The 64425-nt window shown below is 47.1% G+C and overlaps 2 protein-coding genes across 9 annotated transcripts; one reads left to right on the top strand and one right to left on the bottom strand.

The window, feature by feature from the left end:
* Positions 1–42718: 42718 nt before the first annotated feature.
* Positions 42719–57470, bottom strand: LOC146185698 (uncharacterized). Of its 8 annotated transcripts, none has more exons than XM_084606617.1 (4): positions 55234–55437; positions 53761–53895; positions 48509–48560; positions 42719–43274 (listed from the first exon to the last, which is right to left on the bottom strand). In XM_084606617.1, exons 2-4 carry the CDS (start codon positions 53830–53832, stop codon positions 42808–42810), a joined length of 591 nt encoding a protein of 196 aa, XP_084462743.1. In that variant the 5' UTR covers positions 53833–53895; positions 55234–55437; the 3' UTR covers positions 42719–42807. The 8 variants fall into 8 exon arrangements, with proteins under 8 accessions (XP_084462743.1, XP_084462745.1, XP_084462742.1 ...); XM_084606619.1 differs by lacking the exon at positions 53761–53895 and adding an exon at positions 52140–52270 and having other exon boundaries at positions 48509–48559; positions 55216–55437; XM_084606616.1 differs by having other exon boundaries at positions 55216–55437.
* Positions 57371–60231, top strand: Pex3 (peroxisomal biogenesis factor 3). Its single transcript, XM_084606615.1, has one exon. It carries the CDS (start codon positions 57656–57658, stop codon positions 58784–58786), a length of 1131 nt encoding a protein of 376 aa, XP_084462741.1. The 5' UTR covers positions 57371–57655; the 3' UTR covers positions 58787–60231.
* Positions 60232–64425: the final 4194 nt, after the last annotated feature.

The following is a 64425-nucleotide window of genomic DNA, read 5'->3' on the forward strand; positions in this document are numbered from 1 at the left end:
CCCTTCGTTGCCCATAGAGTAATATCGTCGGCATAGAAAGAGTGTTCTAGATCTGGGATTTGTTCCAATTTACGTGCCAAATTTATTAAAGTGATATTAAAGAGAAATGGGGACAGTACTGAGCCTTGCAGTGTGCCCCTGTCCCCTAGTTGGAATTTGTTGGAATGTATAGATCCTAATTGAATTTCTGCTGTCCTACCTGTTAAGAAGGCCTTGATATAATTATACATCCTGGCGCCCACCTGCAGCTCGGATAGGGCACTCATGATAGCTTTGTGGTTCACATTATCGAAGGCTTTTGTAAGGTCAAGAGCTGATATGGCTCTTAACCTGTTATTCATCTCAGGTGCCAAGATTTCGTGCTTAATCCTTAACATTGCGTCCTGTGTGGATAAAAGGGGTCTGAATCCCAACATAGTATGAGGGTACAGATCCCACTCGTCCATGTACGACTGAAGCCTTGCCAGGGCTACGTGCTCGAATAATTTACCTAGGCACGAGGTGAGAGATATCGGTCTCAGGTTTTCTATTGAAAGTTTTTTCCCTGGTTTCGAAATAAAGGTTACCTTGGCGTGCTTCCAAGTTTCCGGTAAGGATCCTTTATTCCAACATTCGTTGGCGAAGTTGGTAAGTTGGGAAATGGAGTTTTCATCTAGGTTTCTCAGCATAGTATTTGTGACCCCATCCGCGCCGGGTGCCGAGTGCGTGCGGATTTTATGAATAGCTGCTCGAACTTCCGCTTCCGTTATGCTGGAGTCTATTTGAGGGTTCGGGTTGCCTTTATATTCCGGAAGGGGTTCTTTGTCACGAGAGATGTTGAAATAGCAAGCCTTAAGAGCGTTAATGATTTCTTCGTTCGTGAGGTCATTAACGTGAAGGAGTCTTTGTATTTCCTGCTTCTTAACTCCTTTGCTGGATTCGGGATCGAGAAGATGTCGCAGTAAATTCCACGCATCTCGCGTACCCATGTTTCCATTAAAGTTGTCGCATATTTGATGCCACTGTTGCTGAGCCAACTGGGACGCGTGATCTTGAATTTCCTTGTTTAGGTTGGCTATTTTTATCCTAAGCCTTTTGTTGTGTTTTTGCATAGCCCATCTCTTTTCCATACTGTGCCTAGCTTCCCACATGTGAAATAAGCGATTGTCAATGTTACTTACTTCGAGTTTATTTTATATTCCTGTCGTGGCCGTACTTACATCCTTTAGGAGATTGGAGATCCATTCCTGGATGTCACTTATAGAATCAGAATCGTAGTTATTCCTATGCTCTCTGAATTTGTCCCAATCTGTGATTTTATGCTTTTTAGGTCGACCTTTGAAATTTTTAATCTGAATTTCCGATTCGATGATGTAGTGGTCACTTCCTAAATTTTGCCTAGTGTTAGACCATCTAACATTCGGTAGGTTTTTTCCGGCCGTAATGTCCGGACACGTGTCTCTGTTGACGCTGTTTCCAATCCTAGTAGGCTGTAGGGGATCTGTATATTGTGTGAAACCTCGTTGCTGGAGGAGGTTCATTAAGGATCTCCTTTTAGCTGTGGTGTTGGCATGCCCCCATTCTACATGGGGAGCATTAAAGTCTCCCACCGCGATTAAGGGGTTGTGTTTGGCTATGTTAAGGGCTTGAACGATGACTCTCTGAATTGGTGGATAGCCAGCTCTTGGGTTACTGTATAGATTAAGCACGAATAAAGGCGCCTTGTTCCTTTTCGAAGGGATAATTTCTAGCAGGATGCAGTCAATGTCCACGTTTTCGAGCTCGTGGTTTATGACCGTTAAATTTCTGTGGGCTAGCGTGGCGGTATACGGGTCCTTTTGGACGTGGAGCGGTTTGAAGACCCTAAAGCCGGGCAGCTTCGGTCGATCGCACCTGCATTCTTGTAGTGCGATAATATCTGGCGTTTTCTCTGACTTTTGCATGTGAAGAAGTAACTCGCCTTTCTTTTTGAGAAATGATCGGCAGTTCCACTGCCATACCCTTATATAGTTAGGCGGGGCCATGAGGCTGTTGTAGCTCTGGTGTTTGCCTTTTGGGGGAATTCTTAGGAGAATATCTTGCAGGATGTTGTCTATAATGGCGAATTTTTGGTTGAAGTCTTTTTGCGTGGTTATTATGGACTCGAGTATTACTTCTAACTTTTCAAAGCGGTTATTTGTTACTGCCTCTAGTTTCTCAGAGCGCTGACTACTCTGAAGTGTGGGTTGTTCAACAGTTTCCGCGAGAGTGGGCTGGTGACCAGCTACTGCTCGTTTCTTTCTAGGATTTGGACCCTCTTGTTCCGTAGTGGGAACTGGAGTGATCATTTCCTCTGACGCGTTTGTGTTTTGAGACGCCTTTCCTTTTTGTTGCATAGCGTTCCTAAGATCGTCATTTTCTTTTTTGAGTCGTTTATTTTCTTTTTCAATTATGCTCATTTTCTTTGAAAGTTCATTAAATTTAGAATGGAGGACCTGCAGCTCTTGCGCTAGGTTTTGGTTTGACTGACTGTGGGAGGCCGTATTTGCCCAGCTCACCTGTTTGAGGATGCTTGCCCCCGGGCTAGGCGTCCTTTCGCGGTGGCTGCTGCTGCTGTTGCTGCGGCCTCTGTTGCTAGTTGATCCGTTTCGGTCCAGAGGTGGGAACGAATCTGAACGGTCCCTCGGTGACTTCGTGTCGCTCTTGGCAGTGGATCTGGATTGTTTTTCTTTCCTGTTCCAGTAGTGTCTCGGATTCCTTTCGAATCTTTTCTTACAATCGCGATTGCCCCGCCGGGGTGGTGCAGTGGTAAGACGCCCGACTACTGTCCGGAGTTCCCGGGTTCGAACCCGACCACGGCGGCTGCGTTTCGACGGAGGCGAAACGAAGTGGCGTCCGTGTGCTGTGCGATGTCAGCGCACGTTAAAGATCCCCAGGTGGTCGAAATTATTCCGTAGCCCTCCACTACGGCTTCCCTTTCTCTCCTTTCACTCCCACCCTCATCCCTTCCCTTACGGCGCGGTTCAGGTGTCCACAGAGCACGTGTGACGGGTACTGCGCCCTTCCCCTCCTGTGAACCAATTATTATTATTATTATTATTATTATTATTATTATTATTATTATTATTATTATTACACTCGCGATCTCCGGTTTGATGTTTTCCGCCGCAGATGATGCAGACCGGGATGCAGAATGCGGTTCTCCGCAATAGGGGCAGATATTCTTCCAGGGCTCCTGGCATACGTCTCTACGATGTCCGACCCTTCTGCAATTAGTACATGCTTCGACTTTGGGTACAAACGGAATCACTGGGAACAGTATTCCGAAGTAAATGATGCTTTCCGGTAATTCTTCTTAGTAAAAATGGATTAAGATTGATTTCGATGTTTTACCCATGTTTCTGGCTTGAACTATGGGTACGTTCGGGTTTCTTTTCCTCAGTTCTGCGATCATTTCTCGCGGAGATTCGTTCTCGTAGGCTCTGTATATTATGCCCTGCACCGCACGATCAGGTGGGGCGATGTACGAGGACATGTGGACGGCTGTTGCGGCGCGCGTCTTTTAACGTGCGATGTCCGCACGATAAAGATCCCCAGGCTGTCGAAATTACTCCGTAGCCCTCCACTACGGCTTCCCTTTCTCTCTTTCCACTTTCAATCCCACCTTCATCCCTTCCCTTACGGCGCGGTTCAGGTGTCCACAGAGTAAGTGTTACAGATACTGCGCCTTTCCCTTCCTGTGAACCAATTATTATTATTATTATTATTATTATTATTATTATTATTATTATTATTATTATTATTATTATTATTATTATTATTATTATTATTATTATTATTATTATTATTATTATTATTATTATTATTATTATTATTATTATTATTATTATTACTGGCGGACAAGGAAGCCGGCGACACGAAATCGAGGCAACTACAGGAGCGCTGCAATATATCTCGCCAGTAAAAAACGTTGCCGCCCGTAGAACGCGGACCCATGTTTAGACTCGTGTCCGTGGACAGTTTTTCTGCTTCTGCAAAGATTTTGGAAAGCTCTGAGAATTTCAGATATGTATTCGCGTGGCTACGCACAGAATTATGCTAATGGCTCAGTCGATCCTCCACATATTCCTCTAAATCACAAACGCTAAAACTTACTTCAAAACTGTTACAGGCGCATCATTCTGAAAGTATCTCACTCTTTCATAAATCCTGTGTTTCATGAAGCTGTGTCCGGTGGCTATCCAGACAGCTTTTCCACCGAGAAAAGCCATCACACTGTTTATGAAAACGATTAGCGACGAAATTTAATTTAGTCAACGTTTTTGCATGCGTCGTGGAACATGTCGATGGGCGCTGTGATGTCTTTGCCACGCGAGTCGCTTCCGCCGGGGACAAAGAGCATAGATCAACCCTGCACCTCCACCAATTGCGACGGCTGAAAGTAAAGCATGCATGATTCGATCCCGCATTCTTGGATTCAGGAATCGGAATCCCTAACTACTGAGCCACGGCGGTGTAGTGGTCCTTAAGTATAAGCGACCATTACTTCTGAAGGCCCTAACACGCGGAATAACCATGCGTAGTCTGAAAGGTTTAAAGTCTTTTGCTGAAATACAAAACTTAATCGCGGAAGGATCGATACAACAGCAGACCCCATTGAACCAAACTCCAGGCGGGATGTCCCAGTCGTGAGTTCCACTTGGGGACTTATCCCGAAAAGCATCATGCAGGTGCTTGCCAGGATTCTCTTTCAGGGTAAATCAAGAAAAAGGGTGGAGGGCATGAGACTGGGCACTAAACTACATCGACGAAGCACGGGGAAATGCGCCTAAAAAAAAAAATAAACAACGTTCATGACCCAGTCCGTCCGGATGGCTTTGGCCAATGAACGAATGCACGAAGGCAAAGTTACACAAACATTTTATGGCTACAGCAATGTTCAGTTGTGGTCGCGACCATGGAACTTTTCTGTATATTTTGCACATGTCTGAAATAATTACGTTTTGATTCCATAAGTGGTCGTCACCTGTTTCCTAAATCTAAATTCCATAATAAAGTGCCACTTTATTCATCGTTCAGCTATGTTGTTTTCTTCTAAATAATATACCAAACGCCGCAATTGTAGGGCTGTGAGAATAGGAAGGCCATGCCGTATTCTTCCGCGAAGGCTATGACTCGAAAGGAAGTAGAATAGCCATGTTGAAGAAAAGCCCTTAAACGTAACATATGCGCGAACTAAAGAAATTTTGTCTGACGCTTTGATAACATGTGCCGTCGAGTCGTGGTTTGATGCTTTTTTTTTTTTCGTGTCTTGCAACAAGCCTGTTATGGCCCGCAAAAATGCTCGTTTTCTTTAGTATTTAGTCGCGCAGCTACTGCTCTTTAAAAGAACTAGAACTGCTTTCTTTTTGTGTCACAGGCCATCAGTTTCACTTTCCTAGTTGCATTCAAAGACTTCTTTCTTTCTGACAAGTCCGAAAGATTTCACGCTCATAAGTTTTCTTTGTCTTATGCATATATCTATTTATCAGATGCAAGTTCAATACGCTAGTATGAAAGAAAGCTTACCAGTGATTCGCAGTCTTATTTCCTCTGAATAAAAAGGCCAAGAAACTTCTTGAAAGCATTTTCGCGATGCCTCTAGCGCATTATTGATTCAGTTTTCTCGATATGCGATTTATATTCGATTTCGCTCTGAAATTGGGTATTCGCAGCGCGGAGGCATGGTTATTCCGAAGCAGGGTGACTGTGCGGGGATTGAAATCTTGGGGAAGGGGGGGGGGGGGGGGGGGGGGGAGACCAATTTTCTTATCCGTTCGGCCGCCACATGAGAGCACTGAAGCGAATAAGAGGCGATACGTTCAGTCCTTCAGGGCGAAAATGCATTCGGTAGAGGGCTCCGACAAACTGAAAAATGATCGGAGATGCTTCAGGCGAATAAGCTATAGGTCGTGAAGGAAAAGAGACGCAAGGGAAGTTCGTCATATATAACTTCTCTACGCGCTGGTTGGTTAACCAGGCCGCTTTGATAGAAATCAGGTTTTAGTTCGAATGCCTTATTTCACGAGGTCTGACCGGGCCTTCAGGATGTGGGCACAAGATACTGCGCCTTTTCTTTCCTGTAAGCCAAATAGTAATGAGAGCATCATTAGGGTATGTAAAACGATAAATAGTCATAATGGTAATTAATAAGAAATATTAATAAAGTAGTCAACTATATATAATAATTACTAGGATATAAGAATAAAATAAAAAATAAAAATAACCTCCTCTTCTTTCTGCATGACGATCACCCCGCCGGGGTGGCACAGTGGTTACGACGCTCGACTACTGTTCCCAAGGACGCGGGATCGAATCCCGGCCTCGGCGGCAGCTTTTCGGTGTAGGCGGAAAGCAAGGCGTCCGTGTGTTGTGCGATGTCAGCGCACGTTAAAGAACCCCGGGTGGTCGAAATTTCCGGAGTCTTCCACAACGGCGTCTCTCATAGCCTGAGTTGCTTTGGGACGTTAAACCCCACAAAACAACCAACCAATTTCGACCACCTGGGGATCTTTAACGTGCGCTGACATCACACAGCCCACGGACGCCTCTTCATTTCGCCTCCATCGAAACGCAGCCGCCGAGGTCGGGTTCGAACCCGGGTACTCCGGCGCAGAAGACGGCCGACTACTGTGCCGGAGTACCCGGGTTCGAACACGACCTCGGCGGCTGCGTTTCGATGGAGGCGAAATGAAGAGGCGTCCGTGTGCTGTGCGATGTCAGCTAACACCACCTAGACTACTCAAGGCCTCTCCGTGACGTCATCACACTACGACGAACGCGGAAGCTGCGCGCTGCTGCGCGTTGCTGCGGGCTTATTCTTGTTTCACTAGAATTGTAGTTGTTGCCGCATGCGAAAACATTCTTTGGTGTTTTAAGCCCCGTTGTTTAATAATAATAATAATAATAATAATAATAATAATAATAATAATAATAATAATAATAATAATAATAATAATAATAATTGGTTCATAGGAAAGGAAAGGCGCAGTATCTGTCACACTTCTTTCTGTGGACACCTGAACCGCGCCGTTAGGGAAGGGAGGAAGGTAATACATAACTTTTCAGTCGGCTGCAATATCGCAAGTAAACGTCTGTATGTTCGTGCAGCGGATTTTCTAAAGAAGATTAAAGTTTCAGGAAACAGCACATAATCTAAATGAGTTTATGAAAAGCCAGAAGCACTGCTTTTACTGTGCCAGTGTTAGTATAACGCTACGGATATAAACATAGCTTCAGAAAGTCAGCTCTATAAACGCTGGGACATTCTTAAGTCTCTGTACTCGTTTTGGAGACAAATGGGAAGAAAGTTTCGCAATAATTTCATAGCACTCAAAACATGTAACTCTACGATCAGCAGTGGACTATTTCTGGCTCTAGAATTGATTTCAGCTCAATAAATACGTAAAATGTATCGAGTATGAAAGTATTTATTAAAATATACTCTCGAGAGGCACTTGTAGCTGGACAAGAAAGATACGCTGGGCAGTTTGGGAGTATGCTTGGTACTGCGTCAGGTCGAAGTCGTACCAGTTTCAGCTTAGCTTCAATCACTTTTCCTGTCTTCGCATCCACGTACGTGTTTTGTCGACCATATTCGCAGGCTTAAAGGGACGCTCGCAGGCCTAGGATGTGAAATGAGACGTTAGAAGGACGCAATACCTGAAGGTGAAAAAAACCAGCAGCCCTACCTTTTAAGGTTCTAATGATCGCAATTTAGTTTAAAGGCCGCGCGCACTAAATATCAGTAATACTGTGTCTCTAAGTCACATTCACGTAGTATAAAATAAGGTTCGCACCATAGCTGTGGAAACTTTCTTTTTAAGACGGAAGCCTTTAATGGCTCATACTGTCGTGGGCAAAGTGTGTCCCGCTTTTGCGGCAGCTGTCACTTGGCGTTCCTCGGCGTGCGTTCAAGTGTGGAATTCAGATGCAGGAGCGCTAGACAAGATGAGACTTCGGGAGGAAAGGCGCAGTATCCGTCGCACTTTCTCCGACAAGTGTGCGTTTGGATGGTACGCCATCGCGATCCTGTCGCGTGGCGTTCCTTGGCGCGCGTTCAAGTGTGGGATCGCAGATGTCACGAATGCTAGACAAGATGAGATTTCTCGGGCTTTCGCCTTCCACTACTTTACTTGCTAAAGTCCCTCGTTATTTTTAAGGTATGTATCACGTACACATAATCTCGGAGCATCTATGTAGCGTTAATGATGCAAAAGAAGTTGTCGATAACAAATAGTAAGAGGAATATTTGCCTTACCACCAATCGCTTTCCTGGTGTGAAATCGGCCCGATGGATGGCTTTTATCCACTGAGCCCTTATCACTGGGTCCGATGGGAACGTGAAGACTCTCACTGTATCCCCACCATCATAGTTTCCGCGGCACCGCGGTACACAGCAATGTCCAGGCATTGTCAAAACGTGCACACTTGATGAAAACACTGCAGCATCAGCGCAGACCTGTCACCGCCACTCATCCAGTGCTTATTTCTAAAAAAAATCAGCAAAACTTTTGCGACACACGTTGCACAAAGGCGAAATCTCGCACTGAAGTTGGAGCATGAACAACACCACCTAGACTAACCACTCGCACCCCTCGCACCCGCCTCCCGGATATGTGCCGAGACGGGAGACGACGAAAGAGCTCCGTCGTAGTGTGATGACGTAGGCGCGAGGAGGAGGAGGATATGAAGAGGCCTTGTAGTCTAGGCGGTGTTGTGTCAGCTAACACCACCTGTTCGAACCCGACCACGGCGGCTGCGTTTCGATGGAGGCGAAACGACGTGGCGTCCATGTGCTGTGCGATGTCAGCGCACGTTAAAGATCCCCAGGTGGTCGAAATTACTCCGTAGCCCTCCACTATGGCTCCCCTTTCTCGCTATCCACTTTGACTCCCACCCTCATCCCTTCCCTTACGGCGCGGTTCAGGTGTCCACAGAGCAAGTGTGACAGATACTGCGCCCTTCCCCTCCTGTGAACCAATTATTATTATTATTATTATTATTATTATTATTATTATTATTATTATTATTATTATTATTATTATTATTATTATTATTATTATTACACTCGTGATCTCCGGTTGATGTTTTCCGCCGCAGATGATGCAGACCGGGATGCAGAATGCGGTTCTCCGCAATAGGGGCAGATATTTTTCCAGGGCTCCGGGCATACGTCTCTACGATGTCCGACCCTTCTGCAGTTAGTACATGCTTCGACTTTGGGTACAAACGGAATCACTGGGAATAGTATTCCGAAGTAAATGATGCTTTCCGGTAATTCTTCTGAGTCAAAATGGATTAAGATTGATTTCGATGTTTTACCCATGTTTCTGTAGTCTAGGTGGTGTTGTGTCAGCGCACGTTAAGCTCTCTTTTCACTTTCACTCCCATCTTCCTCCCTTCCCTTACGGCGCGGTTGCGGTGTCCACAGAAAAACAAGTGAGACAGTTACCGCGCTTTTCCCCTCCTATAAATAAATCCCCAGGTGGTCGAAATTACTCAGCAGCCCTCCACTACGGCTCTTCTTTTTCTCTTTCCCCTTTCACCCCCACCTTCCTCCCTTCCCTTACGACGCGGTTGAGGTGTCCACAGAAAGCAAGTGAGACAGTTACCGCGCCTTTCCCTTCCTATAAATAAATCAATCTACGCAGCACGTCGTCTTGACTATTGTTGTGGCTGTAGGAAGAAACAAAATGCACGGGCCTGCTACTGGCTCTGTAGCTGAGCCACCACCGCTGCCTCGTGCAGACAGAGAAAATAGAGAAGAAAGGAAAGGAAGTGGGAGATAAAGATGCACGCCGGCAACAGCCGTCGTCCACCACCGAAGCAGTGGCGGGTGCAATACCGGCCTACAACAGATAAAAATTAGGTGGATTGTAACCCCCCCCCCCCCCCCCCCCCCCCCTGCGAGGCTCCTGTTGCGGAAGCGCCGGCTCGAACTGGGAGGTTGAAAGGGGGGCGGAACTGGCAACGAGGCCGACGACGCCGACGCCGCCGCGAAACCCACCAAGAACGGGCGCCAAAGATCTGCGTTCAAAAATATATAAAATGACATCTTGCTGCGCGCCATGGTTGCTGCATAGGCGCAACGCGCAAATCACGGCACGTCAGACTAGCCAAGATCAACGTTACTAGTTCTAGTAACGTTGGCCAGGATGACGAGTGAGCCGGGTCCTTTTACTGCCTCGGCCGAATAAACGCGCCGTGTCCAGCGGGCTGAGTTATAACGGGAGAGAAGACGCGTGAAGACGTGTGTATATCCTACAGCGTAATCAAATCGAAATGTACAAAAAACAAAATATCGACGAACAGCAAGCAAAGATTGGAATAACTTGCCGTAGCTCATAACCAGTACTGATCATTTTAAATCGGCCATTCAAGGTTTCATCTTGTAAGCCATTCTAACAAATAACTCATTGTTAATAGCTGCTTTTTTACAATGCATTTTGTTCGGATAATTCCGCTTGTGTCACCATGTAACACTAGGAACAATCAATCAGTATTTTCTTGTTTACGTTAATATTTTTGTTGTGTTTAATGTTTGTATTTCTACTTTTTATATTTGTATTTGAGACTTTTTGTAATTTGCCTTTGTTATTTGCCCCTCCCCTCTATAATGTACCACGTACCTTCAGGGTATAAGAAATAAATAAAAGTAAATATTTATTTATTTTCTATTTGTCAAACTGACTATTGTTTAATTACATTTCGTTGATATTGGCTGCGTCGTGCCGGGTAGCGACACGCGCGCAGCCCGTGGCGACGACCGCGCGTGTTCTCCGTTTGCTGCGCGCGCTCCTGCCACCCCCGTTCGCCGGTGCGTGTAACCCAACACCCTCTTGACTATTCGAGAAGGTATTGGTATAGTATCGCTCCTCTTGCGTGGTGGCGTTCGTTGCAGCGCTCATGCAAGTGTGGGATTGGCGGTGAGGCATCGCTCGTAGTCCCGGCCAGTATACGTTACCCCGGAGACTGCAGCAGCGTCAGACAAGGAGCGCACATCCCGCGGAACCTCACGGACAGATGTCACGAACAAATCTCGCGCAAGCGAAATTTTGTAGCGAAAGCTACACTGGCCACGAACGAGGAGTTTCGCGTGGCGGGAGGCACAGAGCCGTTGACTAGCAACCGCCGCAGCTGGCGGACGCCGCGCGCTCGCCGCACCATCTGGCAATCAAGAAGCAACCAGAAGGTGCCTTATCTTTAATGCAACAACATAGCTAGACACAGTGAGTAGCGCATCTTAATTATCATCTAGCGTGCGGCTGATAGTAGTGATGATGATAGGATACTCATCGGCGCATTTCGGGCGAGCGTGTACTCACTGCTCAGAGTATCTCGTTAGAGAATACTGAAGATGAACATACCTGACAGAATGAGCTTATTATCCATGTTTATCGGGCGAACACTGTCTCCCTGGGGCAAACTGCGCAACCGTGACTGCTTTCGAAGTATCTAAACACGACCAGCTTTGGAGGTCAGTTCTAAACGATCGACATATGGCGTCGAATCGACATATGGTGTCACGCCAACGTGTGACGCAAGGCCTGTGCACATGCTGTCTCTGTGAGAAGGCATGTCCATGAAATGCGCAAATTTTTTCTCCCTGCAGGCTTTTTGGAAAAGTTTGCGTTTGCAGGGCGATCAGTCAACGACATCGTTAAATCCGTGCAGCGTTACGTGCGGGCACATTCGTTGGTGGCGATTGTTATTCACCTGTACCCTACTGTGTAACTATAGCATTTACCACAAGCTCCCTGTAGCAAATGAAAACGCTCTGAAATTGAAGGATGCAGCGCCCAGGCTGATATAGTCGCCCTATTACCGAGCCGAATTGGCTCGGAAGAAAGTCGATACGATGAAAGTAAGGCTGAAACCAAGGTGCCTCCCACGAAGCACGCCAATCGAACATTTTCTTTTCCAGAGGCTGCAGCACACCAGCGCAGTCGAACTGCACTTTTGCAACTGGACTTCATTCATTCGCATTCATCTAGTCGCTGAGGCTTTTTGATATATCACCGCGACATGCGAACGAGCCATGTGGTGGCACCCGGCAGGAGCGATGCAGCCGCCGCTGGTGTTATTCCGCCACATGGCCGCGACCGCCGTGATGTGTCCACGAGGCTGTGATGATGATGATGATGAAAACATTTATTGACATTGGCTCAGATTAAGAAAAGGCTGGTCGGGTCCCTAGTCCGGGACACCGTTGGTAAATGCCGCTGCCCGCGCTCTTTCGACGAGGGCTCATTGTTCCTCGAGGTCCGAGCTGGACAGGGCCGCCTCCCAGCCTGTGAAGGCTGTGGAAACTGTGGCTGCTTTGTGAAGAGCCACGACGGCCGGTGTACCCACAGCTCTAGCGGCGATAGCATCTGCAGTCAGAAACTCTGGTCGGGTAACACTTATCGCCGCGCTCGAGCAAGGAGCCCAAGTTACGATCCGCTACTGCTTACATGGACATATAACCAAGTCCCGCCGACTCCAACTGTGATGAACGCAGAGCACTGCGTTCGCTCCTCGAGGAATGATGTTGGCGCCGACGCCAATGTTAAGGAGCGCGAAGTCCTACCCTCCGATCGAAGCAGCTCTACGGGATCTTTCAGCACCGAGTGCCATTTTTTAATAAGGCTAGTGCAGGAAAAAGAGAGCTCCATCGAAGAGACACTAAACGCTGACAGCGACGAGGAAGCGTCCCTCGCAAATGTTTACCTGCCAGAAGATTCTTCACAGGCTGAAATATGGGTCCTGGACCAAAACTTCAGCTTGCCAGAGCACAAGCCTCTTCGCGCGGAAAGTGTGGCTGATCCCGTGCTCATACTTGGGCACGCTGTTTCACCATTTGAGACGTCCACCCCAATTACTGACGTGAAAAACCCGCAGGAGCATATGGACACCGTGACAGTGCAAGGAGCTTTTACGACGGCTCCTTTGAGGACACGTCGCTGCCGCTGCAAGGCACACACCTCTGCTTTGAGTCATGTGCCCACTCACCCGAGCAGGGAGCCAGAGGAAGTTACAAACAGATTATTGAGGAAAAGGAAATCAAAGAAGTTGCGACCACCTCCTTTAGACTCCGTCGATGCCCACATTTATACAAACCTATCACCTGTGTTTTTATTTTGCCTTCTTTGTCCGACGACGGTGATAAACAAGGACCTCCAGCAGCCGGCAGCGAAAAAACGCTAGACAATTTCGCATCAGCGAGAAGAATGCACAGCGTGCAGAAGCACTCCGCGACGAGCATCTCCTGTATCTTACGCACAAGCAAATACGTATACGAGCCCAGGCCGGCTTGCACAAGTGGGCAGCTGCACGTATAGAGGCCTTGGAGCCAACTTTATGGACGTAATGGACCATCGTGAAGGCGAGGAAGCCGCGACCAACGTAGAGCCCCTGCATCCAACTTTGAAGAAATGGTGGACCGTCGCATCAGTGAGAACAATGAATGGCGTAAAGAAGTTTTTCGCGACGTGTGCAGGTCTCCCGAAATCGACATTGTGGGAACGATGGACTATCGTATGCCCGAGAAAAGGGAGAGCGTACAGAACTGAGCCGGGACGAATGCAAAACTCCTGAACCCCACTCTGTGGAGTTGATGGAGCGTCACGTTAACGAGAAAAGAGAACGGCGTACACAGCCCTTCCGTGATGAGTACGCATCTTTTTGCAGCTGACACCGCGGCATCGATGAACCATCATGCAAGTCAGTATATAAGCGAAAATATGAGGCGCCGTTCAGAAGTGGGTCATGAAAAGTGGAGAGCGCCTGGACGAGACTTTGATGAAGAGATCACGAAATGCAGCGTCAGTGACATGCCGCGGCGTACAGAGGTAGGTTGCGACCAGTGTGCTCTTCCGAAATGGTGAATCTTCGCATCAGCTAAAGCAGAGGGCAGCGCCCAGAGGTTACATGAATTCTTTGGTATTTAAAGGCTTTGACAACAAAGAGAGGTTCGTTGCTATGCGATATGTGTAACTCAAAAAGGATTTTTACTTGTTGCGGTCACTGCTATTGTCTTACTGGAATTCAGAGCCATTTGCCTCGTCGAGGACATTATTCTATTGTACGATAGAGAATCGCTTAAAAAGACGATCTTCAGGGTTAGAAATTTCCCGATAAATTATACAATTGTCTGCGCAAAGTCGATGGCAAAGTCGACTTCTCACCAATTTCACCAACGAACAACGGTATCTCAATAAGGGAACAACGGTCGCTTATATTTATGTCATCGCTGAAACTAGGTGCGTGCACAGTTTAACTTGTGATTCTCGACCGGAACAAGAGGGAGTCACCGACCTAACCGGCACTATACCGCAGACGGAGCAAGATATCCTGAAGAACTTTCTCAATCGCTACAGAACTGTGTTCGCGTCGCTGCCGCGCGTCGGTCGCACACACCTTGTAAAACATCGCATAATTACGGACGATACAGCACAACTACTCCGACAGTCACCCTATCGTGTCTCATCTAAAGAGCGTGCCGCAATTACCACTCAAGTTAAGGAAATGCTTGATCACGACGTTATTCGACCATCTCAGAGCCCCTGGGCGGCACCTGTCGTCCTTGTCAAGAAGAAAGACGGCACCTTACGGTTTTGTGTTGACTACTGACGATTGAACAATGTAACTAAAAAGGATGTTTACCCCCTGCCCAGAATCGATGACGCTTTAGATCGCCTATGCAACACCAAGTATTTCTCTTCCATGGACCTCAAATCTGGGTCTTGGCAAATCGAGGTAGACGAGAGGGACCGCGAGAAGACTGCATTTATCACTCCAGACGGGCTGTACGAGTTTCAGGTTATGCCGTTCGGCCTTTGCTCCGCGCCAGCGACTTTTCAAAGGCTTATGGACAGCGTCCTCGAGGACCTGAAATGGCAGACTTGTCTCGTATACCTGGACGATGTGATCGTCTTCGTCCCAAGCTTTTCAGAGCACATTCGTCGCCTCGAGGTGGTACTGCAAGCTATAAAGTCATCCGGCCTTACATTAAAGGCAGAAAAATGCCACTTTGCCTACGAAGAATTGAAATTTTTAAGCCACGTCATCAACTAGGAAGGGGTCCTTTCTGATCCCGAGAAAACTGTTGCCATCGCGAATTTCCCGCCGCCACGAGACTAGAAGGAACTTCGGCGCTTCCTCGGGTTATGTGCGTACTACCGCCGCTTTGTGCCAAATTTCTCCAAAATCGCCACGCCCCTTACGTATCTCACCAAGGCAGATGTACAGTTCCAATGGGAAACACCGCAGCAGCAGGCATTTCAGGGCCTTCAACGCCGCCTTCAGTCACCACCCGTTCTGGCGCACTTTGATGAACACGCTGATACGGAGGTACACACCGATGCGAGTAATTTTGGTTTGGGCGCTATTCTAGTTCAGGTCCAAAAGGGTCAACAACGTGTACTATCTTACGCAAGTCGTTCGTTGTCGAAGACCAAGGGCAATTATTCTGCCACTGAAAAAGAGTGCCTCGCCATCGTGTGGGCAATTATGAAGTTCAGGCCATACCTGTATGGGAGACCTTTCAAAGTAGTGACGGATCATCACGCACTTTGCTGGTTAGTCAGTATCAAGGATCCATCAGGGTGCCTTGCACGATGGAGTCTCCGCCTACAAGAATAGGACATCACAGTGACCTACACATCCGGTCGTAAACATTTGGACGCAGATTGTCTTTCCCGGGCTCCCGTCGAGCCTGACCCAACTGACGCAGGCGAAGACGACGCCTTCGTCAACGCAGTAAGCTCTACAGACTTCGGCGTGCAACAACGCACCGATCCTGATCTTCAGGCAATAATTGATTACCTGCAAACTGCTAGCGGCAGAGTTCCCGTAGCTTACCGGCACGCTTTACCCTCTCTCTGCCTAAGCGACGACGTGCTTTTCAAGAAGAGTTTTGCCCCCAACAGTCGATATTACTTGCTTGTCGTTCCTACGAACCTACGACACGATATTTTGCATGCCTGCCACGACGAACCAGCTTCCGGCCACCTTGGAATCACTAGAACGCAAGCCAGAATTACAGAAAAATACAACTGGCCTCGTCTGGGATATGACGTTACGAATTATGTTCGCACTTGCCGTGACTGTCAGCGCCAAAAAATTCCTCCTGTCAAGCCAGCTGGCTGCCTAAAACCCATAGAGCCTCCTTACCAGCCGTTTCAACAAATCGGGATGGATTTGTTAGGACCATTCCCTACCTCAAACTCCGGACAAAAGTGGATAACAGTGGCCACCGACTACCTGCGGAGACAGCGGCTCTTCCGAGTGGAACCGCTATAAAAGTTGCAAAATTCTTTGTACTGCAAATCGTCCTGCGCCACGGTGCTCCCCAGGTTGTGATCACGGACCGAGGTGCTGCCTTTTCTGCTGAGCTTATGCAGCATATTGTTACTTAGCTGTATTCGCTGTTCGTGATGAGGATGAAGAAGTGCAACAGACTCGGAGAAGACGACGACGCTGAGTGTTGTGAAATCGGTGCCCTCATCAACGTTAGTTGTGCGGACAGCTTTGGGACTGTAACTCTTCCACGTAACATCTCTTGGTGGAGGTGAATCTATTCGATCCCCTGTCACAAGCTGGATCTACGCAGCGGCCGCCACATCGGAACCACCACGATGACTACCGACGCCTCTACCTCTACAGCCGCCGCACCCGCTGTTGTAATGGCCCACCCCCGTGACCCCGGAACCTTCTGCGGGACCGACGACGTCGACGTAGCCGACTGGCTAGCCCTATACGAGTGCGTGAGCAAGCATAACAGGTGGGATGCCACACTCATGCTTGCGAATGTAATATTTTACTTGGCTGGGACCGCGCGGGTGTGGTTTGAAACCCACGACGACGAGCTAACATCATGGGATATTTGCAAACAGAAGCTGCACGACCTATTCGGAAAGCCTATTGGCCGCCACATTGCCGCCAAAAAAGCGCTCGCCTCTCGCGCCCAAACGTCTACGGAGTCTTATCTCACTTACATCCAGGACGTCCTGTCTCTATGCCGCAAAGTCGACCAAGGCATGCCTGAGGAGGATAAAGTCGGCCATATAGTAAAAGGCATTGCCGCGACGATGCCTTCAACCTCCTGTTGTGCAGGGATTGCTCCACCGTGGACTCTGTGCTACAGGTGTGCCGACGTTTCGAGCAGGCGAAACAGAGGCGCATATCTCACCGTTTCGACCAGCTGCCGAACACGGCTGCTAGCTCCTCCTGTATCGATATCCCGACTCCTCGACCGTCTGCTAACGACAGCACTTTGACACGCATTGTCCGCCAAGAGCTTGAGGCAATGATTCCCACGGCCTCGCTGTCGCATACACCCGACAACACCCTGGCTACCATATCACTTATTAAGGCTGTTGTTCGCCAAGAGGTTGCGAATATGGGCCTCCCTTCTACCAGCACCACCGACACCACGGATTCAGGACCTGCCCCTCCAGTAATTGCTGCCACCTCAACCAACGCCGGTTTCTCGCCCCGATATCGTTACCGCAACCCTAATGAATGGCGTACTCACGACAATCGCCCCATCTGTTTTACTTGTTCTCGCGTTGGCCACATTTCCCGGCACTGCCGTAGTCGCTGGTACACGCACTCTCGTCAGTACACCTACGTCGACCGCCGCGGAGACTATGCCCCTCGCTATTCCCCACCTCGCCCCGACCAGACCCTTGCTGACCCGCGGTTCCACTGTCCGTGCTGCAAACCGTTCACTATCCCCGCAAGCACGACGTTCGCGTTGTCATCTTCCTCGCCGCAGTTCGCCACCGTCATATTCTGGCCACGTACCGGAAAACTAGCCAATGCAGCTCCCGGAGGTGACGCTGCATTTATGACCCGGACCGAAAAACCTTTGTTAACCCCTGCCCTACAAAATAACCGTATCGACGTCCTTGTGGATGGAGTTCCCGTTTCTGCTCTAATTGATACAGGCGCTGTCGTGACGCTGGGGCTATGTCGACCCGGCCTTCACTTGGTAGCGTGCAGAGACTCGGGGTTGAAGAAGGACTGAATCTTCGAAGTTGGTAAAATATATACAAGCAGGTTTACTGGCACTTTGAGAAACTTATTTACAAGATTATTTACACGAAAAAGAAGGGTACATCAGCAAAATGGCAAGCGTTAAGAGTTCATAGCGAGAAGCGACTGGATGAGCCGTTTACCCAGGGCTCAGAGCGACATTTCGTGCTCTGCAGCGTCCTTAAAAACCCCCTATGTCCAGCCCCTCTCTGAAGATGCTGACCAACCAAATCCAGGGCACGCCCCTCAGGTATCGGCATCCAATCGAACACATCACTGCACTGATGGTCTGAAGCACTGACTGGTCCGGCATTCATTCGTTGGGCGTGATCACTTGTTGGCGGGAAAAGCTTGGGAACGGCGAGGAGAGGAGGTACATTTCTATTCTTCAGCAAAGAAACCACAGGTTGGTTCTGACAAGGGGTTTTACTTCTCAGAAACCCGAGTGCACGTGGCGCCGCATAGGGCTCCCAACATGGTCCCTTTTCGACAATTGCAAATCTTTCCTGCATTCCCGGGAAATCACTTAATGGCCGTATGAGTCATGCTCCTTTCTTGTCCTGCACGTCAGCGGACATGTCACTCTGTCGTCTCCTTTGGATAGGAGGCATTCATCACTGGAGGATAGCACTTCTCGACTGGAAGGGTGAACAAAAGAAAGAAAGCACTTCCTGCTATTTCCCGCAGGGGGACGTTTCTTTGTGTTTTTCCAGACGTTCTCTTGACAGGGGCAATTTGGCATTTGCAGGTTGTCCACAAAGCAAAACATGCTTACAAAACAGGATTCCTGGAAACAGGCTCACTTAGAGCCATTGGACCATCACCACATATTCACAAAACTTATCCATGCCCACAGGCGAACAATAGAGCGCGCAATTGCGGATGCTTGGTCGTAACAGCCTCCTCCCCCGCCAGAAGAGTCTCGGAGGGCAGCAGTCCCAGCTGCTGCATGAAGAGACGACTTAATGGCCTGCACGTGAACGCTTGAAGCTCGCTGTTGCTTGTCGCGTTGTCTTGATTGTTGTAGGCCAAATTGCTCGAGCTGTCTGAAACTCAACCACATGTCGAAGCAAGCACTCGGCTCCCGTCTGAAGAGACCAGGTCAAAAGAAAACTGCCATTGTTGTTCGAGAAAAGCCCACACTCAAGACGTTAGGACCTACGTATTCCTAGAAAACCAAACGTGCTGCTTTACATAGTCACACATATACAGGCGCACGAAAAAAAAAAAAAAACCTGATTATCAATTTGGATACATGGTGAGGAACATCTCGGACCGCTTAGAAAGAGCGGCTAAGCGCGTCCGCATTCCCATTTAACTTCCCCTTTTTGTATCTTATTTCAAAATTGTACTGCTGTAAAATCAAGCTCCACCTAAGAAGGCGACTGTTCTTCGATGTCGCAGTTTGCAGCCAAGCTAGGGGACAATGGTCCGTCTCTACGGTGAATTTGGCCCCTCCAAGATAGCACTGCAATTTTTGAATGGCCCATACAATGCAAGCGCACTCTTTCTCTGACGCGCAATAAGCCCTCTCTCTAGAACTCAGTTTTCTGCTCAAGTAGAGCACGGGGTGCTCAGTACCGTCGTCATCTCTCTGGCAGAGAACAGCACCTAGCCCTCGATCACTGGCATCACACTGGACCGTGAATTCTCGGTCATAGTCTGGAGCTCGCAATACCGGACGGCTAATCAGCACAGCCTTCAGGTTTACGAAGGAGGCTTCCTTTTGTTCGTCCCAGACTACATTTGTCGGTTCTGTCTTGCGGAGAGCGTCGGTCAGAGGGCTAGCCAAAGCTGAATAGTTAGGGATGTAGTGATTGTAGTATCCAGTCAGACTTAGGAATGCTCGAATTTCCGTCTTCGTGCTCGGCCGCGGATAGTCTGCTACCGCAGAAATCTTAATCTCGCTGGGTTTCCTGAAACCCTGACCTACATTGTGACCCAAGTAGTCCACGGTCGCCCTTGCCAGGCAACATTTCTCGGCCTTTACGGTTAGTCCACCTTGACGCAAAAGGCTCAGTACAGCTCTTAGATGTACCATATGGTCCGCCCATGAGTCGGAAAAAACCGCAATGTCGTCTAAATAAGGCACCGCGAATGTTTCACACCCCTTTAAAACCCTATCCATGAGTCGGGAAAAACAAAATGGAGCATTTTTGAGCCCGAAACTCATCATTGTTGGCTGGTAGCTGCCCGTCGGAGTGACGAAAGCCGCGTATCTGCTGGCGCGTTCAGTGAGCGGTACTTGCCAGTATCCTCGAGTAAGGTCCAGCGTAGTCACATATGCCGCTCTACTGACCTGTTCTACTCTCTCCTCAATATTCGGAATAGGATACACTTGATCCCTGGTGAGAGAATTTAGCTTTCGGTAGTCTACCACAGGCCTAGGGTCTTTACCTGGAGCTTCTACTAAGATCATAGGCGAAGCATAATCGCTTTCCGAGGGTTTTATTACTCCCAATTCCAGCATGCGAGTTACTTCCCTATCCAGAATTTCTCTTTGCCTTGGAGAAAATCGGTAGCACCTTGATCGCACTGGCACGTCTGAAGTCAGCTCAATATCGTGCTCAGTCAAATCAGTCCTGCCTGGCCTGTCCACGAAGCAGGCCTCAAACTCTGTTATTATCTCGCCCAGATCGGACAGCTGGGATTTCTTTAGTTCTCCTCTCTGCTCCGTCTTTTTGAGAAGCTCCTGAGCGTTGCTTCCTTTTCCGCTGAGGCAAATCAAGTTGTCCCCCATCTCCTCGGGAAGGTTTAACGTTAGATTTACCACGGCTTCCCTCTGCACATAAGGCTTCATAAGATTGCAATGATAAATGCGCACTTCTTTACGCCTACCGGGAATTTTCACTGCGTAGTTAGTGTTAGAAAGCTTTGCAACGACTTCAGCCGGTCCTTCCCACTGTACTTCGAGCTTATTCTGCCTTGAACTTCTCAGCAACATCACCTGGTCCCCGATACAAAACGTCCTTTGACGGGCTGTCTTATCATAGTACACCTTGGAACGAGCCTGGGCTGACTTCATGCTGGCCTCAACGAGTTCCTTAGTGTTATGTAAGCGATTCAAGAGGTTCAGAATGAATTCTACTACTGTTGGGTCTTCTCCGCGCCCCTCCCAGGCTTCGCGCACCATTCGCAAAGGTGAGCGCAGTGACCTTCCGTACACCAACTCGGCTGGGCTAAATCCAGTGGATTCGTGCGGCACTGACCGCAAAGCGAAAAGCGCTGCAGGCAGGCAGGTATCCCATTCGCGCTTGTTTTCATAGCACAGTCCCCTCAGGACTCGTTTGAGAACAGAGTGCCATCTTTCTACGCTGTTGCTCTGCGGATGATGGATCGAGCTATGCACTACCTTAATGCCGCATCGCTCGAGAAATGAGGTGGTGAGGACACTCGTGAAAACGCTACCCTGATCACTTTGGACCTCGGAAGGGAATCCAACTCGTGCAAACACTGACAGCAGCGAATCCACTACACTCTCGGACGTCACCTCGCGCAGCGGAACAGCCTCTGGAAACTTTGTGGCTGGGCATAACATAGTGAGGATATAACGGTACCCTGACTCTGTCACAGGAAGTGGCCCAACTACATCTATTACTAACCGGTGAAACGGCTCGGTAATGATTGGTACTAACACCATCGGCGCTTTCCACTTATCTTGCGCCTTTCCAACCCGCTGGCACGTGTCGCATGATCGTACAAAATTTTCCGTGTCCTTAAAACATCCAGGCCAATAGTATTCTTGCAACAGCCTCTGCTTTGTTTTCCTTATTCCAAGGTGACATGACCACGAGCTGCCATGGGAAAGTCGCAGTAAGTCTCCGCGGTACTTTTGGGGAACGACTAATTGGTCCCGCTCTACTCCGCGCTTATCCTTGAATAAGCGATACAGCACTCCCTTTCTCATCTCAAAAGAAATGTTCTTTGCTGTCTTAGTGGCGCGGTGGCGCTCTCTTATCTCCTGTATCTTGGGATCATTGGCTTGCTCCATAGCTAAGTCCTCTCGAGTTCCACTTAAAAGTCTCGTGAGATTACTAGACACTGGCGGCAAGAGGTTACTCTCAAGAACGTCCTCATTCCGCGTCTCATCAAGCTCACTTTCAAGTTGACATACCTGAGATGCCTCGCTCTCAAAGTTTTCTGACCTGCTATCTTCCGCATTTACCACTGTTTTAACTGCCGTTTCCTCCGCTGTGGATTTTTCTGGAATGAGCAGTGTAGCTAGTTCTCGCGCCTTTGAACGTGTTAAGGCTTGCACAACTCTGTCTCCGAAAAGGATGCCCCTCTTTCGCAGTAGCATGTCCGATTTGTTGGAGAACAAATACGGATAGCACTTAGGAAGCTTTCCTGAAACGGCAGCCTCGGTTGTTAATTCGCCGAAAGGGCCCTCGATGACCACGTTCGCGATCGGCAAGCACACACTCTGTTCCTCAACTACCTGTCGGATCCATGCACACTGTCCTGTATAGTCGGAAGGCGATACATACGCCGGATGGACAACATCCATCGTTGCGGCCGAATCGCGCAGTACCTTGCAAGGCTTCCCGTTGACTACTAGGTCATGCAGGTAGGGTTCTAAAAGCTGCATATTTTCATCGCAGTCCCTGACATACGAGAAAGCAATTTTTTCTTTCCGGCAGTTGACGGCAATGTGACCCTGCTCATTACACCTAAAGCATGTGAGCGGCTTCCTAGCCTCAAGCTTATTCTTTGTGTTCTGCACGTTGGTCACTTCCCCACTTTTCTCACTGCCGTCCTTTCTAGGGAATTTGCCTGAAGAAACCTTCATTTCTTCGTTTCCAACTCTAGCAAAGTGCCTTTCCTGACGGTTTTTCACACTGAACTTGGGATTGCGGGGCCTATCCACTGCTGGGTTGCTGAATTGTCGGCGCGAAGCATACTCCTCAATAAGTTCGGCAGCTTCAGTTGCCGACTTAATTTCGCCTCTGTCCTGTAACCAATTTCTTTCTTTTTCTGGGAGGCAGTTATAAAACTGCTCCAAAAGAATTCGCTCGACTACAGCGTCCCTATCACTGTAGGAATCTGTGCTCTTTAGCCACTCGCCCAAATTTACTCTTAAATTGTACAGGAATTCAGGGTAACTCTCGTCCCTGGACTTAGTAGCGTTCCGAAAACGTTGTCTGAACGCCTCGGCGCTAAGCCTATACTTTCTCAGAAGGCAAGCTTTGACCTTCTCGTAGTTGTCCGCGTCCTCCTTGCTTAGCCGCGCGACAACCTCCGCTGCCTCGCTGGGCAGAACCGTCAATAATCTCTGAGACCAAGTGTCTCGCTGGAAGGACAGTTTTTCGCAGGTTCGCTCAAAGTTAGCCAGATACAGACCGATATCCCCTGATATCACATATGGCTGCATGTACTTTGACATCTTGAAATCTGCCTCCTTGTTGAGACGAGGTACCGCTAGCTGGGGACAATCGCCCGACCTCTTGCTCAACTCTAGTTCTAATTTCCGGAGCTCAATTTCTTGGTCCAGCTTTTTTGCTTCTCTTTCAAGCTTCTCACGTTCGTGCTCCCTTTCCTCTTTTTCCCTCTCAAGTTCACGCTCTCTTTCCTCTTTTTCCCTCTGACGTTCGCGCTCCCTTTCCTCTTTTTCCCTCTGACGTTCGCGCTCCCTTTCCTCTTTTTCCCTCTGACGTTCGCGCTCCCTTTCCTCTTTTTCCCTCTCAAGTTCACGCTCACGCCTCTTTTCCTCTTTTTCCCGCTCTTTCTGCTGTCTGAGCTGTTCCTCCTTTTTTTGGGCGATGAGGTTCCATGCTTCACTGAGCTCCTCATCATCGGCTCCCAAATCTGTGATTGCCTTTATAATCAAAGGTTTTCGTGCCAAACCACTTGTATCAATTCCCAATTCCTCACACAATAGCAACAGGTCCGGTTTCTGCAGCTTTTGTAGGTCCATGATCGCTCCGAGTGTCGGCTACTTCCAAAACAACTGTGCAAACTACCAACCTAAAGGCGTTTCCACACTCTCTTTACCAGTTCTAAAATCTAACCCTGTTCTAGAACCTGGTCCACATCAGAAGAAAAGCCAAGCACTCACCCACACATGCGATCGATGTTCCGAGCTGCCCTCTTGGCCGATTGTTGCTCCTGCTTGTTGCTTGAGATGCCACCTCCGATCACAAGGTGTTGTGGCTTGTAGCTTCAGATCCACCTCCAATCACCAGATGTTGTGGCTTGTAGATTCAGATCCCAACGCTGGGCACCAGTCGTTGTGCTTGTAGATTCAGATCCCACCGCTGCCACCAGTTGTCGTGACGCTGGGGCTATGTCGACCCGGCCTTCACTTGGTAGCGTGCAGAGACTCGGGGTTGAAGAAGGACTGAATCTTCGAAGTTGGTAAAATATATACAAGCAGGTTTACTGGCACTTTGAGAAACTTATTTACAAGATTATTTACACGAAAAAGAAGGGTACATCAGCAAAATGGCAAGCGTTAAGAGTTCATAGCGAGAAGCGACTGGATGAGCCGTTTACCCAGGGCTCAGAGCGACATTTCGTGCTCTGCAGCGTCCTTAAAAACCCCCTATGTCCAGCCCCTCTCTGAAGATGCTGACCAACCAAATCCAGGGCACGCCCCTCAGGTATCGGCATCCAATCGAACACATCACTGCACTGATGGTCTGAAGCACTGACTGGTCCGGCATTCATTCGTTGGGCGTGATCACTTGTTGGCGGGAAAAGCTTGGGAACGGCGAGGAGAGGAGGTACATTTCTATTCTTCAGCAAAGAAACCACAGGTTGGTTCTGACAAGGGGTTTTACTTCTCAGAAACCCGAGTGCACGTGGCGCCGCATAGGGCTCCCAACATGGTCCCTTTTCGACAATTGCAAATCTTTCCTGCATTCCCGGGAAATCACTTAATGGCCGTATGAGTCATGCTCCTTTCTTGTCCTGCACGTCAGCGGACATGTCACTCTGTCGTCTCCTTTGGATAGGAGGCATTCATCACTGGAGGATAGCACTTCTCGACTGGAAGGGTGAACAAAAGAAAGAAAGCACTTCCTGCTATTTCCCGCAGGGGGACGTTTCTTTGTGTTTTTCCAGACGTTCTCTTGACAGGGGCAATTTGGCATTTGCAGGTTGTCCACAAAGCAAAACATGCTTACAAAACAGGATTCCTGGAAACAGGCTCACTTAGAGCCATTGGACCATCACCACATATTCACAAAACTTATCCATGCCCACAGGCGAACAATAGAGCGCGCAATTGCGGATGCTTGGTCGTAACAGCGCCCAACTGTCCGTTCTCAGCTCCTCATTTCGCCGTCGACTCAAGAAAGTCCTTACGCCAGCCGTCTCGTCCACAGTTCGCGTCGCCAATGGCAGCCCTGCTGCCGTGGTTGGCATGTGTACGGCGCGAGTTACAATTGCTGACCGTCATGCCCCAGTGTTGTTCACCGTCCTACAAGAATGCCCTCACGACGTTATCCTTGGCATTGACTTCTTAACAGCCCACTCTGCCCTTATTGACTGCTCTAGCGGCCTACTTCGCTTGGACCTTCCGCTCTACTCTGAAGACCCCTCCTGCTCACCCCGCCTTCGATCAGCACAATTTAGCCGCCTTCCTCCTGAAACTGCCGTTTACATCCCTATGTCGCCATTCCCACCCGTCCCAGATGGCGATTATCTCGCTTGTCCCATTACTGATGTCATGCTGCAGCGGCACGACACCCTTCCTTATCTAATTGTACACATCTCCCAGAACCGCACCACTCTCCCTGTCCTTAACTTCAGCTTTTCAACTCAAGTTCTTCCCGAGGGAATTTCATTAGCTGCGCTGTCCCCGATTACCGATTGTGCCATTTTAGCTCTGTCTACAGATCATACAACTGCCGTCCCTGCCAACAACCCCTCGTCGTCCACATCGCGCCCTGATCCGCTTAACAGCATGATTGCAGCTGATCTGCAACCTGAATTCGCCGCTGTGTTACACAAGCTTTTGTTTACCTACAGTGACCTTTTCGACTTCGGTACCCGCCCATTGGGTCAAACGACAGTTGTCACCCACCGCATTGACACCGGTGACGCCAGTCCTATTTACAGGCGGCCCTATCGCGTTTCGCTTGCCGAGCGACGCGTCATTCAAACAGAGGTCGAAAAGATGTTAGCGAACGACATAATCGAGCCTTCCAGTAGCCCCTGGGCATCCCCTGTCGTGTTGGTCAAGAAGAAGGATAACAGTTGGAGATTCAGCGTTGACTATCGTCATTTGAATAAGATAACCAAAAAAAAGATGTATATCCTCTTCCGCGCATCGACGACGCGCTTGAGAGTTTGCACGGAGCCAGCTACTTTTCATCCATCGACCTTCGTTCCGGCTATTGGCAGATTTCTGTCGACGAGAGAGACCGTGAAAAAACAACGCTCATCACCCCTGACGGCCTTTATCAATTCAAAGTCATGCCTTTTGGCCTATGTAACGCCCCTGCAACTTTCGAACGGATGATGGACTCATTGCTGCGCGGCTTCAAGTGGACGACTTGTCTTTGTTACTTAGACGACGTCATTGTTTTCTCGTCCACTTTTGACAGCCACCTCTCTCGCCTTTCTACCATTCTCGAGCTATTCCGCCGCGCCGGCCTTCAACTCAACTCAAAGAAATGCAGTTTCGGCCATCGGGAAATCAAAGTGCTTGGTCACTTGGTTAATGCTTCCGGTGTTCAGCCTGACCCTGACAAGATACGTGCAGTCAGAGATTGAGAGATTTTCCCACTCCGCGTTCATCCAGCGATGTGCGAAGCTTTATTGGCCTATGTTCTTATTTCCGACAATTCGTCCCAACTTCGCAGTCCTTGCTCGTCCGCTCACCCAACTCCTCAAGAAAGACGTTTCATTCTATTGGGGGCCTTAACAAGTTGCAGCTTTCTCAGAGCTTATTGCTGCTCTAACTACTCCACCAGTCTTTGCCCACTTCAACCCTTCCGCCAATACTGAACTCCGTACCGACGCAAGTGGTCATGGAATAGGAGCTATTCTCGGTCAGCAACAACACGGCCGTACAAGGGTGATTGCGTATGCCAGCCGCCTCCTCTCAACACCCGAACAAAATTATTCTGTTACAGAGCGAGAGTGCCTGGCGCTTGTCTGGGCTATTACGAAATTCCGCCCTTATTTGTTTGGCCGCCATTTTACTGTGATAACAGACCATCATGCCTTGTGCTGGCTTTCCTCTCTCAAAGATCCTACTGGCCGTTTGGGGCGCTGGGCGCTACGATTACAAGAATACACCTTTTCCGTCGTCTACAAGTCCGGCCGGCTTCACCAAGATGCAGACTGTTTGTCACGTCATCCCGTCGACTCCCCTAGTCCTACAGACTCTGACGATGATGCATGTGTCTTGTCTGTCTCCGCCTTTGCTAACATTGCCAAGGAGCAGCACCTAGATCCTTCTCTGCATTCCATTATCCTCCGTCTTACCTCCGACCGCCCTGACCCATCTCTCGCCTTATTTGTGCTCCACGAGAACACCCTATACCGACGTAATATGCGACCAGATGGCACAGACCTTTTGCTCGTCGTTCCACAACACCTGCGTTCCACCATCCTTGAACAGTTCCATGATGCTCCCACAGCTGGTCACTTGGGTGTCTCTCGCACATACGACAGCCTGCGCCGACGTTTCTACTGGCCGGGGCTCTACCGCTCTGTCCAGCAGTACATTGTCGCATGTGAACTGTGTCAGCGTCACAATTTTGCCTTCAGGTCATATTCAGCCGATACCCATACCAACTGACCCGTTTTCCCGTATAGGCGTTGACCTCCTTGGCCCCTTTCCAGTTTCCACCTCGGGGAACAAGTGGAGCGCCGTCGCCACCGATTACGCTACTCGGTACGCTATTACCCGAGCCATCCCGCCACAGACGTCGCTGACTTCCTTCTAGAAAACGTAATTCTTCATCATGGTGCTCCTCGAGAACTAACTGACCGTGGCCGCTGTTTCCTGTCGCGAGTCGTTGACGAAATTCTCCGTTCGTGCTCCGTCCGCCACAAATTCACCACCGCATATCACCCCCAGACCAACGGCCTCACGGAACGTCTAAACCGTACCCTCAAAGACATGCTGGCCATGTATGTGTCTGACGACCATCGAGATTGGGACGTTCATCTCCCCTTTGTCACATTCGCCTACAATTCATCTGTCCATTCTACCGCTGGATACTCCCCATTTTATTTATTATTTGGCCAACACCCGTTACTACCCTTCGACACCTCTCTACGCGCGGCAGACGCCACCAGTACTTACACCAGTGATGCCGTCACCCGCGCTCACGATGCCCGCCGGATAGCTCATGCCAGGCTCTCTGCATCCCAAGACTCTCAAAAGATCCGGTACGACAGCCGCCACTGTGATGTCCACTACACTCCTGGATCTCTCGTTTTGTTGTGGCTCCCGTGCCGTCGAGTGGGCTTGTGTGAAAAACTTTTGCCCTGTTACACTGGCCCTTACCGTGTTTTGCGCCCCGTGACCGACGTCACCTACGAAGTTGAATCTGTGGTTCCGAAGTCCCCGTCCACAGCTCCAACCTCCGAAATAGTGCATGTGTCCCGTCTAAAGCCCTATCATCAACGTTCTATTTCGCTAACATAGACCGCACTGGGACTGTGCTTTTCCCGCGGGGGGGGGGGGGGGGGGGGGGTAGTGTTACTTAGCTGTATTCGCTGTTCGTGATGAGGATGAAGAAGTGCAACAGACTCGGAGAAGACGACGACGCTGATTGTTGTGAAATCGGTGCCCTCATCAACGTTAGTTGTGCGGACAGCTTTGGGACTGTAAATCTTCCACGTAACAATATTCTTGACTTAAGTTACCCAAGTCACCGTAGGACTACTTCATACCATCCTCAAACAAACGGATTAACCGAAAGTTTAAACAGAACGCTTGCCGACATGCTTTCAATGATGTGGACGTTCAGCACAAAACGTGGGATGCAGTCCTACCTTACGTAAAGTTTGCGTACAATACAGCCATCCAAGAAACGACCAATATGACGCCGTTTAGCCTTGTTTATGGCCGCCAAGTCACCTCAACACTCGATGCGATGCTGCCTCATGTCGACGACCACCCCAATGATGACGTTGCGTACTTTTTGCAACGTGCCGAAGAAGCCCGCCAGCTCGCTGAGCTACGAATCTGTGAGCAGCAGGTGCAGGATGCGCGACGCTACAACCTGCGGCACCGTGAGGAATATCAGACGGATTATCTCATCTGGGTTTGGTCTCCAATTCGACGACGCGGACTTAGCGAAAAGCTCTTGCTTCGCTACTTCGGCCAACGCTCTCAACTACAAAGTTGTTCCTCACGAGGCCCAACGATCAAGTCGTGCCCCACGCCCAGAGAGGGTCCACGTCGTTCGCCTCAAACCTTATCACGCGAGGACGCCCTCCCTGTGAGTCCGGAACTTGCCTCGAGCATCGGGTCGATGCTTCCTCACCGGGGGAGCTAATGCTGCCAGTGTGAAGACAAGGAAGAGAAGCAGAAGACGACGAAGTTCCCGTTTCGCGCTCGGACCGTTCGTCCCTGGACTTCACCAACACCGGGTTCTCTGTGTTACCGGCTCTGCGGCCTTCACTTGTATTTTTGCCAACGTGACAATGTTACAAAGAACTTAAAAAAACTACCCATTAATCCTTACGGCATCCGTTTCTACTCGTATAAAATGACGGTCCCATACATGATTATGGTGCTGGGCCTCCACAGCATTTGGAAAACGCGGATGGCATTTAGGCACGCAGAAAATGTACGATTGGAAAACTTCATTGAAAGTGTAACTGGCACTTAGTCGGGAGGAGGCGGTCATCCTAAGGCAAATACAAACCGGGCCATTCCTCGCCCCGGCAGTGCTACATGTCCTCCACCCAGACATCTACACAGTGATATGTGCAGTGTATGTCAAGTGGATCCGGCGGACCAATGGCACATCATGTGGGACTGTGCCAGGTTCCCGACCGAAGCTACATCCAAGACATACCCGCCCGAACTTCAAAGTGCTGTGCAAAGTACAGACAAAGACATTCAACTATGGGCCGTCCAGCAGGCCCTGGGTAAGCTCGAAAAGCACAAGCCTCGGCCCACCACAAACGGGCCAAAATGAGGTAATGCAGAGCAGGGCACAAACCCGGGTCGACACTTGGCCAGCGTCAAGACGCATTAAAACGTCGTTTGCCAGCATCTCAATAAAGTTATACATACATACACACATACATACATACATAAAAATTTCTCAAGGCTGATCCCCGTAGTCAGCCTGAGCAGCCTCAGTGGATGGATGTGGTCGACGGATTGATCAAAATGAAAAAGTTTTAATACATCGCTTAAACCAAAGGTAGGCTAGCGATTTTTATGCGTATGTACTTTGTTGACCAACAGTAAAGGAAAACAAATCCGAGGAGTGGCGCAGTTGGTAGAGCGTTTGGCTGGGGATGAAAGGGATTGAGGCTCGATTCCTTGTGGAGACAAGGTTTATCAATTTATTTTCAACTCTCGCTCTCGAAAGCCTCTGCCGAAAACGATGACAGCTTAAAGGCTTTCGCCTTAATATGATCCAAATAAAAAAAAACTCATTTACACTACACCTCGTGTACGTGCGTCAAAAGAGCACACAAAAATAAGCACAGCGACAATATAGCACAGGAAAAAAAAAGTCAGCATGTCTTTTAATAAAGGAACAAAGAGAACTCGGTGAAAGCTCATAGTTCACATTTAACCACTACCTTCCACATATATCCGTCCAGTGTTCGATCATTCAAGCCCAAATATGAGCCGAATTATAGCAATGGATCAGGCATGTAACGTTTTTCTGTGAATCCGCCTTTTTCACAAGGCCGCTCTGCGCATGCGCGCCTTTCCCCTGGTTGAAAACAAACCAGCAGCCCAAGCTGCACCACGGCCGGTCTCGAGGGAGAGAGCGCGCTCTTTCTTACGGCCTTCTCAATCGCCGCGTGAACAATGGGAATTTTTCTCCTTGAGTCACGCTCTCCCCCGCCGCAAGGGGCGCGACCTGCTCACTGTTCGCTCCGCATCTGCTTCAGTGGCGGCGGGTGGCTTTTGCCTGGTTTCGCGCTGTCGCCCGCGGGTTCCGTGGTGAGTGCCGCCCCTAAATGAAAGATTACAGAAGGTAGATGCTGCAGCGGCATCCTGTCAACATGCTACACACGTGAATGGAGTCTTTATATTGAAAAAAAAAAAAACACTGTCGCTCAGCAAACGTTTGATAAGCATATGACATGTATTGCGGCATGGTATCTACTTTTGTTCATTTTAATCTGAATTTTTTCCCAAGCCTGTACAAGAAGATGAACAAAAAAACTGAATGAGCAGTGATCACATCGAAGCTTCTTCAAGGCAAACAGCAACAATAGCAAAACCGTCTTTCAGCGCTAGATGAGAAACCATCGAGGTAACACCGAAGATGAAAATAATGTTGTCAATTATGCTAACAAAGTGGCAGACAGGAAAGAAAGGCCAGCTCCTTATGTGCACAAACCGTCCAGAAAGATTTTGAGACTTTAATTTTCTAGCCGCATGTACCGTTTTGATGAATGAGTGCAATGTGTTAACTTTGAAGGACATTTTTTTATTGCTTGCCGCTCTTTTCAATTATGCATATCTGTTTATGCCCATTTCCTTAATTAAATGTTGTTTCTGTATCGCTGTATTAAACTGACTACGACTGTCTACGTGTGTGTCAGTCGCGAGACTACGTATCTGCTGTCTTTTGTTTTGTTTTAAACGAAGCTAGAACAGCCCACTTCTCTAGACAACTGAAATTTTAGCTGTATGCGTAAATTTTGTTCCTTACTCTGAATCTAAGACGTGCTATGAATTTTCGTCAGTGCCTCTTTTGCTCTAAACGAAAACGGCAGCGGTTGACAGAATATCCACCGAACAGTTTGCCATGCACTAGCGTCAGGTCGCGCTATAACTGCTTACAGCTTTCAAAGGCACACTGCATAAAATGGTACATATAGTTATGTGAAAAATTTAGGGGCAAAAAGTATTGATGTAAGTGCACCCGAAACTTCATTCGACCGTGCGCGACAGCACTGACGAAGGCGCGTGCGCTCTCGCGCGCACGCGCATTATTGACTATTTTATTGCTCATACATGATAAATCAGACGCTGATTACGGCTTCTTCCTATAAGCCATAAGGGGTGAAATATCAGGACCTGCTGGTTGCAACCGATGCGGGCGGAGCGAAGAGCGAGCGCGCGTTTCCCTTGCGCGTGAACGGCTGCAGCCAACACCACCTCTGTAGCGGAGGAGCAGCAGTGGGGCGGTGGCGACCCCACCGAGGCGCGGCGGGCGGTGGAAACAGACCCCATTGGAGAGTCCGTAAGAGAAGAGAGAAACGCGCTCTCCCTCGAGACCGGCCGTGGCTTCACATGCGTAGTTCCTGGCCTCCGTGATCGACGCAGCTGTAACTGATCTCGGAGGCCATGTGTATTTAATATTCTTGACAGGCGTATGCGACAGATGGCGGTAGCTGTCCAGAACACCGTCATTTCGCTGGCGCCAAGGACGTTTTCAACCAGTAGCAGACGGCTTTTCAACCACTCCCAGAGGGGTCTGGGAGTGGTTGTGAAAAAGGCGGATTGTCGGCAAGTCGCGGGCACGGCTCAATGGAGGCGCACTTGGGTGCGGCCCGTCGCGTCGCCCAGAAGAGCCGTATTGCGCCTAGTTCTCATCGCCACCGCTGCGGCGCCACCGCTCCGGGACGAGTTCGGGCGGAGAGCTGCGCGCAGCGGCCGTGGCTGTGCTTTCGTTTCGGCGTCCGCGTGGTCGGCGCTTGCTCAATTTAGGATTATGAGCGGCGTTTCACACATTATGTGATGCTATGTGCAAGTTTGCTATTGATAAGGTGATAGCGGCAAGTCATCATCACTGGGCTTTTCCAAGTCATTCGTGGTCTTCCGTTTACAACGAGAACGAGGCAGTCGTGTGCTTCGCTGAGTGCGCACCCATTTAATTGCGTTTCAACCACTGTAATAACGTATTAGATATTGCAATCTTGAAATCGGGACATGGTTTGGAGCCATTATTCTGCGTGCACTTTTCTGGAAACTTACAATTCAGGACCTAGCGTTCAACATTATTGTTCAGCCTGTTCCTCCATTTTCACTGGAAATAATATTCAAGTGGGTACCACCACCAGAACATACTAGCTAACACAAACTGTTGCAAAAGAAACAACACAAGACAGCCAGTTCAACGACACGCCCGCGGGCTCAGGCAATTTTTTTCTCATTTGATTATGAAGCCGCGTGATGCACAAAAGACACGCAAGCTTATTTTACTGCGAAGAACTTTTCTCGAAAAAGGTTTATGTGCAAGCGTGATTTTTTCCACTGTCTGATTAATGTTGCCTGTCCAGTTGGTCAGCAGTGGTCGTATTAGTTTGGTTAGGTCCTTAGTGTGACTGCGGTCTTCTCGCTCGCAAATCAACTCCGGAAATTGCACAAAATAGGGAAGACGGGATGAAATTAACATGTTGCATAGCTTGCTGCTTCTTATGACCTTCGGGCACTTCATCACCTTGCTAACAAATGTGCATGGTGATTTTCAGATACCTTAGGCGTCCATCATCAAGAATTTTTATAAGTCCAGGGTTTTGCAGGAATCACAAGGCACAAAGTTAATAAATGGATGGGACTAATAAAATAAACTTATTGACACTCTAAAGTAAGCACTAGAAGTTATTTAAACTTTAGTAATATATAAATAATGAAAACACGGGCAGGCACTGAAAACAGAATAAATAAAAATGTTTCATGAGATTCTGTAAAACTATTCATACTTTCTCTTCAAATGGACGTGCAAGGTAACCAGCCAAGAATGCAATCGGTGCTAACTCTATGTCAGCTGCTGGTTCACACCACACATGAATGAATCCAAGCTGACTCGAAAACTCTCTCGCAGCAGACGTGATATGGCAGTTGGCAAGGTACGACTTTCATAATCACGTAAGCCAAGTTTTATAGCTGCCTATTGTTGACAGGTGCATTTGCAGACTGATGCTTGCAAGTTGCTAACCTGCACAAAGCATGGCAAAATGTGTATAATCTCAGTCGATATATTTTTTATTTTTTTCGCTAGTGGTACCTTCAGTATTTTCTCCGAGGTGAAAACGGCAGCCCTTGCGTCAACTTTGTCGTTCCCGCCTTTGAATTGCTTTAGGCTGCTAAAAAGCGATACTATATACCCGCTTTCAGAGCCTGCTTTAGGGCGTATCGGAAGCTGAAAATATGATTCGGTTAAATGCAGTGCACTAGTAAGGCACACAGAAGACATTGTTGTAAGATACTTGATGTGTTCAAGAAGGTACTTAATTTGCGCCACTGTGGATCTGGTTGGCATGATTGTTGCTTCGTACGTTTGTTTGGTTAGCCTTTGCTTCGACGTGCCTCCTTGGACCTGAATGTCTTCGATATGGCAAAGTCCAACTCTAGCCAAGAGAGTCGCTCGTCATATGACAAATAGAGCGGCTCCTCTTGGTGTCTCCATGGCTTCACTTATGCGATGTTGGGCAAGGCATACCATTTTGATATCATCGTCATAAAAGTGATCGTGGCGCAGCTATCTTGAAACACACATGCATCAGGATGACACGGGGGGTTGTCCAGGAGAAAATGAAGTGTAGCTATAACAAGTGGGGAAAATAAAGCTATTGACCTGAGCAAATTATTTTTTCAAGGTTGTTTGGCTCAACATGAGCCCGCGTGAGTAACTTAACTTGTAATGTGGGCAGTTCGGGAACACGGAGGGGACAGCTGAAGGAAGCAGGATCTTCAGTTTTATGTTCTTCCTGTAATCGTCATCTGTGAAGTGCAGTGAGTATACCAGTGACTTGTCACTCGGCTCCCACCGGCTTCCTTTTCTTACCTAGCCCTCCCGAGATGTTTTTCAGCCATGCTGCTCGACGTTGTGAATCGCACGGGAACTCATGGTAACCGATCTTTTCTTGCTTTCGTGGTTCACAGCGGCACACAGCAGTTGCCTGGCATGGTGCTGCATACGCTAGGACGCTGTTGACACAGGCACCGATGACACGCATGTAGAACTATCAGAACCACGCGGTTATGCTGAGTAGTCAAAACGATAACACGCCAAGCCAGCCAGCGCGCTCCTTCCGCGTCGTCTGCTTGTCCGTGCCGGCGGCGCCTTGGATGGATGGATGCAAGGGATATAGGAGCGTCCCCTTTGAAACGGGGTGGTAGCAGTAGCTATCATGCTCATTTTTCTCCATATATCTTAATTATTGATTTAGAATGGTTAACTAAACCATCATTCTATTTATTAAATTTTGCTCCTACATTACTAACATTATGTCACTTCTCTGCTTTTAAGCCACCAATCTTCCAGCCGTTTTTTGCTAGTTTCCACCGCCGGTTTATTCACCCGGCCACTGTTATCTCTAAACCCCAGAGCTTCAGGAACAGTGATTGCGCCTGCATCAACTTCCGGATGGATACCATTGCATTCGAGTATAATATGGTCAATTGTTTCACTGGAGTTTCCACATACAGTACATGCGTCATCTCCATTGTTAAACTTCTTTTTGTAGCTGCGTGTTCTAAGGCACCCTGATCCAGCTTCAAAAAGTAAGGCACTGCCTCTTGAGTTATCAAATAAATCTTCCTTCCTGATCTGCATTTTCCACTTTCGGTATAATTCCACACTCTGTTTTTTTTTTTTCATCGAATTTATCCAATTTTTACCTTCTGTGTTTTTCACCTGTTGCTTAATGCTCTTTATTTCTCCGTCCTTGTTACTAGCATACTTACTAGTCAGTTTCCTCGTTCTTTTCCTCCATTGTGAGTCAACGCTTTTTAGGTACAGGTATTTAAATACCTTAGCTGCCCATCTGTTACTGTCCAAATTCCTCGGGCGTTCCTCATATAATATTTTACTCTGAGCTTCCCGTACTTCGAAAGATGCCCAGCCCATATCTCCCTGTACCGCCTCATTTGTAGTTTTGCCGTGGGCACCTAGTGCTAATCGTCCAACGGATCTCTGATTTGTTTCTAATGTCGACTGTACCTCTGATTTTAGGCACAAAACCGCATTTCCGAAAGTAAATCCGGGCACCATAATTCCTTTCCAAATACCCCTCAATACCTCATACCTATTGTATCCCCACAATGCCTTATGCTTCATTATCCCGGCATTCCTTCGCCCTTAAGTGATTGCTCATGCTTTCCAATGTATGCCAATCCTTCGTTTACCCATACTCCCAAATATTTATATTCTGCTACTCTAGGTATTTCAAGGCCTTGAATTTTAAGACCCTGATCAGTTGAGCCGTTGAAAATCATCTGACCCGACTTAACTGCGCTGAAACTGAAGCCTAGATGGTCCCCTTCGTCTCCGCAATACTTAACTAGAGTTTGCAATCCTTCCAGACTCTCAGCTAGCAGCACAATATCGTCTGCATACATCAAACCGGGGAGGCGCTGCTCTACCGCCTTTCCACCTAATCTGTACGACAGGTTAAAACCTAGGTTACTGCCTTCTATCCTCCGTTCCAGGTTGATCATATAAAGCATGAACAGCACCGGTGATAGAGGACAGCCTTGTCTTAATCCTTTGCACACTTTGACATCCTCCGTACTTCTTATCCCTTCCCACGTAATTTCTACTTTGTTATCCCGGTATATTTCCTGTAGGAACTCTATTATCTCATAACCGCTACCTTCTTCTTTTAATATGTTCCACAGGAGTTCCCTGCTTACGTTGTCGTACGCCCCGTTTATGTCCAGGAAGGCCAAATACAAAGGTCTATTTTCCACTCTAGATATTTCGATGCATTGGGTAAGCACGAACAGGCAATCATCTAAGCGCCTACCATTTCTAAAGCCGTTCTGAAGTTCTCCGAGTATCTTGTTACTTTCAACCCATGCTTGCACCTTTAATTTCACCGCCTGCATGGCTAACCTGTACATTACAGATGTTATGGTAATCGGCCTGTAGGATTTTATGTGCATCCTTTCTCCTTTCCCTTTATAAATCAAATTTATTTTACTCTGCCGCCAGCTGTCCGGAATTTGCTTATTCGCCTTGTCCTGGAGTGGTGGCGCCCCCGCGGAGAATGACGGCGGAAACTGTAACTTCTCCCAATACGCGCTTCCCCAGCCATTGAGGCGCGACGCGACGGGCCACGGCCGCTCAATGGAGGCGCACTTGGGTGCGGCCCGTCGCGTCGCCCAGAAGAGCCGTATTGCGCCTAGTTCTCATCGCCACCGCTGCGGCGCCACCGCTCCGGGACGAGTCCGGGCGGAGAGCTGCGCGCAGCGGCCGCGGCTGTGCTTTCGTTTCGGCGTCCGCGTGGTCGGCGCTTGCTCAGTTTAGGATTATGAGCGGCGTTTCACGCATTATGTGATGCTACGTGCAAGTTTGCTATTGATAAGGTGATAGCGGCAAGTCATCATCACTAGGTTTTCTAAGTCATTCGTGGTCTTCCGTTTACAATGAGAACGAGGCAGTCGTGTGCTTCGTGCGCACCCATTTAGTTGCGTTTCAACCACTGTAATAACGTATTAGATATTACAATCTTGAAATCGGGACACGGTTTGGGGCCATTTATTCAGCGTGCACTTTTCTGAAAATTCTGCAAACTTACAATTCAGGACGTAGCGTTCATCATTATTGTTCAGCCTGTTCCTCTGTTTTCACTGGAAAAAATATTCAAGTCGGTACCACCACCAAAACATACTAACACAAACTGTTGCAAAAGAAACAACACAAGACAGCCAGTTCAACGACACGCCCGCAGGCTCAGGCAATTTTTTCTCGTTTGATTATAAAGCCGCGTGATGCACAGAAGACACGCAAGCTTATTTTACAAGCGAAGAACTTTCCTCGAGAAAGGTTTATGTGCAAGCGTGATTTTTTCCACTGTCTGATTGATGTTGCCTGTCCAGTAGGTCAGCAGTGGTCGCATTAGTGTGGTTAGGTCCTTAGTGTGACTGCGGTCTTCTCTCTCGCTAATCAACTCCGGAAATGGCACAAAATAGGAAAGAAGGGATGAAACTAACATGTTGCATAGTTTGCTGCTTCTTATGACCTGTGGGCACTTCATCACCTTGCTAACAAAGGTGCATGGTGATTTTCAGATACCTTAGGCGTCCATCATCAAGAATTTTGATAAGTCCAGGGTTTTGCAGGAATCAGAAGGCACAAAGTTAATAAATGGATGGGGACTAATAAAATGAAATTATTGACACTCTAAAGTAAGCACTAGAAGTTATTTAAACTTTGGTAATATATAAATAATGAAAACACGGGCAGGCACTGAGAACAGAATAAATAAAAATGTTTCATGAAATTCTCTAGAACTATTGATACTTTCTCTTCAAATGGACGTGCAAGGTAACCAGCCAAGAATGCAATCGGTGCTAACTCTATGTCAGCTGCTGGTTCACACCACAAATGAATGAATTCAAGCTGACTCGAAAACTCTCTCGCAGCAGACTTAATATGGCAGTTGGCAAGGTACGACTTTCGTACTCACGAATGCCAAGTTTTATAGCTGCCTAATTGTTGATAGGTGCATTTGCAGACTGATGCTTGCAAGATGCCAACGTGCACAAAGCATGGCAAAATGTGTATAATCTCAGTCGATATAATATATATATATATATATATATATATATATATATATATATATATATATATATATATATATATATATATATATATATTTGCTAGTGGTACCTTCAGTATTTTCTCCGAGGTGAAAACTGCAGCCCTTGCGTCAACTCTGTCGTTACCGCCTTTAAATTGCCTTAGGCTGCTAAAAAGCGATACTACAGGCCCGCTGTTGAGGGCCTGCTTTAGGGCGTATCGGAAGCTGAAAATAAGTTTCGGTTAAATGCAATGCACTGATAAGGCACACAGAAGACGTTGTTGTAAGATACTTGATGCGATCAAGAAAGTACTTAATTTGCGCCACTGTGGATCTGGTTGTCATGATTGTTACTTCGTACGTTTGTTTGGTTAGCCTTTGCTTCGACGTGCCTCCTTGGACCTGAATGTCTTCGATATGACAAAGTCCAACTCTAACCAAGAGAGTCTCTCGTCATCTGACAAATAGAGCGGCTCCTCTTGGTGTCTCCATGGCTTCACTTATGCGATGTTGGGCAAGGCATACCATTTTGATATCATAGTCATAAAAGTGATCGTGGTGGAGCTATCTTGAAACACACATGCTTCAGGATGACATGAAATGAAGTGTAGCTATAACAAGTGGGGAAAATAAAGCTATTGACCTGCGCCCATTATTTTTTTAAGGTAGTTTGGCTTAACATGAGCCCGCGTGAGTAACTTAACTTGTAATGTGGGCAGTTCGGGAATACGGAGGGGACAGCTGAAGGAAGCAGGATCTTCAATTCTATGTTCTTCCTGTAATCTTCATCTGCGACGTGCAGTGAGTATACCAGTGACTTGTCACTCGGCTCCAACCGGCTTCCTTTTCCATCCTAGCCCTCCCGAGATATGTTTTTCAGCCACGCTGCTCGACGTTGTGAATCGCACGGGAACTCATGGTAACCAATTTTTTCTTGCTTTCGTGGTGCACTGCGGCACACAGCAGTTGCCTGGCATGGTGCTGCATACGCTTAGGACGCTGTTGACACAGGCACCGATGACGCGCATGCAGAACTATCAGAACCACGCGGTTAGGCTGAGTAGTCAAAACGATAACACGCGCCAACCCAGCCAGCACGCTCCTTCCGCGTCGTCTGCTCGACCGTGCCGGCGGCGCCTTGTCATGGAGTGGTGGCGCCCCCGCGGAGAATGACGGCGGAAACTGTAACTTCTCCCAATACGCGCTTCCCCAGCCCACGGCCGCTCTATGGAGGAGCACTTCGGTGCGGCCCGTCGCGTCGCCCAGAAGAGCCGTATTGCGCCTAGTTCTCATCGCCACCGCAGCGGCGCCACCGCTCCGGGACGAGTTCGGGCGGAGAGCTGCGCGCAGCGGCCGTGGCTGTGCTTTCGTTTCGGCGTCCGCGTGGTCGGCGCTTGCTCAATTTAGGATTATGAGCGGCGTTTCACTCAGTATGTGATGCTATGTGCAAGTTTGCTATTGATAAGGTGATAGCGGCAAGTCATCAACACTAGGCTTTTCCAAGTCATTCGTGGTCTTCCGTTTACAACGAGAACGGGGCAGTCGTGTGCTTCGCTGAGTGCGCACCCATTTAGTTGCGTTTCAACCACTGTAATAACGTATTAGATATTTGCAATCTTGAAATCGGGACATGGTTTGGGGCCATTTATTCAGCGTGCACTTTTCTGGACGTAGCGTTCAACATTACTGTTCAGCCTGTTCCTCCGTTTTCACTGGAAATAATATTCAAGTGGGTACCACCACCAAAACATACTAGCTATACACAAACTGTTGCAAAAGAAACAACACAACACAGCCAGTTCAACGACACGCCCGCAGGCTCTGACAATTTTCTTCTCGTTTATGAAGCCGCGTGATGCACAGAAGACACGCAAGCTTATTTTACAAGCGAAGAACTTTTCTCGAAAAAGGTTTATGTGCAAGCGTGATTTTTTCCACTGTCTGATTAATGTTGCCTGTCCAGTTGGTCAGCAGTGGTCGCATTAGTTTAGTTAGGTCCTTAGTGTGACTGCGGTCTTTTCTCTCGCAAATCAACTCTGGAAATTGCACAAAATAGGGAAGAATGGATGAAATTAACATGTTGCATAGCTTGCTGCTTCTTGTGACCTGCAGGAACTTCATCACCTTGCTAACAAAAGTGCATGGTGATTTTCAGATACCATAGGCGTCCATCATCAAGAATTTTGATAAGTCCAGAGTTTTGCAGGAATCACAAGGCACAAAGTTAATAAATGGATGGGGACTAATAAAATAAAATTATTGACACTCTAAAGTAAGCACTAGAAGTTATTTGAACTTTGGTAACATATAAATAATGAGAACACGGGCAGGCACTGAAAACAGAATAAATAAAAATGTTTCATGAGATTCTGTTAAACTATTCATACTTTCTCTTCAAATGGACGTGCAAGGTAACCAGCCAAAAATTCAATCGGTGCTAACTCTATGTCAGCTGCTGGTTCACACCACACATGAATGAATCCAAGCTGACTCGAAAACTCTCTCGCAGCAGACGTGATATGGCAGTTGAAAAGGTACGACTTTCATAATCACGAATGCCAAGTTTTATAGCTGTCTATTGTTGATAGGTGCATTTGCAGACTGATGCTTGCAAGATGCCAACCTGCACAAAGCATGGCAAAATGTGTATCTCAGTCGATATATTTTTTTTTTCGCTAGTTGTACCTTCAGTATTTTCTCCGAGGTGAAAACTGCAGCCCTTGCGTCAACTCTGTCGTTCCCGCCTTTGAATTGCCTTAGGCTGCTAAAAAGCGATACTACAGGCCTGCTGTTGAGGGCCTGCTTTAGGGCGTATCGAAAGCTGAAAATAAGATTCGGTTAAACGCAATGCACTTGTAAGGCACACAGAAGACGTTGCAAGATACTTGATGTGATCAAGAAGGTACTTAATTTGCGCCACTGTGGATCTGGTTGTCATGATTGTTGCTTCGTACGTTAATTTGCTTGGTTAGCCTTTGCTTCGACGTGCCTCCTAGGACCTGAATGTCTTTGATTTGGCAAAGTCCAACTCTAACCAAGAGAGTCACTCGTCATCTGACAAATAGAGCGGCTCCTCTTGGTGTCTCTATGGCTTCACTTATGCGATGTTGGGCAAGGCATACCATTTTGATATCATCGTCATAAAAGTGATCGTGGCGCAGCTATCTTGAAACACACAGGATAACACGGGGGGTTGTCCAGGAGGAAATGAAGTGTAGCTATAACAAGTGGGGAAAATAAAGCTATTGACTAGCGCACATTAATTTTTTCAAGGTTGTTTGGCTCAACATGAGCCCGCATGAGTAACTCAACTTGTAATGTGGGCAGTTCGGGGACACGGAGGGGACAGCTGAAGGAAGCAGGATCTTCAGTTTTATGTTCTTCCTGTAATCGTCATCTGTGAAGTGCAGTGAGTATACCAGTGACTTGTCACTCGGCTCCCACCGGCTTCCTTTTCCGTCCTAACCTTCCCGAGATATGTTTTTCAGCCATGCTGCTCGACGTTGTGAATCGCACGGGAACCCATGGTAACCGATCTTTTCTTGCTTTCGTGGTGCACAGCGGCGCACAGCAGTTGCCTGGCATGGTGCTGCATACGCTTAGGACGCTGTTATGCTGAGTAGTCAAAACGATAACACGCACCAACCCAGCCAGCGCGCTCCTTCCGCGTCGTCTGCTCGCCCGTGCCGGCGGCGCCTTGTCCTGGAGTGGTGGCGCCCCCGCGGCGGAAACTGTAACTTCTCCCAATACGCGCTTCCTGAGCCATTGAGGCGCGACGCGACGGGCCGCACCAAGTGCGCCTCCATTGAGCGGCCGTGCCCAGCCATTGAGGCGCGACGCGCCGCACCGAGTGCGCCTCCATTGAGCGGCCGTGTCGCGGGCTTCGATCAGACCGCGAGAGATGGAACGATTTGAACAGCACCACAAGCAGCAGCAGCAGCAGCACTGAAGCGGACAAATGTGCATGATGAGCAATTGGGCTGCACTGCAAGCTTTTGCGGACATGCAAGCTGAGGCACCGCAGGGTGCACGAGGCTCCATAAGTAAAAAAAGAAAACAATTCTATATGCTTTCTGGTTTTAATCCAGCGCTGAGGACAAACATTTTCTGCTCGTCTGAGCTTCGCTGCATGCAGCCAGCTCGTATATATTAAAGCCTAGACGCCGGAGGTTTCTTGGACTCTGCAGCAACGATACCTATGGCCGCCGAAGCGCCGGCTTTTATCGCCGATGCAGTCGAATAGCTCGCGTTGCCTATCCAGGTGCCGGTCTTCGCGGCGACGGGCCACACCGCTGACGGAAGGGCAGCAGCGCTGGCGCCGGCCGTTGCAAGACACCCTCCTACTTTCTCAGCCGCAGAGCCCATTGCACCTGGCACGTACACAGCAGTAACGCCGAGCCCGGCTCCAGTAGCTGCGCTCACGGCCTGCACCGCGGCTGGGAGCGACGCCGTGGCGCCCCAACTTTGGCACAGCGAGAACAGGCTACCCTTGGCAATGAAGCCACCCATCGCCGAGTTAAGTCCTGCGGCCATCGAGCCTGCTGCAACTCCCGGCGAGCCGAAACCAATTGCGGAAAGCACAACAGGCCCTGCGAGCACGGCGGCCGCTGCTCCGGCTGCGATCGCAATATCATGCATTACAATCAGAAGCGAGATTAAATCCGCGGCAGAACTAAAGCCTTTGCTGGCGATCTCTAGTTGTGGCACTACGTTGGGTCACCGATTATCTGCATGCACATTACACCAGCTTGCAGCCCAACGCTTCATCCACATGAAGCTAGAGTAACGTTACCTCGCATGGATTCAACCCGCACTTGCACTTCTATTTAGTCTGTTATTTAAATCTCTTCAGGGTACAGAGGCATTACATAAGGTAGTGGAATGGACGAAAAGTCGATAACATAGAAATTTGACAATGAAAAAAAAAAACAGCAACATGACAACAAAATACAGATTACCGAGGGAGGATAAATATGTTCAGTGGCAAATTTAAACAAAACCGTGTTGACGATTGAGGTGGGCAAGTGGTTCCATTCGTTGCTTGTCTTTGGAATAAATGAATAAAAAGATTCATTACCACGACATGAGATGCCTATAGTACTTCATGAGGGTCGCCTATAAGGGATGAAATATGTGATTTGGTTCAGATATGAGTTCTTGTTTGAGATGGTGATCATAATGATAAATTTTGAGGTAGAGTATGTAAGTGACCCTTTCATCAAGAAGGAAATGGAAGGTTCAAAGTAGTGAAGTAGAACTTGTTGCTGGGCTACAGTTGGTGCATGGCAGGTGAAAATATGAAAGGGTTGAAGTGGTCCCTCTTGAATGCAAGTGGGAATTCAAACGGTCTCACTTGAAAGAAAGTGGTCTCACCAAGGTCCACTTGTGACATACATTCACATTTTCGATGAATAGGGCAGAACTAACATGGTTTCTGTAAGAGCTCTTGGCAGTTTTACCTAGTAAATTGTGTTCACCATAACTGCAATTATTATAGACAAAAATGGATTAAATATCTTTACTCAATATACAAGCATCACTGGTGCCAAATAGGAAAAGAGATTTATAGAGGATGGGGCCACACAGAAGTTACACTTTAAATGTCTAAGCATGCAACTGGCATTGCTGGCAGTGAAATTTATATGTGTCTGCTACAACAGTTTCTGGTTATGTAAACACAAAGGCAATTCTAGTTATTGCCTTAGTGAAAGACCTTCGATCTGATAGTAAAAAATGTCAGTGGAAATGGAAGGCATGACCCGAGAAACTCGCATTGCTTTGAACTTATTAAGGCTAAAGCACATGACCCAGATGTTGCACAACTTGGATGCTTTGTTGACGTCAGACTGAAATTGGGTGGAGCCAAAGACTGAAGGAATTATTTTGTAAATTAAGCTTTCATTGGCTAACAACCTAACAGAGGAATTACAGAACCCTAGGGTAAACTAGATTAAACTGGAGAAAGAGAAGAATAAGAGTTGATAGCACATACAAACTGTGCTCCATGAAAATTTTTGAATTGTGCAAAAAGGTTGGGATCAACATTTAGTTTGCTGAGCTTGATAATGTTGGTGATGGTTAACAAGAGCAAAAGCCTTGCAGAAATCTAGGAATATAAAGTCAATGTAGGATCCAAAGCCTATAGCTGCAAGGACATCATTAGTGAAAGAAATGAGTTGTGACTCAAATGAAAAGGATTTGTGTCAATCATGCTCATGTAGCGTAAAGAATGAATTACTTTTAAGAAAATTAACCACACTTCAATAGGTATTCTCAATAATTTTTCATGAAGTGTCAATTAAGGAAATTGATAGTGAGGGAAAGCACGTAACCTTCAAATCACCTGGTAACAATGAAAAATGAAAGGATTGTACGTGTAAATAGTCTGGATAGATTCTCAGATAAATATGCATCGGTATTCTTCAAAACTTTAAATTCCTCACATATGTTCAACACCCGTTTCTTTTTATCTGTCTCTTTTAAAAGGTCTAAATTGCTGCAGTGTGTTTATTGCTTTAGAATATATTATTAAAATCGATTACTGGCTGCTCCCAGTAAATAATTTACAACTGCTTTGCTTCCCCAATGGGATTATTTTGGATTCAGTGTTAGACAATGGCTATGACATTATAAGAGGGCCAAGGTCATAGACATATACAAGAACTGCAATACAGCTGCTAGGATATGTGCTGTCTTTGCAGACCTTGTGGTAGGCTGGCAAAAGAACTTGAGTGAATTACGACACACTGCAGAAACTGTATCAGTTTTCGCCTGAATGCCTGCTGGCGCTAGATGAAAACCCCATTGGCCATATCCTCACCACTCAGATGCGAAACCTTGCAACATACAACTCTATTCAATACAAGGAAATGAGTGAGTAGTTTCATCTGTATACAACCACAAAACATTGCCATGATATTTGTTGAAACACTGTCCTCAAAATAGCTGTTATTGTACCCAAATCGCAAGCGCTAAGGGAAATTCCTTGCCCAGAGAGGTGTTACAGAACTTATAACAACTATTGGGTTCTACTAACTTTATATCTATTAAAAGATAGACAGACAGAAAAGAAGACAAGAATTTTACCCCATTGGCTATCCTATACTTTGGCAGGAGATAAAGGCAAAGCAGAACAGAGGATGAAGTTCGATTTCATTGTATGAAGTGAGTACAAATTTTCACCTATGAAACAAAAGAACATGCAACGTATGTCTAGTCTGGTACTCAAGCCTGTGGCCCTTAAATATTTGAGTGGTGCTCTCATGCTATGGCATCAGTGCAGTGCTGCCTTCAGAGACACTCGCTGATTGTTACAACAGGGGCAGTTACAAGCTCAGAGGGCCACTGTTTCTTCACACCTACAATGCCTACACGATGGAGACTGCCATCATAATATGGTTAGAATAATGTACATGCCACCCCAGCCGTGACACAGCTGCATTGCAGTGGGAGAAGCTATAGGCGGCAGCCTGAATTTAAGTAATGTGCCCATACACATTTGCTAGTCATAGCACTTGTGTAAATATATGGTTCGAAAAGTGACAGCTGCAAATGGCTGCACAGGTAGAAAAGCGTCAACCAAAAAATTCCGAGGAAAGCAGATTCAAGCAGCTTATATGCGAGATTTTCTACAGAATGCTACATCATCGGTGTAAAGAAATGAGGCATAGTCTCGTAGTTAGAGCTGCTGACATTATTGTATCTAACATCTTTGATTACTCCTTGGTTGTGGAAGGGCGACACGTACACAGGTGTTTTGCTAGGTTGACAAAGATCCATAGGATTTTTGAGAGATCTTCGTGCCAGTTAAGGTCAGTCTTTACGGCTATGGTTGGTTTCATGGGGTTTAATGTTCCAAAGTTGCTCAGGCTATAGAAGACGCCCCACCTGGAACTCTTTAACGTACCCCGACATCGAATACCACAGAAAAGCCTAGTTTTTTGTCTCCATCGAAAAGCGGCCGCCACGATCAGGATTTGATTCCGTACCCTCGGGCTCGGTAGTCAAGCACCCTAACCGCTGCATCACCATAGTGGGGCTCTGAGGGTACAATCCAGCAGCATTAATGGTTACCATTTGTGGCTGCCTTAGTCTTTGTGGATTCTGGTTCATGTACATGCTACTCTCTTAATCACTATAGTAAATTAATTTGTGCCTCTATTGTCTTATGCGTGCAGTCGTATGCGTGCATGTGTGCGTGTGTGGTAGCATGATGGACACGGGGTGCAAGAGTCCCATAGCCTTCGATGGATGCCCATTTGGCCCTATCACATAAAAAAAGAAGCCAGAGTTGGCAGCGCATGCCTAATTGGCCATGTCTGTCAAGTGGTCTTGTGACATCACGCAGCCCGCTGACTAATCAGTGCAAGGCAATGTCACTTACTAACTACCACCTGTCAGAGGCATGCTCGTGACTTTTCAGTAGTGTAACGCTTTGAACGGGTGAAGCTGTCGCTAACACTGACAAACAATTTTTTCCAAAATGGGTGTGCTATACCCCTGGACAGCTTTTTGTGGCTACGTAGCTAAAGCTAGAGCTTAAAAGCATCAGCTCACTATGCAACAGAATATTGTCCCTTCATAAATTTTGCGGATCGTGCTCTCGAATATTGAAATCATTACGGAAATATTAAAGTTATTATTACATAAAGATTGTACTGCAATACAAGCCAGTACGACGTTAGTGTACTGCATTTTAAAATCAGTACATGCGCCATGCATATGAGAGGCTGCGCCATCCGTCGATAATCTCGCGAAGCGTACGCCGGCTGCTTGCTGCGTCCACCCGCCGGTTTCTTCATGCATTCACAGTGCACTTGCTTTGGCAACATATGTAGCACGTAATATTCATTAGGAACAAATCTACATTGACTTAGGCCTTCAACACATTTCTGCATCGTTGGCTGCTCAAAACTATTATTTCAAGTAAAGGCGGAACTGAAACCAGAACCGTAACTGAGGCCAGACGTGCCAGAACTACATGGTGTAGCAACACTGCGACGAAAGCTCCGCCCCCATAGCCTTGGTTGCATAGCCACAAAAAGCTGTCAGCGAGTATATTGCTCACATGTTAAAATGGTTGCACTAGTCAAAAAGCAGCACGTGCAGGGAAGTTGCAAGCTACTCAATTTTCCAGCTTCGAAACTAAGACTTGAAAACTGTTAATCTAGTCAGTGGTACATTAGAATTGAATGGATGTTGTTCCACATCTGGCTTCTCATTGCTGGTAACAGTCAATGCTACCAACTCTTGCTTCAAACAAAATATAATTTCAGAAACTGGCCCATAGGTTGTACTTACTAATGTGAACATTTGCACTGCTGATCTATTCCTTAATTAAAAGTCACACTCCTCTGCAACTCACGAGTGTGAATGGGCCTTCAACAGTCAGATCGATGTGGAGGCAAGCAAACGAAGTTTCCTAGAGTGTCGGCTCAATAAGCCAGTGGAATACAGATAGTTTGTGCATTCCCATGGCACGATGTAACAGCACTGTAAGCTAGGTCCTTAATGGAAATGGCAACTGAAACAACTGGAAAGTGACATTGTGAGTTGCATACATCTGATTTCAGCTTGCAATCTGCATGGTTCAAGGCTCTTTTTAACCATAGCAAGCCAACCTTAGAAACACAGAAGAAACTCATTTTTGGGTGTTTGTTGACCGATGTGATGAACAGCTGCTCAAAGTTTGGCCAGTTCAGGCTGAGCATATGTTGTCATATGTGAATTATCAGCTTCAAGGTGAGCTAGTATATGAGAACAAGTTATCTATGTGCATGCAGGTACAGTCAGCATACTCTGGAAAAATCGTGAAACACAACATAAGTAACGAATTGTAACGTAGATGCACCTGCAGCGGCGGCTCCTATTACAAGAGTCTTGTGATCAGTCATGTTGGAAACCTGTAAATAAAACAAGAAACGTCATACTACAAAGACAAAGATGAGGCTGAAAAAAATAAATAAGTAGCAGAATGCTGACTATGTTATGGTTGAAAACAAGTTGCTCTATTTCTGTTTCCAATAAAGACACAATGATGAAATGGTGCAGTGACACAAGGACAAAGAAGACCAACCATCACAATGCTAACTTACAAATGATGGTATGCAGAGCTCAACATTCCAAAGTAATGTCATGAGAAATGGTGCAGTGGAAAGATCCAGATTAATTTAGACTACCTGAGGTCCTTCCATGTGCAATGAGATCGCAAAGTGCACGGGCATATTTAGTAGTACAGTGAGAGATTTCATAACACCGAAATGCGGCCACTGCGCCAGATATTCCATCCTGCATATGATCAGCAGCCACAAGACAAAGCGACTAAAGCATCATGAAGGGCTGCTCACAATTGACAGCTTTATTTAGATGCCACTTTTGTAAGCACAGACCACCTTTCACGCTTGCACAAATATGTGCCAGCATTATGAAGATACTGACATATACATATATACACATACTGCGAATAATTAAAATGGCAACTGTATGTCAACAGTGTAGAACATCTTTGTTCTTCACCAATGTACATTTGCCCTGTTGAGCCGTCGTGTGTTTAAAATCGCCCAATTGTTAAGAACCAAAGAAAATGACAGATGAAGGGATGGAGGTACCTTTTACACTTGCACAGCTACAATGCAGTCCTCTATTTGAGACTGTGCATCTAAACTAGAAAATTTAAGTTATTTCGAGGTTTGCACATTTCAGAATTTTATGTGTGCACCTGCGCATTCATTACAGTGTGCCACCATGAGAAACGCAAGCATCAAGCTAGAACAGTTATTCAGATGCCTAAACTTCCCTGAAATAGCACCAAGTCAGTGCCGTCGACAAAATAATGAGGGAGCACTCATGATGGAAAAAAAAGAGGCTATTATACTGCCTTGCAAGCTACTGTGGATGACTTTTTTCACTTTCTGATTCCTGAAATTGTGGGCATGTCGCAGAATGCTACGAGAAAGCGTACTTGTTAACAACTATCAGGCAGAGATAGTGCGCCAATGCTGCAATGCAAATTAATACATTTCCAAACTGAGCTCTCCTAGTCAGATTAAATAAGAAACAAATTTTGCCTACTTTTTGTGGCCCCCACTACCGTCCCGTACCAAATGTACTTCTAACAAAATAATGTCGCATAGCTAGCTACGTCCATGTCGCACGCTGATTTTCCTGACACGTGCACAGCCGGGGAGCGGTCTGTTTTCTTGCCTGCGCGACATGGCTGTGCTTTCTTCTTCTTGTTGGCCTAAGGGTGCGCGCCATTGTACGGATGGCCTTGCTCACATGCGGGGGCGCAGTGTGGCATCCTTTGATTTTTCTTGAGAGGTTATTCTTTGCGATCCACGCTGTTCGGAAAACGGTTAATGGGCTGCGGTGGAGGCGAGCTGTTGGAAGCTCACGTCCCAGCCAGTTGACATTAAGACCCCTGAGAGCTTGGGGGCGATGGCTGAGAGCGCTGACGGAGCCTTGTGTTCTGTACCGTCTGTGTCTTTGCTGTCCATGTGGAGATGCGACACGTCTTCTTGAAATTCATGCGTTGCTTGCAAGGAAACCACCTCGTGGGCACCAGCGTCCTATTGGTTCCTCAGTTTTAAAGAAAGTCTTCTCATTGGCTCTGATAAGCGCATTTCCACTTGGTAACAAACAGTGCCTCCAGAATCCTGGGAAAACGTTTGTCAGATGGGTTTCGGCGGCAAGTGAAGGAGGACGGCGACCATCCAAGCTGCTGCTCGGAACCCCTGCTCAAGATGTCACGTATGCCTAACTGATTTGTTGTTAATCTGAGTTTGCCACTGAATTTGTACCCCTTGATTTGATTTAATTAATGTTGCCTCATCTTTAATAAATTAAGTTAATTAATGACGTCAATCTACACCTGCTGGTCCTTTTCTCCAATGTGGCGGATTCGCTGTGCCGTCACAGCAGTCAAACTTACGAACACTTTGTTACAATATAGAATGCACTTAATGCAGCAATCAGGTCAAAATATTCACAGGAACTGCTATTGACATAAAAAATAATGCAAACCAGATACTGCCCCAAAAACATGAGCATGTGAGATATACAAAAACACAATGAAATACATCAAATTTTAGAGCACAGCTCTTTGGCGCCCGTTCCTACGTTTCGCATCATCGTCGCCGTCCCTCGTAACGAACTCAGGAACTCAGCAGCCGGGGCAGCGCGCACTCCTGCCACCACCTTGCTGTGCTGCGTGTAACCCCCCCCCCCCCCCCCCTTTGTGTTTTCTGGTTGCTGCGCGTGCTCCTGCCGCCACCATTCGCCGCTGCGTGTACTCTCCCTCCACTCCCTCTTCCTCCCTGGCGGCGACCGCGTGTTCTCCGATTGCTGCGCGTGCTCCTGCCTCCACCGTTCGCTGCTGCGTGTACCCCACCCCCCTCCTCCTCTTCCTGCGTGGCGGCGACGGTGTTCTCCGGTTGAGGAAGCGCCGGCTCGGCATCAGCGGATCACTGTGCGTGCATCCCAAGCCAAAATGCTGAGCCACATTGACTCGCCAGCGGCTTCAGTCAGCCGCTGCTATATCTTCGCCGTGCAACATTCCTATGGTCCCACGCACTAGCTGCCTCCCGTGACCTCCCGGTAACTTCATTGCTCTCTTCGCTCTTCCTCCAATGCCACCCCTGTGTGGCGGCAATCAGAGCGCCGGATCTCGATATGTGCATCACCCGAGCCGAAATGCATACCGCAATCTTTCGAAAACCTAGAGCAGCTAATTCACTGCGCTCAAACATCGCATTAGGAAGTAACATATTTCATTGCAAGTTTCCTTTTCTTTTAAATGGTGAGTAAGCCAATTATATACTCATATCCTTATGCTGAATGCATTTGAGCTTAATAAGTGACATATATTAAATTTGTTCATCTTCCCTAGAGCATTGCCTTCAGAAGCCACCCGCTGTAGTGGCTCAGCGGTTAAGATGCTCGACTACTGAGTCGGTAGACCTGCAGTCATTTCCTGGCTGCAGCAGCCACAGTTCAGTGGAGGCGAAATGCCATGGTCCCACATACCGTGCAATATCAGTGAGCATTAAAGAACTCCTGGTAGTCAAAATTATCCGAAGCCCTCCACTACGGTCTCCTTCTTAGCCTGAGTTGCCTCACAGTCAAACCAAACCTAATTTCAAGAGCTGGTGTTTATGATGTCACAAATAAGGCTGACATCACGTGAGGCCTACAAAAAACTAGAACATTACAGTTCTTTGTTCATTTGCTGTTCTTCCACTCTTAGGTTGGGCTAGTGCAAAAATTAACTAAGCACACATCACTTCTGTCTGTCTCACACGAGCTAGTGGAATCCAAAATGAACATTCGGCTACTGAAATAAACTGAAACTGGGAGAGATATTCGATTACAAATTGTTTGCAGGACATAGACAAATTCAATAGAATAGTCTATGTTCATTATTTTTCTTAAATAATATTAATGAAAGAAAAAAAAACACTAAAAATTCTGATGTGTCTAGCTCTCCATAGGAGTCCTGTGGCAGCAAGAATTATGAATGCATCATCCGTGTCCATAACGCTTGACAGATGGAGAACAGCTAAGATAACTGCACAATCCAGTTGGTTCAAACTTCCATGTCCATCATTTACACAGACTAGAAAGCAAAAAAAAAAAAAAAAGTGCTGTTTGGATAGTTACAATAATGTGCAGATGGCTCGCATTTTTGCAAAAGTCCAGCTGGCACAAAATGTTAGCCTCTGTGAATTCCACCGATATCACAAACTTATTAACAATGTTATAAGCAACTCGCTGCCTCCAGAGAAAGCCGAAATTTCCTGGCAAGAATTATGTTAATAACAACAACACAGCCAATAAGTAAACAGGATGAACAGGCACAGCAGAAAAAGTGATGAATGAGAAATTCACAAGCCCCCAGAACAACAACATTGGAACCTACGCAGTTGTGATGTAATGGTGATGAAACAGGGCAAAAAAAGAAGCTCAGTATATCCTCTCTCATAAGCTATTACATTTCTAAAATGTCACTACAGTTAAACCCACTTATGTCAATATACAGATTAGAAACATATACCGGATATAATAATAGACCACCATGGCACCGTCAGTTTTTCAGTCTTCTATGGTAAAGCAAACCGCTTATAACAGTGTCATCATCGCGCATTACCAGTTATAACAAAATAAATTTGGCCACTGAGAGCCAACCTTAAAAGAGACGAAAATACAGAAATGCCACAACCACAACAGCGAAACCATGCTCAAGTGAAAGCGTGCGCATGGCGATCGATGGGTTGACTCACTGCTGTGGAAGTGAAAACCAGAAGTAACCAGGCACACTGGCATGTGCAACAGGGACACTTACACACCCGACAGCATAGGGGATGTTCTTGAAAAGACTGAGTCCTTTGACAGTCTCGTTTGGTTACGTTTCTTATTATAGTGTGGCTCTTGTAAAAGACAAGCCCGGCCGCCAGCACTGATACACAGCTAGCTGCATAGGCTATGAGTGCCATATACATCACTCCGTCGGTCACCGGGGCGTATGGGTCTTGCACCTTTTCTCTTCTGTCATCCCTGTTCCCTGTTCTGCAAGCTCACCACATTTTAGAAACTGCTCCAGAAAGATAGTTCCTATTTAGAATGCTACTGATGCGGAGGTTCGCAATGAAGAATTCTTGCATGTTGACGATGCAATCATGAAAAATGAAGATCTCACCAATGAGGCAATCATCTCAGCTGCCACCTATGCTGAAAGCAGTGATAAACAGGAATCTGTGCCCAAGAGGCTTTACAAATTAAGAGCTTCTCCAGGACTTCATTTTTGCTAAAAGTCCTCCCAGGAATCATGTAGAGAGGTATAAATGAAATATGCCATGAACCAGAAAAAGCTGACTGCATGATACGGATTTTTCCCTGCAAAGAAATCAACATCATAAGCTTCTTACTTGTCATTAAACGCTCTAAAGTTTGTCATTTCTTCTTTCATTTTTGCATCACTCAGTTATAACAATTATTGGTTACAACATTTCTTTGGTGATTCAACATTGTTATAAGTGCATTTGACTGTATTTGGTATCATAAAGGAAGCAGCGACCCATAAGTTTTACAGGCATTACAAAAGCTAACCTTGGAAGAAGACAATTCTTGACAAGTCTCAGGAACTTCCCCACCGCATCCTTCAGAGGCCGAGTCTGACATGCCTGACTTGGGAGCGCACCACTCGTCCTTGTTTACACTGTACTTCTTCAGATCTGGTAAAAACTGTGTGCATGCGTGGCTGTCAGTGAAACTAGTGCTACAACAAATTGCATGGTGATCAGTGAAACCTGTAGTACCATAAGTGGAATTGACGTGAGGTGATGGACAAACAATTATTTTGCTTTAGCATACTGACATGCATTAGCAACTTGCACAGGGTGCTAACTTTGCTAACACTACTCTTTCTTGGCAGTGGAAAAACAGTGTACTTTGTACTGTGCCATGCTAAAACAGCTTGTTTACAATACATTCTGTCACATATACATATTATAATGTGTTTTAAGTGTGGTGGCAGCAAAATGCCACACTTTCCCAGCTGCTGCGGTAATGAAGTCCCCACTGAAAAGAGATTCGTTACATAAATTCTAGCAGCAGCACTAACAAGGCTGTGAATGATTAAGCACCACTAAACAGTTCCTCAAAAGCTCTGCTACCTAAGACAAAAAAGCTCGAAACATATCCCACAGCAAAGCTTGGCATGCTACAAATTTCAGGACTCCGCCTAGCTTCCTAGCCATATCAAAAAAAAAAAAAAAAAAAATCCAAACAAAATTTAAACCAACTGAAAATTATTTGGTCAGTAGGATTCCACTTGTGCTATGGGGAATTTCAATTACACAAAAGATAAATTACACAAGACAGTCGAAGTCGATCGAGAAATGGGTAAAATGTAAATGCCTGCCTGCATGGCAAAGCTGATGCCCTTGTTCTCAAGTGTTGCTCAGGAATATAGTTACAAGGCCATAACCGTGTATATGTTCCTTTCAAATGTCGCTGTCTTTTGCGCGTGTGTGAATCAACAAAAAAATAAAAAAAAAGAAAAAGTAACTTCATAGCTTCGCTCTGCGCATCGTTCTGGGTGGCTCTGCATCAACCGAATCAGCAATCGCCTAGAGCAATTTGCCCCGCCGGGGTGGTGCAGTGGTAAGACGCCCGACCCGGGTTCGAACCCGACCACGGCGGCTGCATTTCAATGGAGGAGAAACGAAGTGGCGTCCGTGTGCTGTGCGATGTCAGCGCACGTTAAAGATTCCCATGTGGTCGAAATTACTCCGTAGCCCTCCACCATGGCTCCCCTTTCTGTCGTTCCACCTTAACTCCCACCTTCATCCCTTCCCTTACGGCGCGGTTCAGGTGTCCACAGATCAAGTGTGACAGATACTGCGCCTTTCCCTTCCTGTGAACCAACCAACCAACCTAGAGCAATTTCTGCGGCAGCTAAGAGCACATTTCGTTCTTTTCTTAAAGTGTATCCGTTTTCTTAGTGTCATGTTAATATTTTACCCATAATCTCAGACAGTTGTTTGTATCAAAGAAGCTTACCCGGCAGTTTCCGCTTACCGCTGTACCTGCAGCTTCAGGCCTTGCAGAGTATGAAACCGCGGCCTACTTGTATGAAACACAGTAGATAAGTATTTGCCATATATCTGATAGCGGCTGTTCACATATATCACATGTCGCGAGCGGACAGCTGAGAGAGATAGGAGACTTGTTGATTGGGGCTTGTGGCGGGCCATGCATGGGCCATGGATATATGGAGGCGCCACTGCTCCGGAACAAGTAGCGCCACCTCCCGCCGGCGCACCCATATGTGGTATGTCTGCTCGTCGAAGAGAGGCGGCGGAGTGAACGCGAAGTCTGCTCTTCTCGGCAGAAACCTTGTGAAAAGAAAACTTTTGTCGGTCATTTCCTGCCTCGTGTCATACGCGTACATAACAGACACATGTACCATGTGTGCGTGTTGAAAAATAAACCAAAAACAAAGCGAAGAAAGCCGCTACCCATTCATGCCGTCTGGTAGAAGGCCGCCGGCGCTTGGGGCGCAGCGCATCGTCGGCGCGCGAGCGCTTCTGCTGGCGGCTCTACGGGTTTTTTTCTTCTTTGAAGTAGGAATTCGGACCCTGAACAATATGGAACTTTGAAAGTAAAGACATAAATAAAACAAAAACTAAGCCAGTGTGCAATGCGCACCACTGGCTTTTCGCTTCGGTGGCAGTGTAAGTGGAAACGGCCTGCTAGACCCCCCAGAAGCGACAGCCGAGAGCTGGGCTCCGTTGGTCAATAGAAAGGCTTCTAAAAAAAAAAAAAAGAAAACACGTCTTCCCCAAGACGGGACGAGCAGGCTGTATATGGAGATGTAGCCTAAGGCGTGGGGCCTTGCGTGCACGTGCTTTTTCGGCGCTCGGTATTTCTACCGTATTTTTTATTTTCTACTCGATGCGTCGAAACGAGTGGTGACGGTTCAGTGCGTGGAAAAACAGCCATGGCTGAGCAAGCTCCACAGCGCGTGCTGTTCGGGGGATTTCGGGCGATCGGGAATGTTGAGACTTAATTTAAGAATAACTGCTTGGTGCGCGGTAAGAAACTGTACGAAGCTAGCACGTGCATAAAGTGCGCGGGGAACTTCACAGTGCAGGGCCCTCAGATATCTTCAGGAAATGCACTGCCGAAATGAAAACCACGACGTCAGCTTGGAGGTAAGTTTTATTCGGCCCTTTCGGCATCTCTTCACCACATATGTAATTCATTTTTTTTTTGTATGTAGTTGTTGGCGAACCCACGCAATATCACGGATGCCAGTTGCGTCTGCAAGGCCGGGTGCCACTGTTAACGATGCGACACATTGCTCTCGTATGATTTCCAAGGAAATCGCAAAAAGGACTTGATTTTCGATTGCTTCCCGATGGTTTTTTTTATATATAACTATTATGACACCCATAAACACAAGAGCAGATCGAGCTGTTAGTTTAAAAGGACGTTTTCTCTTTGCGGGGAACCATGAACGTGTGGCAAGTCAGAAAGCGCGCACTCCTGCAATGTGCTTCGCACTCCATGTCGTGCTTCCACGTCTTCTACGTCAGGCTAGGCTTCCCAAAAGCGAGCACCGAGAACAGCTGGAAACTATCATTAGGAAGTCGTTAGAAAAAAAAAAAAAAAGTTCCCGTTGGGCAGGAAGGCTCCGCGCTCTCTACAACAAAGGCCGTGTCCGAAGGCCTGCCAGCTCTGGTTACAACAACTTTTAGTAGTTGTCACAACTTTTAAAGCTTAAGTTGGGTCCAGAAGTAAAAAAAAAAAAAGACCCGTTTATTTTGTGATTTTCGCGTGCTAGCGATTGCTCGTGCATGCTTGAAAAACCTAGCGTGAAGTACTGTACAAAAAAAACAAACGTGGGAAATGCGCAGCCTTAACGAAAAGCAATGGGTGCGATATGAGATTCGAAATGACTAAGTAAGTACAGGCCCTTGTTTCAGTCGGTGTTTATTTTTTTATTCTTACGGGGACCCAAAAAGAAATCGGAACACAGCGTCGGTGCTACCCACGGTTGCGGATCCAGACAGCCGCGTTTTACAGCGGCGCCTCCCAGACGGCGCCACATGTTCGGCCAAAGCTGCAGCGCACCAGGCCCATAGTGTAATACAGCCATACATACGACGATACGACCACCGATACGACTGCCCAAGCTGCCAGCCAATCGGGGGCAACGTTACCGGGGGCGAGTAGGAAGATACCCTTTTCTGATGAAAACAATAGTTGTAACTTGTACTATCTTGCACTTACAATAAATCAGAAACGTCGCGATTTCTCCTGCTTTCGGCTACTTTCGGCTGCATCCAAGCTCCAAGCCAAATAACGTCAAGTCTGGCAACGGCATGCATAATGGCGCTGTGACGCGGTCAAGGCAGCAGCGCGAGAGCTGCGTCAGCACGGAAAAACTTTGCGAAAAGGAGTTCGAGGAAGTGAAACAGTGCCCGATCTTCCGGCCATGTTCAACCGGTTGTACAATATTGTGCGCCAGCACAAGAAGAAAATATTCTTCAGCGTTGGCCTCGTCGGAGGTGCCTACCTTTTAAACCGGTATTTGCAGCGGAAACTCCATGACTGGGAAACCAAACAAACGCAGGGCTACATCGACCAAATCAAGCACCAGCACCACTTCGAAGGCATCCTGCAGACATCGGATAGCACTATCCTGTCTTTGTTAACTAAGATTCGGGAGCCTCTGCTCGCCATACTCGAGACGGACAGCCTGCTTGAAAAGCTCAAGACGCGACCTGCAAACAGGGTTGAGCTGTGGGAAGAAATCAAGGTGCGCATTCTTACTTTCGCGCTGTCTAGCGTGTATGCGGAAAGTCTTCTCGCTTCATTACTCCGCGTGCAACTCGGTGTCGTCGGCGGTTACGTCTACGTGAACTCCCAGCGTGCCCAGCAAAACTCTGGTGGCGTCCTACCTGCGCTAACCAACCAGGACATTCACCAGCGCTACTTGTCCCTGGTTCAGCACTTCTTCGAGAACGGCGTGCACGAGCTCGTGCGTCTCGTCAGGGACGCGGTGGTGGCCGCGTTCGGTCACATCAGCCTCAAGGAGCGCGTTGGCCCCGCCGACTTTGCCGTAGGTTTCGATTTCGTCAAAAAGCACATCTCGCGCGACTCCAAGAAACCGCTCCCGGGTTTCCTACGATTACTGCTCCCACCGCTCGAGGTGGAAGGCGACACAGATGACGTCCGAGTCCTCAACGTCATGATTCTCGAGACGCGGGACATCCTCGAAACGGACGACTTCGCCAAGGTTCTCAGATTGTGCATCGACCAAGGATGCGCGAACCTCACGGATGATGTCGAGATCTGTTTCCGAAACATGCGAGCGGCCCAGGGCGAAGGTGGCAGCGGTGATCAAGCCGCTTCTTCGGCTGCTCCTGCGGCCACAACAGCTTTCGCTATGGCCAAACTGCTACCAGCGCTCAGAAACAGTCTCGTGTCCGCAAGGCAAGACGCCTTCCTCAAAACGATTCTGCAAGCTGAGCTCCTTCGTAGTATGCTCGCTAATGTATACGAAGCCTTTTGTCAGACGGAAGACGCGGACAGGATCAACCACAACCTTGCACCATTGTCTTGATTGTGGTTTAAAATGTGGTATAATGTGAACTTTGATAGTGTGATGTACACTATGCAGTACTACTAGGAGACTGGGACGAATGTGTGCAAGCATCCGGTTCATCCCAAACACCTGTTCTAAATTCACTTCTCACATCTGACGTGTACACATCATTCCGTACCGTTCTACAAAAGCTCATGTGCAACATCTACCGTGTATATGTTATTATACCAGGCAACATGCAAAAGCTCTGACAGATGTAAAGGTTAGCAGTAATATTTACAGAGCTTTCTGCAACATGTGCTTTGTCTTGCCCGTTTTCCTCCGAAAGCTTATGGAGGTAATGCAAGTTTTTTTTTTTTTGTTCCAGTTACAAATGGGGAATCAAAGATGCATCTTTCTGTCCTGACAATGAACAGCTATGTAAAAACCTGTGTTCGAAGTGTTGTGTAGTGCTACATTGCGGCTATGAACGTTACCAGTGCTGTTACATGAACAAATGATTGCCATGCGAGATATGAACTTGTGCAGCTGTGTTTGTGGGCTGTTTGTGTTGTCCGATATGAGGCTTGTTTGAGTGCAAAGAAGAGTATGATTGGTATTCGTATGTTTACCTGACAGATATTACGTTCAGGCAGATGTGTTATGATGCAAATGTCTTGCAACTGTTTGTATTTTATGTAATGTCGCTATAGAAGCATTCAGTCACATTCATGGCTTAAATATCGTGTAATGACTAAATGAACATAAAATGCTTAAGAGAATGGGACAACCCTATTTTTCTTCGATGAAAAAGTTCACCAATGCTGCAGTTCTGCTCTAAATTTTCAGTGGCAGTGTTCTCTTAACCAACTAACAGGAACTGGTTTATGGGAAGCGGCATAGTGTGAAACGTAATCAGCAAGTGGTGGACTTGTGCATAATTGTGTTTAACTTGATGTATTGGGGAACAAAGGCAAATGTGTTGTCATCTAATATTCGTCTCTTCCCTTCAAAGCCCACATCAGTTGGTTCACTTGAGTTGTGGGCCATTTTAAAGTGATTTAGAAAACCAAAGTGTGTGTGGGGTTCCAAGTTTATAAACAGATTTTTAGTGATAGTCAAATTTTTTTCTTGCACTCACCTTTCTTGGTGCTCAATATATAGAATAGGAGGGAAGCTGTTGAATTGGCTATGGCATGCTTGTGTGGTGCTGTGATATTTTTTCAGTTATTTGTGTGAAATACAATTTAGCACATTGCATGTAAAAAGGTTGTAACAGTTGTGGGTTGTGGTTTGTTGCCCTTCTCAGGTCTTTATACTAGAAGGAAATGTATACTTTTCTTCAAGATGGTAAAGGCTAAGGCATTTATTTGGTGTGAAATCTCACGGTTATCGCTCTACTTTAACTGCACTAATGAGACTTGTTTGCAGTAACCAGCATTGTACTATATAAACAATGTATTAAAAATATGTTGCACAAACAATCCTAACATTAATCTGCCTTGAAGTAAAAAGCCTGCCAGCAGCACTCGGAAGAAAGCATTGCATCTCTTCGCTTCCATTTGCATAGAAGCAAACAAGGAGGGACCGTAGTTAGATACAACTTAAGAAAAAAGCAGCTTTTGCCAAAGCCCCTGCAGCCAGTGGCATCGCCCGGTTCTCGTGACATCAAGGATATCCTTGGACCTGCTAGCATGACAGTGGCAGATGGAGTTCACCATGGCATCATCAGGTTCAGTGTGGCACCATGAAAATCAGACATTGCCTGAAGTGTCCTCTTTTGATTGAGAGGCACTTGCTGCTTTTTTCCAGTTGGAGCAGAGTTGGAGCAATCTCTTCATCCCTTCCTTGGAGCAATCCCTTCCATGTAAGAGCAGGGGACAAACTAATCATCTAGCTTTAACATGTTCACATCATTACAAGGCACAACAATATATATATATATATAGCCGTGGCCCTGGGGTAGAGTACACGGGAGGTAGTGGGTTCAACTTCCACTGCCTGTCGGACCTATACCGGTTTTCTCAAATGTGTACAAGCCATGGCCCAACCTGGTGGTCGGCTTAATAGGGCTTGTGACTTGGGAAAGCAGCCCACGCCTTCTAAGCCCAACTCTGTGCGCCGTAAGAGGCAGCTTTTAAAAAGGGTCACATAATGGGCTTTTGCCGCGCGAGGCAGACTTGTCCGATGGTGGAATGCATCACTATCCCATTGGTGCAACTATTTGCGACCTATGACCCCTTGTGCCCATTGCTTGTACCCATTGAGAAACCGATGGGTACCTGGCAGCACCAGGGAACGAGCCCGATACCTCCCAAATGGGAGGGTATGTATATATATGGAGGAGGAGGAGGAAACAACTTTATTTAACGCATTGCATTAAGCGTTAAGAATGTCCTGGGCCAGGGTCACCAAGGCCAACTGATCTTGCAGCTGGTCAGAGGCTAACCAAGCCCGCCACGTTGGGGGAGGAGGGTGTGGAAAGTGAGGAGATTGGAGGGTGACAGGGCATGAAAAGATGCAATGCTTCAAGTTTGCATAGTGTTCTGGGCAATTTGGGCATGCAGGGGAATGTATGATTCTGTATAGAAAAGATCGGGCAGGAGTAAGCAGTGTATTTAGTTGTATGTGTCTAAGAATGCGGATTTGCGTGGTAGTGAGAGATTTATCAGGAAGAGGAAGTGTACGGAGTGTTTCTCTAATGTTGTCGTAGTGAACGTTGATTTCTTTTTTGTAGTGAAGAGTAGTGTCCCACGTTGGTGGATAAGGCCAGGGAATCCCAGGCGCCCGGTGTTGAAGTTCGCGGGCGAGGCGATGCACTACCTCATTGCCTGGGATTCCAGCGTGACCAGGAATCCACCTCAGTGTTACAGTGTAGGGACGTAGTTTGGTAAGAGCTCTGTGTAGATCATCGTGAAGCTCTTCAGGAATGCGACCCGTGTGAATGGCGCGTATAGCTTGTATTGAATCAGTGTATATGGTATATCCTGAAGGGTTAGGGGGTGCTTGTGCGAGGTCTTGAATACTGGTAACTATTGGTAGGGTCTCGAGAGTCGCTGTAGGAGGAGGATCTATGTAAGGACCGAGGGTATGCGTCACTACATCGCTACAGCTCTGAATTGAGTAAGCAGCCGCTCCGACGTTAGTTCGTGATGCATCTGTGTAGATGATCGTGGAATCTGTCGGGTGAACATGGTTGGAAACGCGAGCGGAACGTCTGCCTGTGTTAGTGTCGGGTGCAACGTTTTTTTGGAATGGGGATTATTCTGAGGTTATCCGGGAGCGAAGAAGGAAGGGTAATTATAGGGAGGTGTATAGGGAAAATGAGGGGCTCCTTAAATTGAAGGAGGCAGCAGTCTAGGAGTCCAAGGTAAACATACTGGGATATTTTTTTTTAGTGATTTGTAGTTGCTCTTGACCAGAATTAGTACTGTGATGATTTTTAAGGTGAAAGGATATTAAATACTAAGCGGAAGGAAAAACACAGCCCCATTGGTGGGGAAAAAAATACTAATAATAATATCCCAATATGTTTACCTTGGACTCGTAGACTGCTGCCTCCTTCAATTATATACCGGGTGTCCCAGCTAACTTGAACCAAGGGTTACAAAATAATGTATTTGAGGTAGGTCAGTGAAACCAAATGCATACAACTGCCAGCCTGTTTGCGCACTACAGGCAATTTTTTGTTTTGCATTTACTTAATTAGCTAATTATGTTAATTTCTCTAATTTTTTTAAATATCGACTTTAGACCAAACATGTGAATTGGAAAGTTGTAGAGCACCTTCAAAAACTCCCATTCCATTAACTTCGATAAAGAAAGTCTCACGTGTATCTTTTTCCGGGCTCAGAAGAAAGCGCGCGAAATACAAATAATACCACGTGACTAGCGCATTTGTGCGCCGCGATTGTGGTGCTCTCAGTCGTGGTTTTAGCGAACGACATAAGCTGCGGCTGTGACCCGATGGTCCCGTTGCAGCGGCAGGCAGAAATGTTGGCGATGGTTCGAGCGAGCTCGAGCTCGCCCGTCGCTATCGCGATTTTGGCCAGGCCTGCGCACCGCAGCAGCCTACATCACGACAGGCGGATGGCGATAAAAAACCGGCAAATGAAGGTGCAGGGCTAATTTTAGTCGAGTCACATGATGTCATCTCGCCCCTTTACCCAAGCCTGTATGCGCAGATTCAGTGGCTGATACCTTATCGCTCATTCGTTTGTCGTGACGTTCGCTGATGGGAGAGAAGGAGGCCTTGTTAGAATGTCGGTGGTGTCGGCTCGCCGCTCTCGCTGCTACTGCACAGTCACGTGGGCCGGCTGTCTGACGCGGGCGAAGAAGCCATCGCAGGCATATCGGCCTGCCGCTTTAACGGGGCCAAGAAGACACGGCCGCAGCGGATTTCGTTCGCTCAAACCAGGACTGAGAGCACCACAATCGCGGCGCACAAATGCACTAGTCACGTGGTATTATTTGATTTCGCGGGCTTTCTTCTGAGCCCGGAAAAAACGATACACGTGAGACTTTCTTTATCGCAGTCTTACACCGTGATCGCAATTAATGAAATGAGGGTTTCTGAAGGTGCTCTACAACTTTCCAATTTACATGTTTAGTGGAAAGTACATATTTAATAAATTAGATAAATTAATATAATTAGCTAATTAAGTAATTGCAAAACAAAAAATTGCCTGTAGTGCCCAAGGCGGCTGGCAGTTGAATGCAATTGATTTCACTGACCTACCTCAAATATATTTTGTACCCCTTGGTTCAAGTTAGTTGGACACTGGACCAACTGGACACCCGGTATATATATATATATATATATATATATATATATATATATATATATATATATATATATATATATATATATATATATACGTTTCGGCCGGGGCCTGGCCGAAACGTCGGAAATAAACCTTTGTTTTCGTTTGAGCGCCCCTACCTCATCTTATACATATTTCTGGATCCTGGAAGACTTTTATGAAACAATATATATATATATATACACCCCACTCTTGCATGGAGGGGCTGCTCCTGGGAAGGGGTTGGAATAAAGTAATGTAAATTGTTATAGAATAAAAATGTGAAGAGTATTAGTGGGCTCTCTCAGGTCATAAAACTCCTTGCCATAACCACACAAGAGGAAAGAGCATTAAAGGTGTATCTTGCCAATACTCACCTGTGGTGTTGGAATTCAGAGGCTGTCGAAAAGAATTGGGGTTAAATTAGGGACAGCCAAAAAATGTGCCAAAAATAAGTGATTTAAAAAACTGGAAGAGGGCATTTTCGATTAGGGAATCATTCTTCGAAGCAGGAAGTGTTTTTTTTTTTTTTTACATGCATAAAGATGTTATATGGTACGTGGTGTTTAACATCCCAAATTTACTCTTGTTTCGAGGGACGTCAAAATGGAGTGTTTTAATTAAGTTAGACCACCTGGGAATCTTTAATGTGCACCGACGTCATACAGCACATCGGTGCCTTTTGTGTTTTGCCACCATCGAAATGCGGCCCCCGCAGTGGGGTTCAAATGTAGGTATTCCATCTCAGCTGCTGAGCACCTGACTACCAAGCAAGTTTTTACAAGGATATCCTAGTATAAGTAAAGCAAATGGGCATGGGCAGGACTTACATGCCCCGTTTAATATCTGCTTACAGAATTACCTTGCTGTGAGCAG

Source organism: Amblyomma maculatum, chromosome 6, assembly GCF_055883805.1.
Source record: "Amblyomma maculatum isolate TAMU_Amacu chromosome 6, ASM5588380v1, whole genome shotgun sequence".
In the NCBI taxonomy this organism is placed as follows: Eukaryota; Metazoa; Arthropoda; class Arachnida; order Ixodida; family Ixodidae; genus Amblyomma; species Amblyomma maculatum.

Excerpts from the sequence above, each read along its gene's own strand:
- LOC146185698 (XM_084606617.1), bottom strand. The coding sequence starts at position 53,832 with ATGTCAGACTCGGCCTCTGAAGGATGCGGTGGGGAAGTTCCTGAGACT. Across the intron at positions 48,561-53,760 it reads AAGAATTGTCTTCTTCCAAG|GTTTCCAACATGACTGATCA; the intron begins GTTAGCTTTTGT and ends TTTTATTTACAG. Across the intron at positions 43,275-48,508 it reads AATAGGAGCCGCCGCTGCAG|CCGGAGCAGCGGCCGCCGTG; the intron begins GTGCATCTACGT and ends TTGCGATCGCAG.
- Pex3 (XM_084606615.1), top strand. The coding sequence starts at position 57,656 with ATGTTCAACCGGTTGTACAATATTGTGCGCCAGCACAAGAAGAAAATA.